At 39.3% G+C, this 72089-nt stretch overlaps 1 protein-coding gene across 1 annotated transcript; it reads left to right on the top strand.

Annotated features, from left to right (window-relative positions):
- Window positions 1-35930: 35930 nt before the first annotated feature.
- LOC149775195 (uncharacterized) lies at window positions 35931-52007 on the top strand. The gene is made up of 7 exons (XM_089943545.1): window positions 35931-35987; window positions 36505-36535; window positions 38185-38364; window positions 41178-41348; window positions 43188-43304; window positions 46553-46688; window positions 50398-52007. Exons 3-7 carry the CDS (start codon window positions 38212-38214, stop codon window positions 50550-50552), a joined length of 732 nt encoding a protein of 243 aa, XP_089799671.1. The 5' UTR covers window positions 35931-35987; window positions 36505-36535; window positions 38185-38211; the 3' UTR covers window positions 50553-52007.
- The last annotated feature ends 20082 nt before the right edge of the window (window positions 52008-72089 follow it).

The raw sequence follows: 72089 nt of genomic DNA, 5'->3' as shown, positions 1-72089 counted from the left end.
ACAAACAAGACAAGAGTTTATATACTTTTTTTCAGAACACGTTTATTGAATGTTTCAAACATGAATACGAAAGACAAAAATACATAAAAGTCAAAGGCTTAATTATAAGGATAAAAGGCACATGATAACCATCAACGTGGAATAAACACAAGTGTCTGTACAACATGTTTTGGGTAATGTTATAACCAGTTCTATAGTAGGGGGTAAGGTCACACAAGTGTCCTCCCGAAAGGGTCTTTCAGGCCTGTCCACGACAGTCCCGTCCTGGGTGACGGGTTCTTCTGGCACCGTCACTAACACAGGTTGAAAAGTGGCAAGGCTCACAATCGCATTCCACTTCAGAAGCCCCACACTTGAATTGTGCCTGTCTAAACTTGTTTTGTGTCTCTCTGAAAGTATTCATCTTGTTCGCTCGGTCTTGGTAGTCACAATGAACTATCGATCTTGCCTAGGGTTCCTTTGTATATACAGACCAATACCGACGTGTCCATACGGTAAGGTGAAATGATTGGGAAGTCGCACTCGCTTCTGGTACACGATTTGATAGACTTTTTCCAAGGGTCGACTGACGATGTGGTGTGTGGGTAAACGTAGAATTTTGTTCGGTTGATAGGTGGTCACTTTAAAGTTTGCATCCTCTCCCGATTGCAAGGCTACTTTCAATACCCCAAATTTCACCTCACGACTGGTACGATAATTCAGAGTCAATCCTTTCACTTTACACTTCGTGTGCAATTCTCCTTGTGGGTCCCGGTATTCGTAGCCGTAATTTTTGGGACCACCACTGACGAAACTTAGAATCTTGTCGTCGGGATGTTCGTCTGTCCAGGCTCCTAAACGGTCTCCTTCGGTGTCAGGTTGCTGTTGACTCGGGTGATGGATGTAAATGCAACTGTCCGTGTCAAAGTACAGGACACGTTCCCCTAACAGTTCTAAAGCTTCGTACAATTTTAAGCGAGCATGAGCTGTCACGTAAGCCGCAATGATGACATTTCCAAAGGGGTCGTCTTGTACAAAGTCCAGATCTTCTTCGTAATTGACCAAGATCAAATCCTCGCGAACGACGTCCACGTGTTTCATGTATTTGGTTTTGTCGTGAATCATCTGAAAGTAGCGGGAAGGTTCTGTCAAATATTCCGTCTTGGGTAAACACGGTCGTTGTGCCATTTTACCCCACAAGCAATTTAACATCACTTTGGCAAACGATCGCCTGCCTTCGTTTTTCTCGATGTGGTCTAAAGTGACGCCTTCTTGTTCATTGTATTTCTCTTTGAATGTCTTTTCGTCTTCGGAAGTGTGACACCAGGAAGGATAGCCGCTGGCTTCTTGCTTCAGTTTCAAAAAGGCATCCACGTAGTCGGCGAAAATGCCTTTCTGAGTGGGGTCACCCTTGTGGTATTGTTGTGTCTTGGGAAAGTGGCAAATTTCGTACACTTCTAACAGTTGGTATCCCATGTCCAGAGCTTTGAACAGTTCTACGCTGACCCAGGTTCCCGTCAAGGCCCGTTCTTCCTGGGTGTGCTGACAAGGTTGGTCTAGGTTGCACGTTTCGGCACAAGTACGACACAATGGAAACATCAGTTTGCCTTGACAATGGTGAGGTAAGACGGGATGGTATAGGTTCGTGGGAGGCAAAACTTTACACTTGATCAAGCCTTCGTATTGTCGAATGTTTTTCAGGTCGATGTGTTCCGTGAACAATTGTGGGTGCCCTGCAGGAAAGGGACAATATTTGCACACGTAAGGATACAACGAACACACGTCCAAGTATTTGATTTCTTCTCCTTTCTCTTCGTCGGCTTGGTACAGCAAACAGGTGGCATTGGTCCTTCCTCCGTACAAACTATCCCTCGGGTTTAGGGGGTCCATCAGCTTGTAACTTTCCACGGCACGTTTAAACTTGGGATCGGTTTTCATACGATGATCGTACTCGTGTTCCCACATTTCCACCACTTGGTATCCTTCCTGTTCTAACTTTAGGCGTCGCTGACAAGTGTCCTGGTACAAGTCTTCCATGGTTCTTTGTAAAAACTGATTTTTAGTGTTACGATCAGGGTAACAGACGGGACATCCGTGAAATAAGCAACCGTTAAACTCGTACACGATCTTGGGGTTTTCTAAGTCCCAGCCATCGACCGAATACGTTCCGATGGTATTTTCGCCTCCTCCGTTGCGGGCATGCTGAATCCATTTGTCTTCCTTGTCGCACAAGTAATGTAACCAACGTAGGGCTTTGACCGAGTATTGACGTTTGACATAGTGGGTCGTTTGAGGATTGATGACAGCCACGGTGTTTTCAGGCATGAATCGTTGCCGATACACTAAGGAACACGCTTTGGCAATGGTGCAAGCTTCTTTCAAAGGATCGACCCCTCCGTGTTCCATGAACAGTTCTCGAAATTTTCCACAGCAACGCCGTAAAATGTCCACGTCGGAACGACAATACTTTAACATTTCTTCCTGAAAGTCGAAAGGGTCGGAGGCGTGAGTCTTGTACCAAGCGTAGAAAGCTTCTCGTTGTTCGGTACGCATGTTGTCAGGGTCGTAATAGTGAGCCTCAGGCAAATGGGATAGAACGGCGTGTTGATTGGCTTCCGTATTGAAAAAGTGTGGAAAGTACCCTTTAGCCATTTCTGTCATTCCAAACGTTTTAGGCATTCGACTCAAAGGCATGTCCAAATAGCTCATCGAATCTTTAAACTGTACTTGTCCCACTTGCATGAAAATGATTTTGGCTCCGTTCAAAGTCACTTTAGGACGTTCGGTGCCTTGTTGCGTATAGTATCTGAGAAGAAACTGTCCATCGTATCCGGAGAAATTGTGAGCCATCACTGTGGCATGACGATGACAATCTCCGTAACGTTCGATGTCCTCTTGGCTCCACGTCTTGTCGATGGGATCTAAGACCCATTGGGCAAAATCGGCTAACGTGTTCGGTCCTCGAAAGATTTTTTCACGCCCTCCGGGAATCTTGCTGCAGTGAGGGCAATGACTGAAGATAGGTTCTTGAATGCACTTCTCGCACGCTCGATGAGGCACGCAGAAATTAGGAATGTGAATGCCAGTCTCTTGCATGCATTCGAAATCGAAAAAGATGAAATTGCCTTTCTTCTTGTGACCGTCCTCTTTCTCTGGTGGGGGTTGGTATTTTTGCACGTAGCATTCGTGTTTCAAGTCTACGATGTGGTGACAAATGTGACATTTTTTCTGTCCTGAACATACGTGTGCCTTGGCATTATTGGTACGTAGGCCTTGTCGACGCGTAGGGCACAGTCTCAGCAGTTGACAAGCACATTTCTGCTGTGAACCTTGCGTCTTCAGATGTTGTTGGTAACAGGCAGGGCTGACAAACGTGCGCAGACAAGCAGGACAATGTACTCTTTCTTGTCCTTCGCTCAGACAGGGTGGAGAGGCCAAACATCCTGGGCATTTCCATCCGCAATGTTTGTGTTGCTCTCGATTGTTATAGCCATAGTCACATTTCTCACAGTAATAACTGTATCCCAGGAATCCAGTGATAGTGGTAATGGTATCGAAATGGTCATCGTGATAATAGACATGAATGTATTTTCCGTCCTTAAAGTCTTTCCCTCGAAACAACAGAGGCCCACGCACTTCTTGAGGGTGCACTTTCAAGGTGTAGCGTGGAGCTAGGACATCTTGCAATTTTTGCATTTCAGGAATGCCACAGGGTGTGTCTTTGGACAGGCCAGCTTGTTTCAACAGGAGTTCTGCTTCGTTTCGTTGTTTGGCTCGGTCCGATTGTTGAATAGTTTTCCAGGTTCTTTTCCATTCTGCCGTGTCGTTCTTGTTGGCATAGGTTCGTCCCACCACGATGGCTCGGGCTAAGCACATCTGGTCTTGAGTGTTGTTAATTTGGACGAGACTCTTTTTGGTGCTGCGAAGGTCGTTCACCAATAACACCTTATTGCGTTGTCCGGTCCCTTGAGGAGGAGAGACGTGGGCCATTTTCAGTGTGGCTTTACCATCGGTGATGTCAAACTGGTCATTAGATTGTTGTACGTGTTGAATCTTGTCCATGACTTTGGAAGGGGTTAGTTCTGCGGGTCTGCTAAACTCGATCCAAACAGGGGATTTCAAGCTGTCGTGATCTATGGATAGTGTCAAGCGATCGTCTTCTTTGGCTTGACATTGTCGCTTGAGTGCGGTGAGCAAAGAATCCCACATCTAGGTGATAAACCCTTCTGCTTTCTCCAATGGTACGTCGGACTTGAAATCTTTAAACTTCACTGTGTAGGTGTAAGCCGTGGTTCTAAATTTTCTAGAGGAGCGCTTTTCCGTCTCTCGAATGGAATAGTACTTTTCAGGGTTAACTAAGGGTGGTGAACTTTGTTCAGAGGGTTCGGATTCTGATTCACTCATGTCCTCTTCAAAATCACTGGCATGAATTTGTGCCAAGACTTCAGCTCTGGTACGAGGCGATAGATCACGTTTCTGCCTCTTACTTTCTTCTTCTTCTTTCTTCTCGAATGAATAGGATCGTTTCATCTTGAGCGCAAAACGTCAAATGACTCAAGTTTAAACACCATAGACTAATTTATAGTCATGACAAACCAGCGTATATAAAAAGGGTGTGTGTCTTGTCCTTTCACTATTCATTTCACTCTCAAGCCGACCACAACGATGGAAGAGACTACCCAGATGGAACGTTTCATCAGAGCTTTGCGAGGGGTCATTAGAAAATTCTCTTCAGACCAGCCGACGGACTACTCTCCTTCCTTTCGAGATAAAAGTCAAGATACTTTCTATATCTGTCAGAAGAAAGGGCACTGGTCTTCAGAGTGTCCAGACCTTAAAAATAGAAAAAAAAGGGGCTAGAAAAGACAAAAGTCAAGATACCTGTTATTATTGTCAAGAAAAAGGACATTGGTCTCAAGATTGCCCAAAAAAGAAACAAGAGGTGTCGGAAGAAAAGAGGGATTCTTCAGAAGAAGAGAGAGATTCTTCAGAGGAAGAAAGCAGCCAGGTGAAGAAAAAGAAACAGGAGAAGAAAAGAAGAAGGGAAGAAAGTGAGGAGGAAGAGGAGGAAAAGACTGTGACGGTGAAGAAATTAAAAAAAAAGAGAGAGTAAAAAAGATAGAAACAGAAGAAGTGAATGCAATTTATAAAGTGTTCTGTTGTGAATTGTGAATTGGATTGTAACTATGGAGAAAAGAATACATTAATTATATAAGGTAAGTGTCTTTGAGTTTTGATTTTAAAATAAGAAGCTACACTCACGCACTCATTCACAGACATGTACTATAAGGGTAAAATGGTTTTTTTTGTTGTTGTTGATTTTTGAGTTATTGGCATATTGAAAGGCTATCTCTTTTCGAGAGAAGTGGGTGGCCCTGAAAAGGGCCTTTTTATTTTGGTGTAGGGGGTGAGTTTAAGCAATCAACTTTAACTGCCTTAAGCCTTTGCCACGGCCGAGGCCTACTTCTGATGATTGGGTTGAAATCACTAAGGGTGGTACGATAGGCTTAGTCACAGGCTTGGTATGTTTAGCTCGGGAAGGTCGTATTCTCTTCGGTCGTGATAAAGAAGTCTGATACATTTGTTTCAGACTTCTTAACTCCGCTAAAATGTCCAACAGTACCGTAGCCGTTTGATTTTCACCCTCTTGTTTCTTTGCTGCTACTTCTTCTTCTTCTTGTTTTTTTCTTACCTCTTCTTGTTGCTGTTGCTGTTGCTGTAGGAGAAAAGCTTGTTCCGCTTCCTTTTGTCGTTGCATAAATTTCTCCAATTCTTCTTTCTGTCTCTGTCTAAAATTCTCCACTTGCGGTAATGAAGAAGGTAACGAAGGTTCCGGAACAAATTCTTGCGAGTTAAGAAAATCCACAAAATCCCAATGTACCTCTTCTGAAAGTAAGTCCGGGTTCCCTTGGGTGGTCTCCCCTGCTGGTGCACCCCAATGGATCGTTTTCTGAGTTTCCGTCATGTTGAATCACTGTCGCATAGATTGACAGCACACAGGCGCTAGCGAATCTATATAGACCACATGACGTCACAGACTGCTCTCTTCGGATTGGATGCGGACTGACTGAATTTTGTAACGCGTGTTCGGATTGGTGAATGGACTCAATCCGTTTCAGTCCTTCCTCTACCTATAAATAAGCGCAGTTCACTGCATTGATTCACCTGTTCTCGTCGCCTCACGATGTGGACCACAGTTGAATCATCCACCCTTGTGTCTTCCATGATGTTTAGGACGGACATGCTCATGTATGTCCGGTCCAAGTGGACTGTTGTTGATAGGACAGATACTAGTCTATGAATGAGAAGAGTTTACATAGAAAGACAAGGATGCCTCAAGAGGGTACTTGTGTATGGACCTGCAGTTAGAAAGAGTTTAAGAAGAAGAAGATGTGACAGATGCCGTCTATGTTAATATTAATATTAACATAAACCCAAAGGCCCTTTTCAGGGCCACCCACATTTCTCGAAAAGAGATAGCCTTTCGATTGCCTACCCCTTTATAAAAAATTAAAAAAAAAAATCCCATGTTCAATTCCCCTTGTCCCTAAAGTAGTTTTTTTTTTTCTAACATGTTCAATTCCCCTTTGTCCCTAGACAAATCCACACTTTATTCCCATGTTCAATTCCCCTTGTCCCCAGACAGACCCAAACTCTATTCCCCATGTTCAATTGCCTTTGTCCCTAGAATCGATATTTTTTTTTCCATTGTTCGAATGCCTTTGACGCTAATCTCAATATTTCCTTTTTTTTCCTTTCTCCAATGTTAAATTCCATTGACGCTAATCTTACCCAGGGTTTTTTGCCCATGTTAAATTTCCATTGACGCTAATCTCGCCCAGGGTGGTTAATGTTAAATTTCCATTGACGCTAATCTCGCCCAGGGGGTGTTTGTAATGCTAATTCCCATTGACGCTAATCTCACCCCTTTCACTACTAATGCAGTTCTCTTAATGGTCAACCAAAACTGATACACTATCGCGATTTTTTCATCTCAACTTTGCAGCCCCAAAAAATATAATTTTTGTTTGTTTCAGAGTTACCTCATTTCCTCGACTGATCCGCTACTGACAGATAAATTGGATTGAAATGGTAGTACTTGCTGACACTTAACATGAATAAACTGGAATGGGCCTAGACCATGTAGTAAATAGTACGGATATGAGAATTCAAGCGTGCATTCATTTTTAAGAAAGTCTAACAGTGCAGTCATGATACTAGACAAAAATATTCTACTCGAAATTCTTAGTGAGAATTTCTTTCTAGACCAACTACTTCTGTAAGGATCAGAAAAAGTAAAATAAAAAATTTGAACCACATTTGATACGGGTTAAAAGTAGAAATATTTCAAATGTATTGGATATGATTTTAACAGAATTAACAAATATAAGACGTAAAGGTTAATTTAACGCAAATGTCAACAGTGGGAATAAAAGATTTACATGACATTTTTAATGGCTTTCGGCCATATTGCAACCTGAGGTCGACTTAACAAGAGTTTTTGAAGGTTGTCGTAAGTCATTAAAAAAGAATTCAATTGACTGAGTAAAAATTTACACAAATATATTTTTTAAAGATCTTGTTTATCAGGATATTTTATCTGATGTATCGAAGCTAAATGTAAAATAAATATACTAGCTCGGACTATATCATCTTTAACAGGTTTCATACATATTGTGTGACACCAATCTCTGATTTAGAGTTAAAATGATGCCAATACTGTACTCACATCGGTTAAAATTAAAGCTTTCTTGTTCCCCGCTGTACGTCAATATCATAAATTATTACTTACGGAAATACTGCTGGGTTTAAATTATCTTAGTCGATGAAGGCCGCGACATTACAATTGAAAAACCTGTAAAATTATAATCAAATCTTAGTTGTACTTGGTATATTATAAAGGCCCGAGATGATACACAAGATCGAAAGGGAAATATAAGTTTTGTCAACATTGCAAACTATCTAAATATTCCTTTAGCGAAGTCTTTTCAAATACTTATTAGACATATAAGATAAACAATGCCAACGTTTAACTATCTAAAAATGTAGCAACCAACAAATATATTTACGCCGGATAAAGCCCTCAGTATTATTAGAGTAAAAACAAACGATGGAAAATTGTGCTCGCGGTCTCTGAGGAAAGACGCTGCTGTTACCACTGCAGTGGTAGTTCCTTCCCAATCCTCCTTCTTCGCTTACAGCTGATTGAATAAAGATGTGGATCAGGAAAAGGTTGACTCGCCTGGCTGACATTCTTTAAAATCTAGCATCAAGGGCGGCTCTACCCCTTCCTGGTATTGTAGGGTCCCTTCTTTATTTCTTGTTTAAAGCTGCATGAGCTTTATTATTGAGGCAAAATATGGGCCAACAGTCAGCCATCCTAAGGCCAACAGTCAGCGATCCTAAGGCCAACGGTCAGCCATCCTAAGGCCAACAGTCAGCCATTCTAAGGCCAACATTCAGCCATCCTAAGGCCAACGGTCACCCATCCTAAGGCCAACAGTCAGCCATCCTAAGTCCAACGGTCAGCCATCCTAAGGCCAACATTCAGCCATCCTAAGATCGCTCCAGCAGCTTTAAATAAGAAAGAAATAATTCCCTATTGCAGAGATCATAGAGGCAATGGTGCCATTCTGCCAGGGTTAGATTGCAGTTGTAATCGGAGCCAATGTCTCCCTAATCGGAGTCATCTGACTCCTTAGTGGAAACGTTTAGAACCTTCCGCTGTAACTCTCGTTCATTGAACGTAGCCGCAAGCTAAGTTTCTAATTACTCTGTTCATCTTTATTTTGTGCTTGATCGATGTTTTGCTTAAGCGCTGTCTCCTCAGACCCATCCTTCGAAATCTTCGCCCGAATGTTTGCCTTTTTTCCTCAAAGGTTTTGAAGCCTATCATTCGAAAGACTGCATAACATGGTTAGTGGTTGATGTAGCTTATATTTCTTTTCTTCAGGCAATAACACGACTCCTTTTAGAATTCATTTTAGCATAAGAAAGTGAATATTTATATTAAAATAGAGATTATACATTGTTCATCCCATATGAATCAGCATATAAGAATAAGCGGGCAACATCATATTTCCACCAATATTGAAACGTTTATTATTCCCAATAATATTTTGCTCTTTTAACATTGACTTTGCACCTTTCTTAGTGATATAGCTGACTTCTGATTCAACAATGAGTGAAATTAGATACGAACAATGAAGTATTGTGTGCAATACATATATGTGGTAAGGACGTCATCATTGTTTATATTCATATTTAAGGAAACTATTTTTGTCTGAATTTTGTTTGTAGTAAGGTAAAAAATGTAAACACTGAGAACATCCTGTAAAAAAATATGTAGAGATAATTATACCTCGTTTTCATGCGCATATCGCCACTAAGGCGAAGAAAGTTGCAGTGCACACAATGACAATCGATGGAATATTTCTTAATGATACTTGCAATTTAGTAGTTTTAATAGTTATGTATTATTTCGTGTTGATCGGTATCTATTTTTTTCAATCTTACACATCACTTACATGTCCTAAAGCTAGAGGAAACCAGTAGTTCAATTTACAAACGGATGTGAGCTATTTCGTTTCAAGTTTCCATTGTTTGCTTTTACTCTAATAATACTGGGGGCTTTATCCGGCGTAAATATATTTTTTGGATTTCAATTATTTTAAAATAAGTTGATATAGACATTTATATCACGTTTTATATTGATATTACATATACAGTATGCCATTATGATACTGACGCGTGAGGTAGTGTTACAGGATTATATGAAATAACTTATTCGAACATACATACCTTCTGCCAGGAAACACCATGAACATATTTCTAGTTTCTTTAAAATTTAGAGACACTGAAGATTAGAATATATCACATGAACTGTACTAATCGGATACTCTCTATTAGAACAAATCACATGAACTGTACTGATCGGATACTGCATATTAGAATATATCACCTTAACTGTACCAATCAGATACTGCACATTAGAGCGTATCACATGAACTGTACTAATCGGATACTGTGTATTAGAATATATCACTTTAACTGTACTTTAACTGTACCAATCAGATACTGCAGATTAAAATATATCACATGTACTGTACTAATCGGATACTGCACATTAGAATATATCACATTAACTGTCCTAATCAGATACTGCACATTATAGCGTATCACATGAACTGTACTAATCGGATACTGTGTATTAGAACATATCACATGAACAGTGCTGATCGAATATTGCATTTTAAATATATCACATGAACTGTACTGCTCGAATATTGAATTTTAGAATATACCGCATGAACTGTACTGATCGAATATTGCATTTTAAATATATCACATGAACTATACTGATTGAATATTGAATAGTGTGTGTGTGTGTGTGTGTGTGTGTGTGTGTGTGATTTGGATTTTTAACGTAGCTTTAACTTATTTTCAGGTATATCGCAAAGATGTCTGCAGTGTAACAATTTATAGTGACATATAGCACTGTGGCATCATGTCGCTGAGATGTAGCTTCATGTCCCATCCAGTCTCGTTATCCTAACACCAGGCCAACCAGTCCTAATACTAACCTCTTAATGCTGAGCGCCAAGCGAGAAAGCTGCTAGTATTATTTTTAAAAGTATTTGGTATGACTCTGCCGGAGTTTGAACTCGCGACCTACCGCATCCAAGGCAGAAAGTTAATGAAATGGAAACACGATTGCGGGCAAATGAATAAAACTTGAACAACAAGAGTCGTATTCCCGTCGAGAGAATCTATTGTTCTTTGGTGTGCCTGAAACAAGACAAGTGGGAGGATACAAGTAGTAAGGTGGGATACCGTAGCCTCAATGGGAATTAACATTACAGACACCCCTGGGAACGTATAGCCTCAATGGAAATTTAACATGGAGAAAAATCGTGGGAACGTATAGCCTCAAGGGAAATTAACATGGAGAAAAATCGTGGGACGATATAGCCCCAAGGGAAATTTAACATGGAGAAAAATCGTGGGACGATATAGCCTCAAGGGAAATTAACATGGAGAAAAATCGTGGGACGATATAGCCTCAAGAGGAATTGAACATGGGAATAGGGGACTGTATAGCGTCAAAAGGAATTTAAACAGGGTGGGACTGTATAGCGTCAAGGGAAATTGAACATGGGATTTTATTTTTTTTAAAATTTTTTTAAAAAAAAGGGGTAGGCAATCGAAAGTCATTCTCTTTTCGAGAAATGTGGGTTTATGTTAATATGCCCTTAACATAAAGGGCATCTGCGGCACCTTCTTGTCCTCAAGCTGCGTCTTACTCGAGGGACATAAATCAGTGTCCTCTTGAGGCAACCTTGTCTTTCTACGTACACTCTTCGTATCCACAGACTGGTGTCTGACTTGTCGACAACGGTCCACTTGGACTGGACATACATGACCATGTCCGTCCTAAACATCATTGAAGACACAAGGGTGGATGATTCGACTGTGGTCCACATCTTGAAGCGACGAGAACAGGTGAATCAATGCAGTGAACTGCGCTTATTTATAGGTAGAGGAAGGATTGAAACGGATTGAGTTCATTCACCAATCCGAACACGCGTTACAAAATTCAGTCAGCCCGCATCCAATCCGAAGAGAGCAGTTTGTGACGTCACGTGGTCTATATAGATTCGCTAGCGCCTGTGTGCTGTCAATCTATGCGACAGTGATTCAACATGACGGAAACTCAGAAAACGATCCATTGGGGTGCACCAGCAGTGGAGACCGCCCAAGGGAACCCGGACTTACTTTCAGAAGAGGTACATTGGGATTTTGTGGATTTTCTTAACTCGCAAGAATTTGTTCCGGAACCTTCGTTACCTTCTTCATTACCGCAAGTGGAGAATTTTAGACAGAGACAGAAAGAAGAATTGGAGAAATTTATACAACGACAAAAGGAAGCGGAACAAGCTTTTCTCCTACAGCAACAGCAGCAAGAAGAAGAAGAGGTAAGAAAAAAACAAGAAGAAGAAGTAGCGGCAAAGAAACAAGAGGGTGAAAATCAAACGGTCACGGTACTGTTGGACATTTTAGCGGAGTTAAGAAGTCTGAAACAAATGTATCAGACTTCTTTATTACGACCGAAGAGAATACGACCTTCCCGAGCTAAACACGTTAACCCTGTGACTAAGCCTACTGTACCACCCTTAGTGATTTCAACCAAATCATCATCATCAACAGTACGCAGTCCAGAAGTAGGCCTTGGCCGTGGCAAAGGCTTAAGGCAGTTAAAGTTGATTGCTTAAACTCACCCCTACACCAAAAAAGGCCCTTTTCAGGGCCACCCACGTCTCTCGAAAAGAAATACAATTTCAATTGCTAATAACTCAAAAAAAAAAACATTTTACCCCTATAGTACGTGTATATGAGTGCGTGAGTGTACGTTCTTATCTTAAAATCGAAACTCAAAGACACTTACCTTATATAATTAATTTATTCTTTTATCCATTGTTACAATCCAATTCACAATTCACAACAGAACACTTTAAAAAGTCCATAGACTTCTTCTGTCTCCTTGTTTACTCTCTCTGTTTTTTCAATTTCTTCACCGTCTTTTGCTCTTCTTCCTCCTCACTTTCTTCCCTTCTTCTTTTCTTCTCCTTTTTCTTTGCCTCTTGTAAATAAAATTGTCTTCTTTCTTCCTCTTTTTCCTCTGAAGAATCCGTCTCTTCCTCTGAAGAATCCCTCTCTTCTTCTGACTCCTTTTGTTTCTTTTTTGGGTAATCTGGAGACCAATGTCCTTTTTCTTGACAATAATAACAGGTATCTTGACTTTTGTCTTTTGTAGCCCCTGTTTTTTTTCTTTTTTGACGGTCTGGACACTCTGAAGACCAATGCCCTTTCTTCTGACAGATAAAGCAAGTATCTTCACTTTTATCTCGAAAGGAAGGAGAGTAGTCCGTGGGGTGGTCTGAAGAGAATTTTCTAATGACCCCTCGCAAAGCTCTGATGAAACGTTCGATTTGGTTAGTCTCTTCCATCGTTGTGCTCAGTTAGAGAGTGAAATGAATAGTGAAAGGACAAGACACATACCCTTTTATATACGCTGGTCTGCCATGACTATAAATTAGTCTATGGTGTTTAAACTTGAGTCATTTGACGTTTTTTACTCAAGATGAAACGATCCTATTAATTCGAGAAGAAAGAAGAAGAAAGTAAGAGGCAGAAACGTGATCTATCGCCTCGTACCAGAGCTGAAGTCTTGGCACAAATTCATGCCAGTGATTTTGAAGAGGACATGAGTGAATCAGAATCCCAACCCTCTAAACCAAGTTTGCCACCCTTAGTCAACCCTGAAAAATACTATTCCATTCTAGAGACCGAAAAGCGCTCCTCTAGAAAATTTAGAACCACGGCTTACAAATACACGGTGAAGTTTAAAGATTTCAAGGCTAAAGTACCGTTAGAGAAAGCAGAAGTGTTCATCACTGGGGTGTGGGATTCTTTGCTCACCACACTCAAGCAACAATGTCAACCCAAAGAAGACGATCGCTTGAGACTTTCCATACAACACGACGGTTTGAAATCCCCTGTTTGGATCGAGTTTAGCACCCCGGCAGAATTGACCGCTTCCAAAGTCATGGACAAGATTCAACACGTGCAACAATCAAATGACCAGTTTGACATCACCGATGGAAAAGCCACACTGGACATGACCCACGTCTCTCCTCCTCAAGGGACTGGACGCAAAAAGATGTTATTGGTGAACGAACTTCGCAGCAATAAGCGTAGCCTCGTCCAAATTCACAATTCTCAAGACCAGATGTGTTTAGCCCGAGCCATCGTGGTGGGACGAGCATATGCCAACAAGAACGACACGACAGAATGGAAAAGAGCCTGGAAAACTATTCGACAATCGGACCGAGCCAAACAACGAAACGAAGCAGAACTCCTGTTGCAACAAGCCGACTTGCCCAAAGACAAACCCTGTGGCATTCCTGAGATGCAAAAATTGCAAGATGTCCTAGCTCCACGATACACCTTGAAAGTGTACCCTCAAGAAATGCGTGGGCCTCTGTTGTTTCGAGGCCAAGATTTTAAGGACGGAAAATACATTCATGTCTATTATCACGATGAACATTTCGATACCATTACCACTATCACTGCATTCCTGGGATACAGTTATTACTATGAGAAATGTGACCGTGGTTATAATAATCGAGAGCAACACAAGCATTGTGGATTGAAATGCCCAGGATGTTTGGCCTCTCCACCCTGTCTGAGCGAAGGACCAGTGCCTTGTTCAACTTGTCTGCGCACGTTTGTCAGCCCTACCTGTTACCAACAACATCTGAAGACGCAAGGTTCACAGCAGAAATGTGCTTGTCAACTCCTGAGATTGTGCCCTACGTGTGGACAAAGCATACTTACCAATAATGCCAAGGCACACGTATGTCGAGGAAAGAAAAAATGTCACATTTGTCACCACATCGTGGACTTGGAACACCAATGCTACGTGCAAAAATACCAACCCCCACCAGAGAAAGAGGACGGTCACAAGAAGAAAGGCAATTTCATCTTTTTCGATTTCGAATGCATGCAAGAGACCGGCATTCACATTCTTAATTTCTGCGTGGCTCATCGAGCGTGCGAGAAGTGCATTCAGGAACCTATTTTCAGTCATTGCCCTCACTGCAGCAAGATTCCCGGAGGGCGTGAAAAAATCTTTCGGGGACCGAACACGCTAGCCGATTTTGCCCAATGGGTTTTAGACCCCATCGACAAGACGTGGAGCCAAGAGGACATCGAACGTTACGGAGACTGTCATCGTCATGCCACGGTGATGGCTCACAATTTCTCCGGATACGATGGACAGGTTCTTTTGAGATACTATACGGAACATGGCACCGAACGTCCTAAAGTGACTTTGAACGGAGCCAAAATCATTTTCATGCAAGTGGGACAAGTACAGTTTAAAGATTCGATGAGCTATTTGGCCATGCCTTTGAGTCGAATGCCTAAAACGTTTGTAATGACAGAAATGGCTAAATGGTACTTTCCACACTTTTTCAATACGGAAGCCAATCAACACGCCGTTCTACCCCATTTACCTGAGGCTCACTATTACGAACCCGACAACATGCGTACCGAACAACGAGAAGATTTCTACGCTTGGTACCAGGCTCATGCCTCGGACCCTTTCGACTTTCAGGAAGAAATGTTAAAGTATTGTCGTTCCGACGTGGACATTTCACGACGTTGCTGTGGAAAATTTCGAGAACTGTTCATGGAACACGGAGGGGTCGATCCTTTGAAAGAAGCTTGCACCATTGCCAAAGCGTGTTCCTTAGTGTATCGACAACGATTCATGCCTGAAAACACCGTGGCTGTCATCAGTCCTCAAACGACCAACTTTGTCAAACGTCAATACTCGGTCAAAGCCCTACGTTGGTTACATTACTTGTGCGACAAGGAAGACAAGTGGATTCAGCATGCCCGCAACGGAGGGGGTGAAAAGACCATCGGAACGTATTCGGTGGATGGCTGGGACTTAGAAAACCCCAAGATCGTGTACGAGTTTAACGGTTGCTTATTTCACGGATGTCCCGTCTGTTACCCTGATCGTAACACTAAAAATCAGTTTTTACAACGAACCATGGAAGACTTGTACCAGGACACTTGTCAGCGGCGCCTAAAGTTGGAACAGGAAGGATACCAAGTGGTGGAAATGTGGGAACACGAGTACGATCACCGTATGAAAACCGATCCCGAGTTTAAACGCCTCGTGGAAAGTTACCAGTTCATGGACCCGCTGAACCCGAGGGATAGTTTGTACGGAGGAAGGACCAATGCCACCTGTTTGCTGTACCAAGCCGACGAAGAGAAAGGAGAAGAAATCAAATACTTGGACGTGTGTTCGCTGTATCCTTACATGTGCAAATATTGTCGCTTTCCTACAGGGCACCCACAATTGTTCACGGAACACATCGACCTGAAAAACATTCGACAATACGAAGGTCTGATCAAGTGCAAAGTTTTGCCTCCCACGAACCTATACCATCCCGTCTTACCTCACCATTGTCAAGGCAAACTAATGTTTCCATTGTGCCGTACTTGTGCCGAAACGTGCAACCAAGATCAGCCTTGTCAGCACACCCAGGAAGAACGGGCCTTGAGAGGGACGCGGGTCATCGTGGAATTGTTCAAAGCTATGGACATGGGATACCAACTGTTAGAAGTGTACGAAATTTGCCACTTTCCCAAGACACAACAATACCACAAGGGTGACCCCACGCAGAAAGGCATTTTCGCTGACTACGTGGATGCCTTTTTGAAACTGAAGCAAGAAGCCAGCGGCTATCCTTCCTGGTGTCACACTCCCGAAGACCAAATACAATTCAAAGAGAAATACAATGAACAAGAAGGCATCACTTTAGACCACATCGAGAAAAACGAAGGCAGGCGATCGTTTGCCAAAGTGATGTTAAATTGCTTGTGGGGTAAAATGGCACAACGACCGTGTTTACCCAAGACGGAATATTTGACAGAACCTTCCCGCTACCTCCAGATGATTCACGACAAAACCAAATACATGAAACACGTGGACGTCGTTCGCGAGGATTTGATCTTGGTCAATTACGAAGAAGATCTGGACTTTGTACAAGACGACCCTTTTGGAAATGTCATCATTGCGGCTTACGTGACAGCCCATGCCCGTTTAAAATTGTACGAAGCTTTAGAACTGTTAGGGGAACGCGTCCTGTACTTTGACACGGACAGTTGCATCTACATTCATCACTCGAGTCAACAGCACCCTGACATCGAAGGAGACCGTTTAGGAGCCTGGACAGACGAGCATCCCGACGACAAGATTCTAAGTTTCGTCAGCGGCGGTCCCAAAAATTACGGCTACGAATACCGGGACAAACAAGGAGAAGTGCACACGACGTGCAAAGTGAAAGGACTGACTCTGAATTGTCGTACCAGTCGAGTGGTGAACTTTGGGGTACTGAAAGAAGCCTTGCAATCGGGAGAGGATGCAAACTTTAAAGTGACCACTCACCAACCCAACAAGATTGTACGTTTACCCACTCACCACATCGTCAGTCGGCCCTTAGAAAAAGTCTATCAAATCGTGTACCAGAAGCGAGTTCGACTTCCCAATCATTTCACCTTACCGTATGGACACGTCGGTATTGGTCTGTATAGAAAAAGGAACTCTAGGCAAGATCGATAGTTCATTGTGACTACCAAGACCGAGCGAACAAGATGAATACTTTCAGAGAAATGCAAAACAAGTTTAGAAAGGCACAATTCAAGTGTGGGGCTTCTGAAGTGGAATGCGATTGTGAGCCTTGCGATGGGTACGATGCTGTCCGTTGTGACCTTAGCGATGCCGTAAAGCGTCATGGGAACTTTGTTATCACTACCCCTATCATGGAAAGTGATGCTGTGCGTGTCAAACCTGAGGGATGCGAAAGCGATGCCACTCGTCCTCTTGGACACTTTACTGGGTTTCGTTTTAAAGGGGAATGTTCACCTTCACGTCTACCCCCCTACGGATGTCATCCAGCCCTGAGCAAACTCGTACCCATGTCACTCAACCCTCATCGAAACGAACCTGTGAAAGACGAATATTCGTTCCCTGTGCGTTTGTCGCAATACTGCGACTTTGAAAATCGTCTTCAATCGTTCAAAGGAAAATGGCCTAAGTATCTGGGAGGACCGACCCCCGAAGAATTAGCCAGAGCCGGATTTTTCTACTTGGGCGAAGGAGATAAAGTCAAGTGCTTCAGTTGCGGTGTGTCACTTCACCACTGGGAACCGCAAGATTCGGCCTACGTAGAACATGTTCGATGGTCACCGAATTGTCATTACTTACCCTTAGTGGGACCGAGACACTGAAGTAACTTACCATAATCTGTTCATGGATACTTTACACGAGAACATTCGTGCTTTGCCTGTGGAGTTGAGAGAACGCATTTACCGAGAGCTGGTCAAAATACAAGTCAAACGTAAAGAACAATTGCATCCGTTACGTCACCGGTGTTTGAACCACTGGTACCTGAATGCTATACAGGGACTGATTCAGTTGAAAGTGTTCCATTGGACAGACATTGATCAACAACCCCCTGGTTTAAAAAGGATTGGTTTGCTATTGATGATTCTATCTTCTACAATGTAAACGTACTGCATCGAATTCCAGAGGAAGAGTTAACGAATTACCGACATCTTTTACACAATGTCAACTTAATGAAAGAGGAAACTTCTGAACGAATTGTAATGTGTAAATTAGTGACTAAACGATTTCGATTCGACAATGAATTAAAACTATGTCTGTGCAAACAGTACATTTCTTGTGTCAGACCAAAGAGGATTTAGTATGACCTATTCATGGATACTTTGCTAGAGAACATTCGTGCTTTACCTGTGGAGTTGAGAGAACGCATTTACCGAGAGCTGGTCAAAATACAAGTCAAACGTAAAGAACAGTTGCATCCGTTACGTCACCAGATCTTTAACCACTGGTACCTGAATGGTATAAAAGAACTGATTCGTCAGAAATTGTTTCAGTGGCCAGACCTTGTTCAATACTTCCATGACCCCGATGATCCACGTGTTGATTATTTTGGTTACTTCGAGATTCACCTACAGCAATACATTGAGGAAGACAAGGTAAAGGATTACCGACATATTTTACGTGGAATCTACTTAGCGGAAGAGGAAATTTCTAAACGAAGTCTGACGTTTCGGTTACAGTATGCAACATTTAAATTTCCCACTGGAAGACGAAGATCTCTTACTAGAAAGTACGTGTATTGTTTCCGAAACAAAGAGACCATAAAAACAGGCTGCCATGCCACGACTTTTATCACATGTAATCCAACAGATTCCGTGGAAGGAACTCAATGACCATATTCAAACCGTGGATCATTACCATCGATTATTACAAGAACTGTATCCATTCAATTTGGGTCGACAAGTGGTGTGTGTCTTAGTGACTTGTTTTCTGGGATTTCGTTTACCAGCCGATTCTTTGTGGACTCTTTACGATCAGTACTTACCACATCCCCCATGGCCTTAAATGATCACGAAAAACTCCTTCTGCTCAAAGCCTTGCGTTTTCATCTGGATACTTCTCGACCTCAACAGGAAAAAAAGATTCGTCAACTTTTAGCTACCCAAGACGTGTATGACGATGTGTGTGTAGCTGGTGACTTACATCCCCATTGGACAGATGTCCGTGCCTGGAAAGAATGGGATTTTGAGGCTTGGACCCAAGAAGTGGCCCAGTATGCACGAGAGTTGTTCAAGGAAAAAAGTTACTTTTCAACCTGTGTTAGTGACGGTGCCAGAAGAACCCGTCACCCAGGACGGGACTGTCGTGGACAGACCTGAAAGACCCTTTCGGGAGGACACTTGTGTGACCTTACCCCCTACTATAGAACTGGTTAGAACTTTACCCAAAACATGTTGTACAGACACTTGTGTTTATTCCACGTTAATGGTTATCATGTGCCTTTTATAGTTGTACTTAAGCCTTTGGCTTTTATGTATTTTTGTCTTTCGTATTCATGTTTAAAACATTCAATAAACGTGTTCTGAAAAAAGTATATAAACTCTTGTCTTGTTTGTTTTCGTGTCACAAGTGACATTTCTGACACTATGGCTACCTCTGCTGCCTCTGCTCCCTCTTCCTCCACTGTCAAAGTCATCGACGAACACTTAGATCGTGCCAGTTGGGAGGCTTTGTATCTTCGCCATCCCTTTAACATGCTCATTGCTGGACCTAGCGGTTCAGGCAAAACCGAATTCGTCAAACGTTTGATCGAACATAAACATCATTTGATCGATCGACCACCTCAGCGGATCGTGTGGTGTTACAAAGAGTGGCAATCGGCGTACAGCCTCTTGCGAGAAAGTCAAGGCGACTCCATCGTGTTTGTGCAAGGCATTCCTAAAGAAGACGACGGCATCGTCTCTGACTCCCGTCAAACCCATTTGGTCATTTTCGACGACATGTTAGGAGAAGACGAAGAAGAAATTAAACTGTGGTTACCGCGCAAAGGGCATCACCGTAATGCCAGTGTCGTTTACATCACCCAAATTTTGTTTCAACAAAGTAAACCCCATCGCACCATTAGTCTCAATGCGCATTACGTGGTCTTGTTTAAAAGCCCTCGAGATAAATCGCAAGTGCAAGTCTTAGCCAAACAGTTAGGAACGCCTTGGCTGACTCAGGCATACGACGATGCCACTCAAACTCCACACGCCTATTTACTCGTCGATTTCAAACCTACGACCCCCGAGGATTTGCGATTTCGTACCCACTTGTTTCACTACTGGTGCCAAGACGGAGGACCTGTCCTGTACACGTCTCCGTCCTCGACTTAATTTCACTCCACATAAAAAATATATAAAAACCTCAGACCCTTTTCGTCTGTCTCACACAACGTCAACATGACGTCCCTTCAGTCGCATCAAATTGATTCGTGCCTTGTATGGCATCAGTCGAGAAAAAAATCCACAAACACGAGCTCGTGTCTTAGAAGCTAGTCTCAAAGAAGTCTTACGATGGTTCACGGTGACGGCACGTCAATTACTCCAAGGGATCATTCAGATTCCTCATCAAACCAAACGCTTTTTTGATCGAAACAAAGTCTCTTTGACCCAACTGGACTGCCTCCTCGTTTAGTCAAACATGGGGACATGTTATCTGTCCTGTCCAAAGCTTCTTCACCCCTACGAAAAAAAACTCATTCAATCAGCCTCCAAAGAGGTCATCGATACCGTGTGCGAATGTTGTTTGAACGTCTTGAAAGGCACGATCCCTTTGTCCAAACACCAGAAACAATGCTTAGGCAAACATCGTCACGTTCTGCGTCAAATGGTTCAAAAGAAAATTCCCCTCCGACAAAAGAAGAAGATGTTGGTCCAACGTGGAGGAATTTTACCCCTCTTGCTAGGCCCCTTACTGAAAGGAGTCTTGGGAACCATGTTGGGAGGACTGATGGGAGCAAGATAAAAAGGCCCTCTGGAGTCCCAAGATCTCAGAATCGACCCTTGACATCCCATGGAAGGACGAAAACTAGCTTTAGTGCCTTACAAACGATGGATGGAATACCATCGTTGGCAAGAACAACGCACCCCGCATTTACCTCCCAATCCCCATTTGAGCGAAATGTCCCAGTTACAACACGAATTGCAAACCTTGATGGATCGTCAAGATTTGTCCGAAACAGAAAAATCGCAAAAGTAAGGTCAACTCTTGCAACGACTGCAACTCTTTCACCAAAGAGCTTTAGACGAAACAGCTCTTCCCACTCTGAAAGATTTTAAGACGTTGATGAAAAGTCCAGCACCATCACTACCACCACCACCACCACCACTACTACTATCAGTGACCAAGACAGATAAAAGAGAAGAAGAAGAGGAAGGGTTTCAAACTCCACCAGAAAAAGTACGCAAGTTAACAACACCACCTACCTCCAGAATTGGATGGATTAAAAAGATGATGACCACCCCTTCTTCATCAGAAGAGAAAAAGAAGGTGAAGACAGAAGTGAAACAAGAAAAAATATCCCCTGTTCAGGCATTCTCCTCCTCCTCCTCCTCCTCGACACCTATTGCCGGTCGCACACGCAAAGCATTACAATCCAAAAAAATACCCCAAGAGAAAAAGAGTAGCATCCTTCAAGAGTGGGTGCCTTTATTAACACACAAACACAAAAAATGGAAAAAGTCTTAGCCAGCATTTACTGCGATCCCTCCCATCCTCCAGGTTACGCAGGAGTTCAAAAATTGTATCGTGCTGCCAAAACTCGACTGAAAAGTCTCCGTTTACCTCAACTGCAACGATGGTTACAAGAACAAGCTACAGGCATCGATCATCAATGGCAAGCCGATTTAGCCGATGTCTCTCATTTGGCCAGCTACAATCGTGGCTACAAATATTTGTTTTGTGTCATCGACGTCTTTTCCAAATTTGCCTGGGTCGTACCCTTGACTTCCAAATCGAGCAGCGAGTTAGTGCGAGCCCTGCAACGAATGTTGAAACAAAGCGGTCGTCACCCTCTTCGATGGCAAACGGACAAAGGCACCGAATTTCTGAACCAAGCTTTCCAAAAAGAATTAAAGAAACGTGACATTCATTTTTTTACCACCGAGAATCCAGAAACCAAAGCCAGCATCGTGGAACGTTTTCAACGCACTTTGAAAGAACGCATGTGGAAATATTTTACGCATCACCACACTCTGAAGTACATCGACATCTTACCGCACCTGGTGCAAGCGTACAACCAATCTTACCATCGAAGCATCGGACGTGCCCCGTAAGAAGTGACTCCCGACAACGAAGTACTGGTGTTTGAGCGCCTGTTTGGTACGTCCCCGACGAGGGCTGTCCCCAAGAAAAGTGGAGAGTTGACCGTAGGAGATTGGGTGCGCATTGGCAAAACCAAACGCACTTTCGACAAAGGTTACTTACCTAACTGGACGACCGAATTGTTTCGTGTCACTGGATGAGTGCATGGCCGTCATCCTGCCGTCTATAAATTGGAAGACATGAACGGAGAAGTACTCAAAGGAACGTTTTATTTGCCCGAGTTACAACGTTTCACCAAAAAAGAAGACGACGTGTACGACATCGAAAGCATTCTCGAACGCAGAACCCGTAAAGTGGGCAAACGACGTGTCAAAGAAGTCAAAGTACGTTGGAAAGGATATCCACCCAGTTTTGATTATTGGATCGACGCTTCGCAAGTCATCGACTATAAAAAGAAGTGACCATCATGCCCTTTCACACAGACGCAGCTACGTCGACCACTCCTTCACCTAGTTCTTCTGTGCAAGATTTACAAAAACAACCCTTGTGGGTGTGGTGTGGAGAACGTGTGCCTAAAACGCAAATCGTCTTTTTCTGCCAAATCTTCGTGGTGTATTGTGTCATCGGGGCAGCCATTGCCAATCTGAGTTTGCAACAAGGAGACAAACAATTGTGGACCATTTTATTGAGCAGTTGCATCGGTTACCTACTTCCTAATCCCTCCCTGAAATTCTCCTCGAACGGGAACCACGGGAACCTTGTGTCCAGTGCCAGTGCCAGTCACCACTCCAACAACAACAACAACAACCCCATTTTGGGCGGAGACACGCCTCTGACGTCCAGTAACCCCTCGGACAGCCACAGAACTCTGGAATTATGAGTCACACTAACCAATTTTACTTAACCTTACCCAGTGACAGTTCCATGGAGGTGTTTCCCAATAACACGTTGTGCTGTTACACGGCCAAATTACCTCAGGCCATCCCATTAGATCACGAAGCCCATTGGGAAGTGGCTTTGGTAGAAATCATTCACCCGACTCAAGTCCTCAATGTCCTTCCCAATCAAAAGTTTTTTTCAGTGGAAGTTCATGACGAGCAAATGCAACAGTACTTGAATACCCACGTCAAATATGATCACAAAACATATAACCCAGAAACTCAAAAGACGACCTATCGCTTCATCATTCCCCCAGGCTATTATTTTAGTGGTCAACATTTGGTCAGCACCATAAGCTCTAGGTTTAATGTCGTGTTTCTGAAAGCTTTGGAGAGTGTCAGAAAAAGTGTCACCCTGGAGTACCACAAAGTAGCTCGTCGCTTCCTGATGAAATTTCCTGAGGGGCACAAAATGTTTTCTTTCTTATTTTGTCCTGAATTGTTTGACATGTTGGGCGGGGACATGGACATGAGGATGGCCATGATGAAGAAAAACGAATTGCCAGTCATTTCCGACAACGATTCTTTTAGCAAGTTCTTTAGTACCCCAGTAGAACTGAACCAAGGACTGAATTTGATGTTTGTGTACTCCGATGTGGTGGAGTACAACGTGGTGGGACACACCTCCGTGCCGTTACTGCGTGTCATTCCTTTCAAAGTGGATTCTGCCACGCTCGCTGACGAGGAAGGTGGAAACACTTACCACGTCCACCGCGAATTTGTACATCCTCACTATTTGCCCGTCAGCAAATCTTATTTGGACACGGTCAACATTGCTATAAAAGGAGATCTGGGACAAAATATTCCATTCACCAAAGGGAAAGTCACAGTGAAACTAAATTTTCGAAAACGATTCTCTCACGACTCGTAAGTCATGTATCCAGTGTACCGAGGGGTTGCTCGACAGCGAGGACACGGTTTAGGAGATATGTTAAAATCAGCCTTTCGTTCGGTGGCCCCAGTCTTGAAACCGATGGTGACACGTGGATTGCACGCCTTGAAAGATGCGGCATTGACACACGGCAAAGAATTTCTCCAAAATGTCATCATCGACAAACAAAACCCCAAAGAAGCCTTCTTGAGGGCAGGCAAAAATGTCTTGTTGCAAACCGGCAAAGACCTTTTGAGCCGACGAGAAACACCTATAAATACCCTGCACGCTACCGAGTCAGGCATTCAGCAAGGACAAGGCAGAAAGAGACGACGAAGAAAACACCCTTTCACCAGACTTCACACGTCTAAAGCTAGAAAGGCAAAGAAAAGAAAAACCGTTCGAGACTTAGACGTTTTCGATTATTGAGACACACAAAAAATGATGCACCGAGAGTCTTGCGCCTGTTCCAAGTCGGAACTGGATCTGTTTGCCATGCCACCCACTATGATGACCATGCAAGAATCCCAATGGGTGGAATTTCACCCTGTCTCCTCTTTGACGGATTCCGCTCCCATCGAGTTTGAAATCAAAGGTCAGCCCGAAGATTACATCGATTTGAACAGCAGTTACTTGTACCTGAAAGTCAAAGTTCTTGATAGAACAGGCGGTGTAATAGATGACGAGCCAGTAGCTCCCGTCAACAATTTCATGCATTCCTTGTTTAACGGAGTGGACTTGTACTTGAATAACAAACTGGTCAGTAGCAGCATGGATACTTACCCTTATCGAGCGTACCTCGAAAATCTCTTGACTTACGGAATAGACGCCAAGAACACTCATCTCAATGCTTGTGTGGTATGGGACGCTGATGATGCAGACAAGTTTGACCAAACCGAAATTGATGCAATAAAAAAGACCACAATGAGGGCTTTGTAGAACGAAGAGACAAAATCATAAATGGACAGAGCTTAGAACTGATGGATCGTTTGCATTTGGCCATGTGGTTACAAGAAAAGTATTTGCTGAATGGGGTGAATGTTCGCCTGAGACTGAATCGTAACAGCGTCGCTTTTCATTTAGTGGCTGCTAGTGACAATTACAAAACCATCATCCAAGAAGCCAGACTCTACATACGTCGTGTGGAAGTGTTACCTAAAGTGGGAAACGACATTAGTCAGACGTTGAGCAGACCGACTGCCAAGTATCCCATACGACGCGTGGAAGTGAAAACCTTCACCTTTCCTGCTGGACAGCGATCCATGATCGAAGATCATCTGTTCCAAGGGCAGTTACCCAAACGTTTAATCCTTGGTATGGTCGAGAATAGAGCCTTCAACGGAGTCCACGATCAAAATCCTTTTGAGTTTAAACATTACAAAGTGTCCAAGATTGAAGTCAGTCGCGATGGCAAAACCTTGTGTACCCGACCTTTCGAACCTGACTTTGAGAAGAAGAATTACTTGAGGTCGTATTTGTCCCTGTACGAAGCCACGGGGCAGTTAGGAACCAACACCACTCACGGTATTACGTACGAGGATTATGCAGGAGGCTATGCTTTGTGGGCTTTTGATTTCACTCCAGACCAAGGCAGCGACGAGGGACATTTCCACCCTATAAAATCTGGTCAGATTCGTGTGGAACTTCAGTTTGCAGAAGCTCTAACTGAGACGGTGAACGTCATCCTGTATGCAGAATTTGACAATACGATAGAAATCAACAGTTTGAGAGAAGTCATTCTAGACTATTAGAAGCCATGGAAGACTGTTATCCCTCTTTACCTAGTGGAGAAACTTTAGAGATGAAATGTGAGGAGACTGTGGAAGAAGTGATCATGATGAAGTCAAGATGGCCAGAACAAGAAGCCCATTTAGTCTCCTGTTTTGCCAAACACTTGGTCGAAAAAATGACGGAATTGATCAAGAAAAATTGCTATGGATGTCAAAACGATCATCCCAGTCAAATTCAACACGATAAATGCCTGATGTTGAGTCAAGAAGAAAAATTGGACGAGTATCTGGACGAGGCTTGGAGTCTCATCTCGGACGAAGACGTGTTGCACCATTGGTATAAAGACTTGCGTGAACATTCTTGTCCACCATTAACCACTCAAGAGATCCATCGTATCGAAGCTCTCCTGAATCAAAGTGAGGAGAAAAAACGAAGAAAGGGTTATTTGTCAGACATTTTCAAGCAAAAAGTCAGGATCGAATTGATGACATATTATTACCTGTGAAGAAGAAGAAAAAACCACACAAATCAATGGATACCTGGGAACTTTATTACCTTTTGAACCACAGTTCGTATACGTCTTCTTGGAATCCTGTCGTCTGTGCTAAAGATGAACTCCCTCATCGCAAACCTCAAAACCATCTAGCTTATGTGATCAACACGGACGAAAGTCATCTCCCAGGAACCCACTGGGTAGCCGTCTACTTTCCTCAAGAAGGATGTGTGGAATATTTTGATTCGTATGGATTGCCCCCTTTGGAAGACGATATCATCGACTTTATGAGAAGAAATGCTCAGACCACCCGATTCAATAATGTGAAATTACAAGGCACAGATTCCTTGGTGTGTGGACAATATTGTGTGTATTTTCTGCATCATCGCAGCCTGGGCTATTCCTTAGAACATTTAGTGACTCATTTTGATCCTAGTTCTTCTAGAAACGATGTGAAAGTAGATTGATGGTTCTGTGACCATTATGCTTATCTTTTGTCTCAAGCTAGGAAACGTAGTGTCCATCAATGGCCTAATGACTTCCAACAGTGGAAATCACAATTTCATTCACAACGTTGTCAGCCCAGTTTAAAGTAGACTGTAAATTGAAAAAATGTTTGTCATTTAAAAAAATGTTTGATGTTATAATGTTGGATTATTGTTAAAAATGTTAGAGTTGTTGGTTAGTGTTAAGTGATTTTGAATAAAAAAATGTTGTGTTTTGAAAAAAATGTCTTTGTCTTTTGTTTGGCTATAAGAATGTTGATTCATGCTCTTTGACTTCTCTCTATCTCTCTCATGTCACTCATTGAACGTTCCGGTTCGAAAACCGTGGAGTGATGTTTTCCTTCACGTCCGCGCTTTGACTTTAAGAACCGGGGCAGTTTTCCAGTCTAACCATCCATTGTCGACTCATCCTCCTACGAAGATGTGCTCCAAACTAGCTAAGCTAAACGAAGCCTACGTGAGTCTGCATAGGGTCAGACACAGTCTGATACCGAAAGCTGAAGTGATAGAGAATGTGAGAATGCTAAAAGTCACTGAAGACCTGATACAAGAGCTCTTCAGAGAAGAAGTGAACAGGGAAAAAGAAGAATGGACAGAGAAGTACAGACTTCAGAGACAGCAGCAATAGCAACAGCAACAACAACAACAACAACAGCAGCAGCAGCAGCAGGAACCTGAACCTGACAGAGGCTTTGTCGATTGTCGTATCGACACCAAAGAGTTTTTCTTCTCTTTCCGAAGAAGCAGACCTATCATCAGAAAGTCTATCCTCAGAGGACGACGCATTCTTAGAAACTAAAAGATTGCCATAACAAACAAAAAACAGCCCTTTTCACGGCTACCCAATACTCTAGAAAAGAAATAACAATTGATTTGCCAATGTGTGTAGGTAGAGTAGTGTGAATATAAACACTAACTCTTTTTTATAGTGTGAGTGTATGTGTTTGTGTATAAGATTGTGTGTTAGTAAGTGCTAACGTACGTTGGTGTGGATAGTAGATTAAGATCATGTCTTTTTTGTTGTTAGAGGTGTGGGGAGAGTAGATTTGGGGGTTTGATTGGATTGCTTTGCGTATGTGAATAATATATTGAAGTGATTAATGAAAACTTTTTAGAATAGTAATGGGCAGTATAAAAAAGTGAGTGAGTGTTTCTTTTAGGTCCGCGCGTTGTTTTGGTTATGATCTAGGTAAGATCAATTTTATGTTTTTAGGGGGATGTTTTCCATCACGTCCGCGCTTTCAATATAAATTGAAACTCGCTGGGCAGTCTAGCTACCCTTGTTGATTGATCAACACCAGAATGAATACCAGAATAAGCAAACTTCTTGAACTCCAGATACATCTGGAATATGTCAGGCGCCTGTTAAATGAACTGGCCGCGGAGGCTATAGTAGAAGAGGAAAGAATAAAGAAGGAAGAGGAGAGAAGACAGAGGGAAGAGGAGGAAAAGAAAATAGGAGAGAGGATGGCTTACAAGATACCAGAGACAGAGGATTGGGGTGATGAAGCTAATCATCCTCCCTCTGCGCTCCCAGTCAAACGAGTCAACTGGAAAGATTGGAGTAGAAGATGCGTGTGTGGTGCCAGGCCAGGAAGGTGCTAGCATTAGATAGGTGCATCTGGAGTTCAAAAACAAACAGCCCTTTTCAGGGCTACCTAAACCTTTAGAAAAGAAATAACAATCAATTTGCCAATGTGTGTAGGTAGAGTAGTGTGAATATAAACACTGACTCTTTTTTTCTAGTGTGAGGGTATGTGTTTGTGTTTGTGTGTTTGTGTTAGTAAGTGCTAAAGTACGTTGGTGTGAATAGTAGATTATGGGTTTGTTTATTGTTTCTTAGCGTATGTGGAGAGTATAGTTTGGGTTTTGTAACAGATCATGTACGATTGTGTGGATAGTAAATTATGGATTTTGTTTTAATGATTTGAGTGTGTAAATAGTAGATTTGGGGTTTGTTAAATGTTGCTTCACTTATGTGGATAGTAGATTATATGAAATGAGAAAGTAGGGGGATGTTTTCCTTCACGTCCGCTCGTTGTTTGGTTATGATCTAGGTAAGATCAATTTTGTTTTGGGGATGTTTTCCATCACGTCCGCGCTTTAACTATAAAACTAACAGTGTTTGCCATTGGAGCCCATTCCACGGAATAAGCAAACAAGAAGATGCCAGCGGCTTCAGCTTTGTACAACAATCTTATGGGAAGTTGGTATTGGATGGTGGATGGATTGAATGTAGCAGAAAGGCTTGAACAGGAATGGAAGCATGCAGTGACAAAAGACTTCGTCTCAAGACAAGTAACCAGCCTCCACTTAGCAATCGATATTGTGAAAGAAATGATAGAGGATGAGGAGAAGAGAATCAGAGGTTTAATTAACCCACCGTATGTGAAAGTGGGCAAGTTGAAAGAAGCCATAGTTTATGTGACGAGTGTAAGATGTTTTTTAGAAGACATTGTAGAATGGACAGATTGGTCTTTTGTGAAGTGGGGCTTAGACAAGCTTAAGAAAGCGGAAGAAGTAATGAGGAATGTGCTGACCAAAGAGGTCAAGAAGATCAAAGAAAAGTGGTCAAAGGAAAGAAAAGAAGAAGAAAATAGAAAGAAAAAGGAAGAACTAGAGAAACTAAACGCTAACTGGATGAAAATCCAACAGGAGTTCCGAGCCATGGGTCACCCGGACTGGATACCGGAAAGAGAAAAGAAGAACAAAGGAATGATGGAAAAAATAAGAGGATGGTGGAAGAAGTTAAGGAGTTAGATGAAGAAGAAGAAGAAACCCAAAGGCCCTTTTCAGGGCCACTCATAAGTCTCGAAAAGAGAATGACTTTCGATTGCCTACCCCTTTTTTTAAAAATTTAAAAAAAAAAAAAAATCCCATGTTCAATTTCCCTTGACGCTATACAGTCCCACCCTGTTTAAATTCCTTTTGACGCTATACAGTCCCCTATTCACATGTTCAATTCCTCTTGAGGCTATATCGTCCCACGATTTTTCTCCATGTTAATTTCCCTTGAGGCTATATCGTCCCACGATTTTTCTCCATGTTAAATTCCCCTTGAGGCTATATCGTCCCACGATTTTTCTCCATGTTAATTTCCCTTGAGGCTATACGTTCCCACGATTTTTCTCCATGTTAAATTTCCATTGAGGCTATACGTTCCCAGGGGTGTCTGTAATGTTAATTCCCATTGAGGCTACGGTATCCCACCTTACTACTGATACAGAAAAATCTATTACAGTGTAGATGAGGAATGTACTTGGTTTGGATTCAGAGAGGACAGAAGTCGAAAGAACCCATCTGGTGAGATCAAAAGAAAACCCAAAATACGTGATTGTCAAATGTTCAAAATACAAAGACAAAGAAAAAGTGTTGAGACGCTTTAGAGAAACAAGGAAAGCAGTCCGTGAAACAGCCACCAGGACCACAGCTGAGACTGAAGATACAGCGGCAGCTAGCAAACCAGTTAACGTACGTGTAGCTGAAGATTTTCCATTCAGAGTGAGAAAAGCTCGTGCTAACCTCTACTCAACATTGCAAAAAGCAACAGAACAAGTAAAAAAGCTTTTTACAAATATGACAAGTTAATAAAAGACGGTTATACTTATCCCTTTGATGAGGTTCGAAATGATGCTGCTATTGTAGACAAAAGATAGGACTCCGGCTGAGTGTTAGGTTGTTTGGTATGGAATATGTCTGGCTTAAGTTAAATACTTTCTACATATGCCCATTGTATTTTCCTCTTGACTACATTGATAAACTACAGCAAAAGCTTGATGTGTCTCTGTGGGTACCGAACTAGATAAATAAATATAGAAAAAAGAAGGTGTATATTTTAACCATAATTGATATATTATCTCAAAATGTGGATAATATTTTAAATGACATAAAAAATAAAAAGAAACTTCAATAAATGTGTCGAAATAATTACTGATAATAACCATGATGCAACAATCACAAGGAAGACAATCAACAGAAAGCAAAACCTAGCTGCGACATCTACAAGAAGACTTGTTAACTGTCAGCCTTGGTTTTACTCAGATTGCACAACCGCCAAAAGCAAAGCGTTAAGATATCTAAGACACATCAGATTAAAAGGTACCATTGAAACACTTAAAAATTACACATTTGATAGAAATGAGAATTAATCTCTTACAAGAAGCAAGCAAAAGCAATGCGAATTAAAACAACAACAACAAATAGTCTTTTATCTGCATTAGACTCTAAACATACGAAACGTTTCGGGCACCTTGTAAAGAATCCAAGTACTGATATGCAAAGCAGTATCATGTCTGCAACTTGGTATGAATATTTTTCAGAATTATTTATATTTTTCTAGTTCTGTTGACCAGATACTGGAAAATGAAAATATTTAACTAATTCATGAGACTTTAGATAGAACAATCACTGAAAAGAGGAGGTACGTCTGACATTGAGTAAACTGAAACACGACAAAGTTCTAGGAATATGCATTGTCCAGCAATTTCTTTTTATGTACTGGCAACATAATAGCAACAATAGTATTTAATACACTATTCTATGTTGGTTATTATCCAGAATATTGTTTAACGGCTATCATCATACTAATTTTGAAGAATGGGGATGCAAATGAACCCTCCTATTACAAAGGCATTAGTCTACTACCTGTATTAAGCAAAGTGGTCACATCGGTTTCAAACAATAGGATAAATGAATGGGTGGAAGAAAACGAATTACTGGTGGAAGAGCAAGCCGGATTTAGAACGGGGTATTCGATAGCAGATAATATATTTATATTAAATGCATAAATTTGTAAATATTTAAGAAAATATAGGGGTAGATTCTATATTTTATTTATTGACTATGAAAAAAGCCTTTGATAGGATACAGAGACGTTTACTGTACCCAAAGCAAGTTTTTGAAACTATTAGTGGAAAAATGTTAAGAAACATTAGGGCAATTTATAATGAAGTAAAAGCATGTGCTAAGTCCAAAAATCTTACTACCGATGTGTTTAATTGCCCTTTGGGCGTATGCCAAGTTTGTGTTTGATCGCCTTTACTCCTTTCTTTAGTTTTGAATAATTTGAAGCCCTTTTTAGCTGAAGAAAACAGGAGAGGGTAGAAACCTTAGAACTATTTTCACTGTTGTATGCAGACAATTTAATTAATTAATGACACTGCTCACTAGTTGCAAAATAAGCTCAACAGACCGCATACATATTGCGTAAAGTGGACATTAAACGTGAATATGGAACAATAACCAAGAGTGGTTGTATTTCGCAGAGGTAGCTATCTCAGAAGTTACGAAAAATGATGATGTGGCTATACAAGGGTAAAGATGTAATCATATTATAAGTATTTATGCCTTTTTAGAAGTACAATGGCTATATTGAGACATGTACCGTAATTGTGATAGTCACTGCTGAAACTGTATTTATAACGTGAAGCCTCGTTTCCTTTTACTGAAAAATGTATACATATCGTGCTATATCATTCATACAGCATACATACTACATATATATATATATATATATATATATATATATATATATATATATATATATATATATATATATATATATATATATATATATATATATATATATATATATATATATGTGCGTGTGTGTGTGTGTGTGTGTGTGTGTGTGTTGTTTTCATTTCTTCCCCGATTCGTTCATTTATATTGATTGTGCCCTTAATTTAAGCTGTTGTCCATTTCTTACCTCTTTATGTATTGGAAAAGGGTATATATATATATATATATATATATATATATATATATATATATATATATATATATATATATATATATATATATATATATATGTAATATAACACTTAAAGCTTAAAACAATATTCTATATTTTTATTTTTTCTATCACGTTATTCTGTAATGCAAACATTTACATGCTCTTCCTGGACGATAATTAATTGACTTCAATGATTTTTTTAGTTTCGACTGACATGAATTAATTAGTAGGTACAAAATGATGTATACACTAGAAGAATACAACTAAATATTGCAATAAATACATAAAAATACAATGTGCATAATCTATTTGCAACGATAAAATCGAAACGGTACTTCAAATCGATGATAAAAGGGAGAAGCCGTTTGCAATGCAGAGATTGCATTTTAGGGCGGGAAGGAGGGAGCGTAGAGGGTCAGGCCTGTACATGTTAAAATAATTACATCGTAAGAGTACATTTCGATGCGTGAGCCGTTAGATCACAGTTTTCATAGAATGTCTGACTCGTAATCCATGAATAGAGGGTTCAATAACCGCCAGGGCCATCCCCGGTCAGTTGTCTCTGTGTGTTCATGGGAAAGACACTTAAGTACAATTTCCTCGGACAATGCCAATAATATCTTGCAAGTGCCGTTTATAATCAACCGGTCAATATTTATACTTAGCATTATTTTATTTTGCTTTCTTTGGTTACATCAAAAGTAGGAAACAGGATAAAACTGTCTTCTTTTTTTTACATGTGACTCTAAATATCTGACACAACTTTCTGTATCTATGTTATATGTGAAACAAAATGCAAAATATATCCATGAAAAGAAAATTGTTTCGCTGATTAACCTACTTTTGCGCAAATCTCCAGCATGTACATATTGAAAACTTCAAGTCAATTTACATTGCAGATTCATTCTGTATCCAATTATTTCCTACATTCCATCACGAATTTGATATACTTCGATACCCCAGTATACGAGCATATCTCGCAAGCAGATTCACACTGCATCTTAGACCCACGCTATTCACTCAAAAGCAAAAGTACAAAGATCAACGTGGACCCTGATCTGTCTGTTTATTTTGAGATAAATTAGGTAAATCATACGATCTACACTCTTCGATATTAAGTTCCTGCCACATATAGGTAACTACGGTAAATGACATGCATTTCATCTGTCAGTCGAGGAAATCATACCACATGGAAATAAATATTCATGATGCCCCCGTGCTAGACATCACTATAAACTGTTGCACTGCAGACATCGTAGCGATATGACTGAATTTTTTTTAAGCTAAGTTAAAAATCCAAATCACACACACACACACATCAAATCAGTTGATATGCAGTTTGTTTTGTAATGGCTAGAAAACAAGCTAAAGAGAGGTACTTCCTGCACTATGTGTACACTGAGTACACCGACGTCTCTCACGTTTAGAACTTTAGATGAAGAAGAACGTCTTTTATATTTTCTGTCCCTTTAGTTCTGATCCAGAAATCTTGTAAATTCCTAGGTCTTATATAAGCAAGAATAGAACTGCTTTTGTAAAATGTTTTTATGTTGTTTTGTTTTTGTTGATAAGTTAATGAGAATCCAATGTTGATTAATTGTAAAACAGATTAGGTGATGAAGGATTATATTGTATTATGAAAGGAATTACTTTTTTGTCTTTCGTACATTCTACTGTATTTAAAATAACAATTTGAGTAGGAATACGGACTTTATTCAAGGCATAATCAATTACATGTATATGATAATATGTGGCTGACGTCGGAACTGTTTTTTTTTTCTTCGCCAAATTGCTCTTTATCTTTTTACATCTGAGCTGGCTGCCAACAGCTTCAAATTCATTTAAAGTAAAGACGTCTGTTATAATAGTAGGAATTCAAATATCGCCTATGAGGAAAGTTTTTCAAATTACAAATTACAACGACATTTCAATGCTTAATATGCATGCAAGTTGGTTATAGCTGCCGGCCATTTTAGATATAATCGTACCATCAAGTAGTACTGTCTTCGATACAAATGCAAAAATGTTTATCAGCGCCCCTGTAGAAACCATAGGAGCTCGACCCGAGCTTAATGTTAACACAAAGCAATAATAGAAAGAAAAAAGACGGAAATAGCAGGGGATCGAAGGTCAGGCGGGGAATGAAGTGTTTGGAAGTTACGTACCTTGTCTCTTTCATAGTATGATAAGCAGCGTCCTTTGGCAAAAATGGTTATCGGGGTCACCTGATGAAATTTTGTCACTCGATATTATTTTTTCCCCTTATGTTATTGCTTTTTTTAAACATTAAGCTATCTTCGAGCACCTGTGGTAGAAACGTCTCTGTAAAGGTAGCTGATGTCGTATTTCACAGATGAGTTTTCATGCTTAAACTGAAGGACGTGTCGAAGTTTAAAATATTGTTAACATTAACAACGGATCTGAGAGAAAAGTTGTTCTTGTCACATAAAGCGTACTTATATTGGAATCAAAAAATATTCACTAACGAAAATACGCCTCCAATTATAGCCGTAGTTACTGTCGTTTCTGTTGCATTTTCATATATGTTTTAGTTCTCAGTTTTTTGTTTTTTTTTTAGCGTAGTATAGCAGAGATAGTAAGTATGAATTCTGAACCCCCTGCACCCCTTTTTCCTCTCAGTGTATAATTTAGGTAAATTTTTATCACAACGTTAGTTACGAATTTGTAATCTGCGAAACTAAGGGTTTTAAAATTTAGAAATGGAGGGCAATGTGAATGGCTTGAAGTTACACAAAATGGACAAGCAGGTACAATGTACCCAAATGGCCACATCAGTGAAACAACTTTCACACACACACACACACACTGTGTGTGTGTGTGTGTGTGTGTGTGTGTGTGTGTGTGTGTGTGTGTGTAACTATCACATGGATTTTAACGACAGTTTCAAAGTACAGAAGAAATATTTGCCAGGTTCCTTTCGTAGGTCACACAAGGACACAGCTGGTACTGGCTGGACAGTTAAGTCTGACGTTCCAACAACTGAGCTACAGTGGGAGGTGTTCAACAAAGATATCAAGTCTACATCAAGAAAGGTAAAATTGCAAACGATTCATCAATTATGCATAATTAGCATCGGTAGGATGTCTCGTATATTTGATAAATAAACCAGCAGCAGCAGCGTTATCGTCTTGGACATAATTTTTATATAGAGAGTTGAATATGTTAATTTAATAAAACAATTATTTATGTAGGATACATATCATACAAATCATATACCCCAGTTTCATCTACGAGAACCTTGACCTCTAAGAAATTATTTGCTTCAGCAAAAAATAGGGGGGCGTTTCGAAGAGGATAATCTGATTGGTCCGGCTTCCAATTACTTGCGAGCTAGTCTCCTATAAATTAGTACATACTGATGTCAAACTTAATCACACACCCTCCGAGGCGTCAGGCTGTAAGGAAGACAAACGTCGCGACCAGGTAAGTTGAAATATTCGTCTTTCATGCTTTTTCAAAAGTAAATGGCTTTGTCTTAAAATACCATATATAATATAAAATGTACGGATTATTTTTGTCATGGCTCATTTATAATAGCATTCAGGGTGAAAATTATTATGTGTTGTCTTCTCTCTCTCTCTCTCTCTCTCTCTCTCTATATATATATATATATATATATATATATATATATATATATATATATATATATATATATAACCTTAATGCTGGAGCATCTTTGCGAGTGTAATTTTTCAAAATGAATAATTCATAAGTCTTTTACAGTGACGTTATGAAATAAAAGAATTTCCTGGTAATAAATAGTAATGCTGTTAAATGTTAATTTATATATATGTATATTTAAAACATTTTTCTCAGAGACCGTCATTAGTGTCACATGAATGGTTACTCAGAAAGTCTCGAGAATTTATAACTTGATATTATAATATACGTATCCAAACATCCAATTCTATCTGTAAGTATTAATTTTATTTCTTTTCAGTTTTCGCTGTTGAAAAGGGTCTAATATCAAGGTATCGTAAACTCATTATATACTTTCATGTTTTTCTGCAGACAAACTCGGATTATACATTTCATAGATCTTGTTTTCCAGTGTGTATCACTGGTAGTTGATATCGCCTTCTTTCATCACGTGACTACCGTCTTTCGTTGCAAGATATTGTACAACTTTAATAGCGAACAAAATTTCCGAAATCACCTGAGCATTCTTTTTCAACAATTTAAAACAAAAATTAAAATTTTTAACACATATACATCGTGGAATGTGGAGAGGTAGAAGTTAGGACATTTTGCACTGGTTAGTCTAGCCATATACACAGATTATGTTGTTTGGTTTCGGGTCTAAAGAGCCGTTATTGTACTTCTTAGTTTTTAACACATGCATCTTCTCACTCTTTTTTGGGGGGGTGGGGGGGGGGGGGGTGTCAACGGATAATCAATTCTGGATCAACGTAAATCGAGATTATTATTCCTTAATCGTCTCGTTTAATCGGAGCATCTTCAAATATGAGTTTCACCAAGTGTTATTCACGGAATGTGAGTTTTATTGCAAGTAGTGAAATTTGTTTTGTGTGCATATAGTGTCGACATTAGACAATGTAAACAGTGATAATCAAAACTATGTTTTTGTTAAACGCTATACCCAAACAGTATAGGTTTAAGAAGTTCAAAACTTTAGAAAAATGTGAAAACTGCTTTAGAAGCATGGAAATATATGATCATGTCATTGTCATATGCATATACATATGCTTACAAGATTTAATTTCTTTGTCTTAAGTGGTGTTGGCTTGACTATTTTTAACAAGATATTTGTTTTTAAAAAAGTCCAAGTTCAGAAAGGTAACAAATGCATTAAAAAGCTTGGAAAATTGCTGCAATTTGGATGCAAATATGCTAGCAAAATTTAATGTGTTGGTGACCGCTCCGGTGGTCTAGTGTTTAGGGCGTACGCCCCCGAAGCGGAGGTCGTGGGTTTGAACCCTCGCCGAGTCATACCAAAAAGTTCTAAAAATGGGTCTAACAGCTGCCTTGCTTGCAGATCAGCATTAAGAGGTTAGTGTTAGGACTGGTCGGCCTGGTGTCAGGATAATGTGACTGGGTGGGACATCATGTTACGTGTCTGCGGCATGATGTCCCAGTGCTAGACATCACTTTAAACTGCCACACTGCAGACATCGTAGCGATATGACTGGAAAATTGTTAAAGCTATGTTAAAAATCTAGATATCACACACACACACACACACGCGTGTTGGTGTTGAGTAACGTTTTTATCAATCTATCTAACAAGCTTCTCGCGATAAACGAATGGACATGACCAAATGCTGATGCCTCCATCAAGCTCCTGCCCCCCCCCCCCACCCACCCACACCTCTTCCTTGGCAAACAGATAGGGCCGAAAAAATTATCATCAATGAAAGTTCTATTATAATGAAAAATGTTAACACGTGCTTACTTTTAGTACGAATACACATATACAAATACAATATGCGAATTGCAGGTTAATAGATCAGTTATCAATCGGGGCACTGCAACGGGGTGAAATCCATGATGAAGAGCATGCCCTTTAAAATATTTATATGGCCCTTGCAGGTAAGTGATCAATGCGTAGAGAAATTACAAATGCGTGTTTATACTTACTTGATCATGTATTCACTATTCAGGTATCCAAACGAAGTTTGTGGTTGGAAATGGCTCGTCGTCTCCAGCTTCCCTACATGTGGCTTTCTATTTTCCTGATGGTATTACCGCTAGTATGCAGCAAGGACGAGGAAAACAATGGGATGGATGACATGGGAGAATTACTGCGGAAGCTTCTGAAAGCCGAGAAAGAAAGGCGAAAGGTATTTAAAACTAACCTTCTCATACGTTTCGCTTTTGTTAATTTTGTTTTCCCTCCAACCCTTTTGAACTTCGTCTTCCGGTAATATGAAAACAGACATGAATAAAATCTTAATATTCGAAATTTACGCATAAATTATGTTTCTGACCCCAAGGGAAAATACGAATAGAGTACCAGTCCTTTCGTCGACTGATCTGTTTATTTATCTATCTGCATACATCGTGACATTAACAGAGATGATAATGTGTGTTCATGAATACATTATGAATTTAATACCTATGGAAATTGTGTGTATATGTTCCTGTTTCAAGGTAAGGAATATCAGTGTTTTAGAAAACATTCTTGCATTTCGTTCAAAGGTTTAACGAATCTAACATATTTTGAATAGTTATCAATTTTTTATATTTTTATTCGGAGAGCTTTGCTGCAAAAATGTCAACATGATATCAAAGTAAAGTATTCTAAACATAACATTAACAGTATCTAAATTAAACACATCGAATTAATAATTTTATTAAGCACACATAAAATAGTCGTGTAATTACGATTATAAGTAGCGAATCTTATTTCGTGACGACTACTTAACTACTAACAGAGTTGCCGTTTTAAGCGTGACCTCGTTTCGAGCTAGGACTTGTTGTTGTTGTTTTTGTTGTTGTTGTTGTAGGGTTTAACGCCATTTTTCAGCACACAATAGCCTATACATGGTAGCCAGTATAAATGGTGAAGGAAGAACCCGGGAAAACCCCCGGAAAGAACCACCGACCTACGAGAAGCAACTGGCAAGCTTTCTCACATACCCACATTAGCCGAATCCGAGACTGTGGTTCAAAAGAGTGCAACGAAAGGGTTGTTTCTATCTTCCATATGAAGGTTCCATGCCGAAGTAATTCTTGGTAAAATTGAACGTTCGTGTAGCGTTGTCGTGATGAAGAGTGTTTGTGGATTTATTCTATCAAGAAGTTGTATATTACCTAGCCGTTGGACACTTGACAGAACCAAAGCATGCAGGTATCCAGGAGTCATGTCAAAATATCATTCTGTGTATGTAGCGCTTTGCAGAAAGTCTTTCCAATTTTGTCCACAACAAATGTGTAGCAGTGGTCAAAGTATAGATCCACGGAGCACACCAGCGCTGATATGTTGTTGGTATGAAGAACGACCTTCTATGGCAACATTTTGCAGGATGTTTTAGAGATTAGTTTTAAACCATGAACGAAGTCCACCACCAACTCCAGTAAGTTATAGCTTATGAATCAAACCTTTGTACCAGACTTTGTCGAAGACCTTGCTAATATCACAAAATGTCACTCAAATTACTGTCTTTGCCCACCGTCTTTCAGAAAGTAGCGTCCGTATCATACAGTTGAAAAGGAACATAGTCTTCTGGAGTGAAACCAGATTGAAGATGGCTAACTATGCTATTAGCTGCACGATTGTTATATACACGTTTGAAGACACTTTTTTAAAAAGAAATAAGAAAATGTACGTAACCCACACAGCTTAATAAGGAAATACGTCTGTAATTTGAACACCATTTTGGTCCCTTTTTATCACTAAGAGTAAAATTGGCCTCCTTCCACACTGTTCGAAAATATCAAGCTTGTTGGGATGTTTTGAATAGTTTTGATAAATGTCACGATAATATGTGAGTACCTATGTTTAAAGTAGTCTCATCAGGACCACTTGCCTTGCTAATTTTGATATTTTGAAAGTAGCTTAGGATGGGTTTCATCAGGACCACTTGCCTTGCTAATGTTGAGATTTTGAAAGTAGCCTAGGATGGGAATCATCAGGACCACTTGCCTTGCTAATGTTGATATTTTGAAAGTAACCTAAGATGGGTCTCATCAGGGCCACTTACCTTGCTAATGTTGAGATTTTGAAAGAAAATCTTCTGTTATCATTAATGCTGCTGTCAGGAAGAGGTATAAAGGGCAGTGTTATTAACGTCAATGTCAGGGAGATGTATAGAGGGCAGGGTTATTAACGTCAATGTCAGGAAGATGTATAGAGGGCAGGGTTATCAACGTCAATGTCAGGAAGATGTACAGAGGGAAGGTTATTAACGTCAATGTCTGGAAGATGTATAGAGGATAGGGTTATTAACGTCAATGTCAAGAAGCAGTGTAGAGGGAAGGGTTATTAACGTAAATGTCAGGAAGCAGTGTAGAGGGAATTGTTATTAAGATCAATGTCAGGAAGAGGTATAGAAGACAGGGTTATTAACGCCAATGTCAGGAAGAGGTATAGAGGGCAGGGTTATTAACGTCAATGTCAGGAAGCAGTGTAGAGGGCTGGGTTATTAAGATCAATGTCAGGAAGATGTAGAGGGCAGGGTTATTAAGGCAGGCCAACGTCAGGAAGAGGTATAGAGGGCAGTATTGTTAAGGCCCGTGTCTGGAAGAGGTATAGAGGGCAGTATTGTTAAGCCCAGTGTCTGGAAGAGGTATAGAGGGCACGGTTATTAAGGGCAATGTCAGTAAAAGGTATAGATGTCTGGGGTATTAAGGTCAATGTCAGGAAGAGGTATAGAGCGCAGGGTTATTAAGGCCAATGTCAGGATGATGTATAGAGGGGAGGGTTATTAAGACCAATGTCAGGAAGAGGTCTAGAGGGCAGAGCAGTGGAAATATCGTCTGCCAATGATTGTTTAGAAAAACATTAATTAAATAGGTTGGTTTAGGTGGCGCTCTGCAGTTTCATAGTTTGTATAGGGTTAGATTTTTTTTTAAAAAGAATTTCTCAGCTTCATACAACCTTAGGTAATCGTAATCTAAAATAATAATTTTAATACATAATCAATTTCCTTAGATGTCAGATGACACAAATACCGATGGTTCTGGAGGAACCAAACAAGAAAATACAAATGATGAAGAAAACGGAAGTGAGGTTTCCTTTGAAAAGAAACCTGGGGGAGTGAACGAAAATGACGTTAAGGTGAACGGCGAGCTGACGCAGAAGATCATCCAAGATTGTGAAAACGTAATATATTATTTATCATTTTCCTTATATTGCTGTACAATTACTAAATGAATCTGGATATATTTTAGTGTTCATTGATTTTTAAACGAATTAAAAAAGTAACACATTTTACAAACTGATATTTGTGTAAATTTCACATCCAGTTACTGCACAGTGAATCTTCCACTTAATATAGTGTTTTTCTGTGTTTAGTTTCAATTTGTGTTTATTTGCACGGAAGCTTAGCGGTCAAAAAGCCAAAAATCCCACCCACTCTCTCATGTGTCACCATATACAATATGTAAATCTCATATAAACCGTAATCATTTATTTTATGTATCGTGTTAAAATACTCATTTGAAATTTCTGTTATCTTAAAATGTTTGATCTATTAGCAAAACGTGTAACAGTCTTACTAATCATTTAATGCATTGCTTAAAGTTCATATTTTTAACCTTTTCGTTTTCGATTCACTTATTCACAACTTTAATTTTATTTTTCGTTTCCTATTAATTTGCCTTTTTGAGATTATTAATGTTTACGAATCACTTGATTTTCTGATGAAAATAAACTTGATAATTCAGTGTGGCGAAATATATTGATATTTCCTTACCGCTCGTCAATAGACGCTGATAACTTTATGAACAACAAATCTGAAGTTTTTCTTTGACGCCCGTGTAGTCTTGTGGTAAGTATGGTCGCTCCAGGTTGAAGACAAAACGAGTTCAAATCCGTCAAGGTGAAACTTCTTTTCTCTTCTTAATGTGCTATTTTACTTTGAATTTGGAAGGAGAATTATGTAAGTGTTTTTATTTTGTGTGCGAAAATTCACAAAACACAACAGAATATAAACAGTATTTATCGGGTGGATGAAAACTTCAGTTATTTCACTCATGGCTTCGCTGACCTCGCGCGGGATTCAGTAAGAGTGGTTTTGCCACTCGTGAAAACACTCGATGAAACATATCGGTTATTGAGTCGTGAAAGCACTCGATGAAACATCCGCTATTCACTCGTAAAAACATTCGATGAAACATGTCCGTTATTCTCTTGTGAAAACACTCGATGAAACATATCCATTACTCACTCGTGAAAATACTCGATGAAACATATCCGTTATTCACTCGTTTCAAGGAAATATGTTCTCAGTACTTGTTATTGATTATCCGTATTTTCGATTTTGTAAACCTAAAGCTTGACGTAATTATTAATTTATCACGTTATTGGTATGTCATCGATTGTTACATACATGCGTCGTTGCGCCATGAAATGAAGGGGAAATTGGATTGGTTTTAAGCTCTGTTGCCTAGAAACTAATAGGAAGGAAATATCATTATTCAATTTTAATAATAGCAAAAACAGTCTTGTAACTGAAAAAGTTTAAGAAAATCAAAGGAGACCTTGGATAATCCTTAATCGTTTGTGACCTGCCGTATTCGGCTGCGCGAGCATTATTTTGCCGAAAAACCGTTGTCATCTCAGTAAGTAGGTCATACTGAACGCAATTTATGCACCTACGTACCTTTTTCTTCTCTTATTTGATTGCAAGGGTCTGTGATCTCGAACCTGTGCAAATTTAGGGAATTATTAAACACTTATTCTACTTTAATGAACAATTACTGACAGGGTACATTTATCCCATAGTGTTCCGTGTAATGATCGGGGATCGAGATTCAACGAAAAATCGATAATGAAGGTGCACACCACCCTATACATTTGCAAGGGATTTTCCATTTCTTGTAACATTATGCAAACATATGAATTCGTCAAAAAGTCAAATACTCTAATACTTCAAAAGCAATACTCCTTATAAATGACAGCAGTTTCAGCTCAATATTCTCTTCATTTTATACAATACAGAAATATGAGCTGATCATGGATAAAGGCGATGACAAAGCTGGAGGCAACTGCTACTGGCGCAAGATGAATGACATAATATATCAAAAAAACTGTAAAGGGAATGGCACCGAAGGAGAGGTATTCGTTACACTATACTTAGTTTTTACATATTACATATGGGATATTAGATGAGCGTGATTGCATGATGGATTTCACCCAAAAAATTGAATTATTATGATTTTAATGACTCAGTATTCTTATAATCAGCTTTTAATTTTCTTTAATGACATTGGATTTATATACAATGCAGTATAATTTTTGGAAGAGTCTCGACATAGAAATACTTGGATACATGTTCAACTCACGAGTGTTTACCATATGAAATTGTTATGGAGAATATTGTAAAAAGCAACATTTGGATAATCTGTCTTAGAATAATCTATAATGCAAAAATGCATTACTCTCAGACAAATTATCAAGATACGAATCCTTTGAAAGATTCTGAAATATTAATAACAAATTTAGTTCATGCATCCTTTTTGACGGAAACCAGAACGTACCCTTATTCTCTTTATCATTTCAACACTGTAGCACAGTTCTTGACGAACTTTACAATAGATGAAGGTATGCATGCCAAAAATGTGGAATTGTTTCTTTAACTTTGATTGTCATATCTAATTGTTCAGTATTTGTAAACGTCAAAGAAAAAAACTTCTGGTCACATGTAATTTATATATTTAGTGTTCTCAGTCATCATATAACGGTCAGTTGCCGTCGGAAGAACAAATCCAGGTTATGATGGGAGATACTGCTCATTTCAAGATGCATTCACAAAAACGTAGATGCATTTGACCAGTAATTTATATTATTATTGTTATAACTAGTATTATATACCTGCTGTAATATAAACTAACTCTATCCTAATAATGATATAGGTAGAATTCTTGACCATACGCTATGTCTATCCCAATAATGATATAAATAGAATTCTGTGACCAAACACTATGTCTATCCGAATAACGATATAAACAGAATTATGTGACCATACACTATGTCTATCCAATAAGGATATAGGTAGAATTATATGACCATACACTTTGTCTATTCCAATAAGGATATAATTAGAATTCTGTGTTTGTAAAACACATATCTCGGGTCTTGATCGTTTTGAAACCCATCACGAAGTCTAACACACTTGAACAGGTATAATAGTGTGAAAGACTTGCCCAGGAGTTAATATTAGTTGTGGATACGTATTTGTTTTGTCATGCTTTGAATTTATTACATGGTTATAGAGTTCAGGTGCCAATATTTTCCAAGCAGATTCATTTGGGCGGTAAGAATTGATACATGGGCCAAACCACGTTGTATTTTACATTTATATTGCCATACTCATTAAGTGACTATTTATGTACATGCCAGAGATCTTAGCAGTTTCCAAGTTTTGAGCAAGAGGCCAAGTCCTTATGGATACAGATGGACCCCAGGATCAGTATCAGATGCATGTATAAATTTGTTTCATCATGGGTAAAGGGTGGGGATCTCAGTATATTTGTCTTATGTCACTAGGGTCTAATTTTATTTACCGGGGGAGTGTGTAGTGGTAGGTACCAACACTATTAGATATGTAAGACACCTGATAGAAGAGATCAAAGTTGTAAAGGCGTTTGCACAGACTTCAGCCACACAACTATTATAGGCTCAAGCTTCATGTATCTAGCTGTAGTGATATAGGAGGAGTTTGCACGTAGATATGGCATACGGACGGATAAACATACTGGATTACAACAACCTCATTAGTTCGTTGAAATCAAAGAGATAATAATGTCCCTCAGTCTTAATTTTCATATGTAAAGGAAGGAAATCGATCAGTCAGGTCAAGAATACATTTCCTTTTAATTATTTGCATTTCCGCGCCGAATTTGCCTTCTGTGGATCAAACATTTAAACATTTACTTTGATGTAAGTATATCTTGTACAGTGAGCGGCTGAAATTTCCTCGGATGATGAGACCACTTTAATTCGCCTAATTCAGAAAAAAAAAACTTACAAGGAGGAGCCTAAAAGGTGTACTCTAACTTCTAGATTTGGGAAGTTGCTGTTGTTGTTGTTATAAAGTTTAACGCCATTTTTCAGCACACGATAGGCTTATCATGGCGGCCAGTATTAATGGCGGAGGAAGAACCCGGGAAAACCCGGGAAAGAACCACCGACCCACGAGAAGCTACTGGCAAGCATTCTCACATACCCACATTAGCCGAATCCGAGACTCGAACCAACGCAGACAGAGGTGAAATGGCAGTGATCCGTAACGGAGAGCGCTTTATACCAGTCGGCCACTCGGGGGCCCGATTTGTAAGAGTGGAGATAAGCTCAACCTCTTCGTAAGTTCTATGATCCAGTGCAGGCGTACTTTCACCTCTGCAGGGTCAGCGACTAGACTAGAAGGATGAAAGTGTCAAGACTGACACTAAATATAGACTAGAAGGTTGAAAGTGTGAGATCGACACTAAATATAGACTAGAGGGATGAAAGTGTGAGATCTACACTAAATCTAGACTAGAAGGATGAAAGTGTCAAGACTGACACTAAAAATAGAATGGAAGATCGAAAGTGTCGAGATTAACATTAAATACAGACTGGAAGGATGAAAAACATCGAGATTGATACTAACGCAGGAATTCAACCAGAAGATTCTAGTATAGTCTAAGATCATAAAGAGGTTTACTTTCTTGCATTCCACGTCATCATTCAGAGGAGTTGTGGTTCTTAAAAAATCATTTTCTCTTAACTTTGTTTAACTAAGACAAATTCATTTCTTTAAGGCTTTGCCGATTGAATTGTAGTGAGCAACACTGGAGAGATTCACTCATGGCTTATAGCTCCATTTTCATACTCGTATTGTCTTGTATCTTCCAGTGTTAGATGCATCAAATTAAACTCTCGTAACTTTGCTTTGAATTCCATTTCTGTTATAAATGTTAGAACGCGTGGAAGGTGTATACAAAATGGTGGCTGTATATATATATATATATATATATATATATATATATATATATATATATATATATATATATATATATATATATATATATATATAAGTAGTCTTAAGCAGCCACCTTGGTCTATCTAAATCTAAACATCTTGAAATCATAATGTCACAGCTTCAGTCAGTCTAACCGTGAGTACTTTGTATTGTTTCCTCATTTTATTGTGACTTTCCGGAAACTCTCGATATTCGAGCTCTTGATATCACCCAAGTGTTTTAACGAATGAGGATGTAAAATAAATTTATATCTATCTTCTAAGCTATATTAACTTTGGTATTTAAAGGAAATGTATTTCTATCTTCTGATCTATATTGACTTTGATGCTGTGTTATGCAGGTCGACGTGAATTATCAACTTGGTCCAGAAATCACAGACAGTGAGCGTCTGTCAAAGATAAAGGGCATAGATGGATGCACGGGAAAATCCGTTTTTGAGATGATCACGGTCTCTGTGAAACAAAGAGATTTAAACGGTAAATAGCAAATGCACTAATGTCAGTTTCATTAATTTCGGGAATCAAGCTGCTAACAGTTGTGTAGTTCTTGGAGTTATACTCGGAGAACATTATAGAGCACGGCGAATAGGTTTTAGTTTTGTTAACACAGATGGAGTGAACATTGGTATCATTGAGTAATATAGAAACATCACAGAGCGGTTGTATCCGACAGACTTCAAAGCGTAGAATCTTAAGAAGTTTTTTATGATTGTGAGTTTACCTATACGGTTTTTGATTCTTTATTCACTGTCGATTTGTAAAGTGGAAAACTAATCTGTCTAAAGTTAATACTTGAAGTCTACAGTTTGTTGTTTCGAGTTCCTTTCCAAGTATATATATATATATATATATATATATATATATATATATATATATATATATATATATATATATATATATATATATATATATATATATATATATATACGTGTGTGTGTGTGTGCGATGTGTTCTTACACAAGTAGAAGAGGCGTACAAGTTATTGTCAGAAGGAAAGTGAATGAAAACACACAGGGTTCTGTATTGTTAACATCTTGGATGAGATTGTAAAATTAAATGTGCAGACACTAACCTACTCTTTCCGACATCGACAGAGTCGAAAGGAAGATAGAGAGTGAAAAGACAGGACTCCCTATGTCAGTCGTGCAGATATTACAAAGTCAGAGTAGTTAGGTATATAATTAAAACAAAGACAAGCATTGTGTTTGATACTGGCCACTTTCGTGACTTTGTATTGAACATAAATGATATTAGTGAACCAAACATATGCTATGTATTTACAGCATAACATAACTATTTGGACAAAGTCTATAGAGTAAACGTGCTACGAAATTGAACAATGAGACATAGCGTATAATACAGAAATTTTTGGAGGCTGCAACTGACATAAACAGAAATGCAGTAAACATATATATATATATATATATATATATATATATATATATATATATATATATATATATATATATATATATATATATAAAATCTTTAAATCTTTTTATGAGAGAGAGAGAGACAAGGATAGAGACAGAGACAGAAAGCCAAAGATGAAGAAAACTGAAATAGGATTAAATCTGGAAATAAAAGTTTGAATAACAAACATAAGGGCACACAAATTTCCTAAATGGGACAAATTAAATAGTTCCAAAAGAGATATCACCATTGTCGCGATAAAAGTGGTATCACCACTGTGGATATAAAAAATGTGCTCCCATCGATTCGTTTCAATATCGTATTATGAAATATATGACAAAATCCATTGTAAAGAAAATGTGGTTTTTATTTACGGAAGAGCAAAAACATGTTTACACAGACATCACCATATTTTACAGTTAATTATGTGGTAGGAACTGTTGACATCAAGCTACGTCATTATGTTTTTAATTGCCCTTTGATTCATTTATGGATATATCAATTAAATTGACAGACATCTACGTCATTATGTTTTTAATTGCCCTTTGATTCATTTATGGATATATCAATTAAATTGACAGAGATCTACGTCATTATGTTTTTAATTGCCCTTTGATTCATTTAAGGATATATCAATTAAATTGACAGACATCTACGTCATTATATTTTTAATTGCCCTTTGATTAATTTATGGATATATTAATTAAATTGACAGACATCTACGTCATTATGTTTTCAATTGCCCTTTGATTCATTTATGGATATATCAATTAAATTGACAGACATCTACGTCATTATGTTTTTAATTGCCCTTTGATTCATTTATGGATATATTAATTAAATTGAAAGACATCTACGTCATTATGTTTTTAAATGTCCTTAGATTCATTTATGGATATATCAATTAAATTGACAGACATCTACGTCATTATGTTTTTAATTGCCCTTTGATTCATTTATGGATATATTAATTAAATTGAAAGACATCTACGTCATTATGTTTTTAAATGTCCTTAGATTCATTTATGGATATATCAATTAAATTGACAGACATCTACGTCATTATGTTTTTAATTGCCCTTTGATTCATTTATGGATATATTAATTAAATTGAAAGACATCTACGTCATTACGTTTTTAAATGTCCTTTGATTCATTTATGGATATATCAATTAAATTGACAGACATCTACCCATAGAACTGGACTGAGCCAGTAGAGTATTTATTATTGGTACCAGACTTTCCCTCCATTTAGGCAAAACTGAATTTATCCTTTTATTGAACAAAATAAAATAATACATTAACAGTTAAATTACTATATGCGAAGATGCGGTCAGCTCTGCGAAAGAAAGAACTCACATTAATATCTATGTGCGGATATTAGAACATTTTAAGAATATAACTGATGGAAGTGTCCATTATCCAAAAGTTTAAAGCTAGAGTTAAATTTCTTCTCTGAATTGTCAATTATTAATATCCGTCAATTACTGTCGAGTGCCTTCAGTGTCGTTTTGAGTATGCATCTTTGTTCGGGTACTCAGGTCTATCACAGATAATCTTAAATTTAGACTGCAAGCGATTCGAAACAAAATTGTTAGATATGTTTTTGGTTTAGAATCAACTTCACATATTGGCACCGATAAGTTCACTCCAGTCTACTGGCAGTCAGTTGAATATAGAGTGTAGCTAATAAAACAAGTCGTGCTTAACGCATTGTCTACAGTATATATATATATATATATATATATATATATATATATATATATATATATATATATATATATATATATATATATATATATATATATATATATATATATATATATATTACACATTTTAGCAGTGTGAAACATATTTAGTTCCAATTTTAGCCTCATTTGCCCGTTGATCTTAAAGGTATATGTTAAATGCCATTGTCCAAAATTTGGTTCAAACAAGAGGAATATTATTTTTTGTGTGTAGGGGTATATCCTTTGTGGAGACAATACAATGTCATTTGATGAAATATTATACATTTAAAATAAAATGCATTGAAATGAAACAATATTTATCTCGACATGTCCCTGTGTGAAACATATCAGATGAAATGAATGACATATCTGTGGACTCCCTCTAAAATAAATAGTCATTTATAATGATTAAATGTGAAATTATATATGAGACTCTATACTATTCATTTAGAAAGATGCGTTTCCAACAGAATGACATCGTCTAATATGGGTAAATCCTATAATTGCACCACTAATCTAATTGTATTTACTTCAATATTCCTCAGCAACATCAGCAATGTTCCTTGTCGTTTTCACAGAAAAACAGTTGTGGTCAAGGAAGCTTAATTAACAAGTAGAAACCATCTTGGAGCTCACTAATGCTTTGAAATTCACCAAGAATACTTGGTGATGTCATTACTGCTGACAGATTATATGATGAAAGTATCTTTCACCGTAAATAAATACAGAGAATTCAGCATGTTGCACTTGGTACCAAAATTTAATGGTTCCAGCAAGCCAAAAATTTAAAAAACCCAAACATCAATTATTCTGTGGAAAAATAGGACTACTTTTATTTTCCGGACTACAGGTTTTAATCCAGGTTATAAAGACCCCTACACTTTAGTTATTCTGGAGGGAAATAGGCCAACAATTTCAATCAAGACAACATCGATGAAAATACTATTGTTCACAAACTAGGGCAATGAATAACCGCAAAATTAATTGAATAAACAATAGCTTTTCCTTATTCTAAATGATGTCTTAAATCTGTTTATTTCCAGAATACGCGAAGAGGATGGCTGAAAGAAGGGGTTGCTGGTCTTGCAATTATTTTGTTCAATCTTGTAGTTGGGTTTGTACCGGGAAAGCTGGGTGGTGGTGGGGCGAGCATTGCGTGAGTCATGTCTATCACTGTGTAAATTCTTGTGGCTGCTAAAAATCAGTTACAGTTATGAGAATCAATATCAAATATATTTAACTGAAATTAATCAATATTATACTAAACTAAAATAATCTCGTTAAAGAATGTAATTTCTTTTATGATAATGTAGGATATTCAAATGAAATTAATATGCAATACAATAAAAAAGACAATCATTTAAATTAAACAAGACATTAAATGTATTCAAAAGCCCCTGCTTCAGTTATTTTAGAACAAAGAAAAAATGCACAGAAGTGTATTCTGGGTTCGTTGATTGAAACGTCCTCTAATTATTTTCATTGAAAGAGTAGTTTTTTTACTTCTTAAATTGTCATTTAATGTCACATCACGAGATCAGTGAAAAGTCTGAATGATTTGAACTTGATTAAGTTTCTTACGGAATTCATATTGTCTACATCGCTTAATATCAATAGAGGTGCGATCCACCTTCATTATTACCCTTTCTTTTCTTTTAATATACTCTCTCTATATATATGTTGTTGTCAACCACATATTCATTTGTTTATGTAGATTACTGTTCGCTTTTAACATCGAAAACACATTACGATGCCAGCTTTATATAATTTATGAGCACGTGTGTCCCACCACGTATGCTAAATAATAATGAATACAAATAAAACATTTAAAACAAGAATGAGTCTTAGATTCTTACTCTTTCTTGAGAGAAATTTCCAATTGCTAATACTGAATGTCAAGACTTCATGTAGCATTCAAACTGCAATTATTGCCATATGTGCATGTTGTGAATAGATCGGAATATACCATGGAAAATGACGGGATTCTTCTAATGAAAATTATAAGGAAATATTTTTGAGAACACCAATTATATAGCATTTATTTTTCAATTAACTTTAGGGATATCTTCAACAGTAAACACTACAATAAGAAAGAGAGGTATGATCTTTCAAAGTTGAATCAAACTTGGCATACACAACGGAGGAGGCCAATAAATTAAAAAAAGAAATAATTAATGAAGCGAAACTACTCGGACTTTTAATTTTCTTTGCGTCGGTTTGAAGTTCTGTGTGTAAAATATATAAACATATCCTGTTGTCTAAGCCTATATATATCGCATACAAAGAAGATGCATTTCCTTCTGGATTAAACAACTCTCCATTACAAGAATCAGAATCAACACAACATGACCGAAAGTTTTCAGAGCAATTCTGCTGGTAAACAAAGAAATTTGTATTTCTTTACCAAGATATATAACAAAGTTGCTATCAAGGTTGCCTTCGGTGGTAACATTTTTGCTAATAGCTCTGTAAATTAACCAAGAAACAACATACATATACAGTGTCTTAGATGTTGGGAGGAAATGCAGATTTAACGATGTTAAATGTACTCACGAATGACTCTGAACATGATGCCTAATAAAAGTTGCCTGTATATTCTCTGTACTCTTTGATGTGTGTCTGTATTATGCAGAAATAAAATTGTTGTAATTCATCTGTCATTTGTTTTAAATCTTTGTTTTGAACAAGGTTTTCTTATTTACCCCTTGGGAGTTAATCTTTTTAAGAGATTTCAAAATCAAAACTTCAGGTGCTACACGTTTTAATAGCCTAGTATCATTAATCCTAATCTAGATGTGTTGGTAATTAGCTGTTATATTTGATATGTACCTATATGTGGATGCCAAAATAAAAATAAAAATTATTTTACGGTTATCGCCACTTAACGAATTCCTAAAACTGAAGTGTAAGCAAAGGATGATCAAGAGAAGAAAAAATTCTTCTTCTCAACGGTTTTTAAACATGAATGACATTCACATAAAAACATTTTGTTGCCGTCCGTTTGTACATACCAAGATGAGACCTGCCAATGAGAACATATGTACGTACACATGTATGTATGTCCTGTTTAAAATATATAAAATTAAGTTTATCATCTTTAGGATAATACATGATTTAAAACACAAACCCACAATCGGATTACAGAGCAAAATATAAATGTTACATCAATTAAAACATTTTTTAAAATAAAACACCTAGTTACGTACAACCATATAGTTATGTCTATATGAATAACAGAATCTGACTGTGTTTAGCTTTACATATCACTGGCATTCTTTAAACATTATCCTTATGCTAATAATGGGGCAAATAATAACAGTACGGACTTCACCTATTGTTAATTATTAAATTTGAAACAATAAACCAAATAACTGTATCTTTATGTCTTTGGAATATATTTGGGGATAAATATGCATATATATGAAAATTATTATTGTATAAAGCAAACACATTCCTTAAATAATACATAGGTAGCCACATCTATATGATTCTTTAAATTAATGTACGTCTAATTTTTACGGGAGATATCCCATCCCCGAAAAACTTGCGCCTCATAATGTATGTATGCATTTACTTGTCTGTCTACTTGTCAGTCTGTCAGATTGAAGAACTTTAAGGAAGGGTCTACGTAACTGATCGTTTTTATAAATCGGTACTGCCAATATCCCGCTTTATATAGCTGATACCGATAAGAATACCCTTATTTATCCGATTGGACTTCAATAGACCATTATCTATTATTGCTCCGAAGAGTCTTCAGATATGATGTAGCATTTTTTGAATCGGGTAAGTGGCTACTTAGTCCTTGTTGAAATGGGAATATGAAACAAGAAAAGAACTCGATGTCGAAACTTTTGAATCGAGAATATGTAAATGGTTTCTTACTACTTGAAAAATCAGCAAGTGATCACGCATTCCTTATTGAATCACGAATAAGAAATAAGTGACCAGCTTGATGCGAATTATGTAAGCCTTGATGTCAAGGCGGGTGAGCATAAATCATGGAAACAGCATATGTTATAGTGAACGCATAGGAAATAGCGAACCCTGTCAAATAGTCGAGGTATGGCTGGCATACCAGTACCTTTTCAACCAATAAGGATTACATTACGATAACTAAACATAACGTAGGCATCCATTATCTGATCTCATTTCAATATGATTCGATACATGAATCAAAATAATGCAGTGCTAGTTTTTTAAATTGATTTGCAATAAAAATTATAATTTTGTAAATAACGCTAAAGAATCACTTTACTATTTCTTCTTTTCATAATTATTGTTTGTATTTATCACAGTGCTGAGGCAATTTCAATTACAGTAGTGAAAATGTAAATTAATTTAAGCAGCTATTTATTAATGAAGTACAAAGATTTACTTCAGTTCTGACAGTGACGCTCATCAAAACACATTCCGTCGCCAAGCTTCATTATTATAGGTAAGATAGTATGTAAATGAGCTAAACACAGAACTGTAACTTAAGTCAGTAAAATATGAAATGAAGGTCACAGTAACCTTTCAATACTGGTGTGGTACTAATAACTCTAGAAAGAGCAGCTAAAGCTCAAAATTTAATCGAAGTCAGAGATGTGGGTCAATTTGACTTACTTTTATAAATTAGGTTATAGCACTAATCGAGATGAACACCCGAACTAAGTTTCATGACTTCAAGTATAACAGTATTCGAACATGGTGCAAATGACGTATGAGATCATGACCTTAACGCAAAAACTTAACGTAAGTCAAAAAAAAATTAAAATATAGGTCACTGTGACCTTCATTTTGTTGAAACGTTGAAGTAATATACCTTGTTCTGCACAACATCGAACATGATAACTGCATCTTTAGCTCAGTGAATTTAATTATGTCTGTCTTTAAATGTAGCTAAAAGTACATAATTTGTGTTGCACACGAACTATGTCAACAACATTCGAATCGTCATGCAGGGTAAAACATCTCATTAAAAACATATTGAAGTGACTATTAGGCTATTTGAGAGTTTTAGGTTACTGCATTTGTATGGGAAAATATGAACTAGTTTTTTGGATGGAATACTGCACGACCTTGGGAGTGCAGTATATCCATCCGACAAAACGAGTTCATATTTTCCCATACAAATGCAGTAACCTTTTTATTATATGTTCATTTTCTTATTCTACCTAAGGCGTAATCATATAAACAAAATACACTACAAGAAACAACGTAAATGAATGTATGCCGCATTCCAAACTAAATACAGAAGCCCAGATTCATCATTACACAACAACAACGTTATTAATGCGCACATAACTCCGCCCAGATAAATTTGAACTTGTTGCGCGCCAGACATAAGTTTCGAAAGAAAAATGGCGTTTTTGTCTACTTAAATTTGAAATTAGGAGTCATATTGTGTATGAATGCGCATTGAACAAGTTTTCCATATGATCAGGAATGAATAAATTTTGGTATTTTTGTCGATTCTACTAAATTTCGTGATTATGGACTGGATTCATCTTTGCAAATTGTACATGAAATACATCGGATTGAAGCAGCGCTGGAGAAGAGTGTTTACATCTGCAAGTGTGCTTGTTCTGTCATTGACTATTTGAAATCATAATGTGGGAAAAATATGAAGTGTTTCAATTGCAGTTATAAAAAAGACGCTGTTGAATGTAATATTTATTTCATTTTGAGTGCAGTAAGGAGGATGTAATTGCACTTGGAATATTGTCGAAATTACAGTACAATTTCGAAATGTGTAATCAAGCTTGAGAACTCATGACATGGCTTATGTAATTCGGATTTGCAGAACTAAGAAAGTACATTTTGATGAAATTCAGAATGTAAAGCTGTAAGTATATTTTATTTTTTTTTTGCCATTCTTATTACCAGCTACAGAAGACAGTTTATGTCTTTACAACTTGCATGTTATTTGTAGGTACCAAGCAATTTTATGAAATCGGGCGTCTATCGCCAAATTCCGAAACATTGTATCAAAAAAGTTAACGCGTAATATAGCAAAGCAGCTGGTATGTGGCAGTCCACGAAACATCTGCTTCAGTTCATTCAGAAACAAATGTAATCAACCAAAGCGTAAAGCTACACGAGAGTACATGATTTGTTTACAAAGTAGTTCCTAATACACTACTGGGCACACGTGTCCTGCGCGTGAGTGCAATATGAAGGTGTGCAATATAGTAAAATACTGAACTAGTCTGACAATTTAAAGTTAACGGAGAAAAAAAATGAGTATATAAAAAAGTTTTAAAACGAATCATTAACGTAAAAAGCGTCATCTTTGCAGCTCTCTTCTAAAAGTCTACAAATTGTTATTAAATGGGTCTTCATCAATTTGCATACAATGCATGTTTTTAGTATCTCACTATCGTGTCCTTGTAAGTTTTAGTATCTGATACCAAGAGTTTTTGCTGCAACTATCTAAGCAGAGAAAGCAACCTTTGGAATTGCATTTAAGTCATGTAGATAGGAATTTAGATACTTGAATCTAAATGATGTTACATTATCTTTGATTTACAAAGAACATCGTTTCCAGGTGAAGAACTTAAGAATGTTATATTTTGGGAAATGGTCACGTGATGTTATTTCGTTGCAAAATAAAATCGCTATCAAGTGACAGAGGTGAGATCCTTGTTGAATTAGATATCATGGAGAGTCAACAGACAATAAAATAACAACTACAACAACAACAAAGATACTACTACTACTAATAATAATAATATTAGGACTACTACTACTACTAGAGCAGAAGAAGCAATAACAACAGTAGTAGAAGCTACAAGAATGACAAAAACTGGTCCTACCACCAATAGTACTAGTACTACCAATACTGTTGTTGCTACTACAGCCTATATTTGTTCCGTTTAGGACAGTTTAGCCCGCTTATTTCTAGTAGATATGTTTAGTGATCGAAATTTTTGAAACATCTGTCGCATAAGGCTACTGCTTCCGCTCCTCCCCCCTAAGTATGGGCGCCCGCAGGATTTTTTGCGGTGGGGGAAGGGTCAGTCAGTTACGGCCGGGAGAGTTAGTTGTGTAGTTCCGTGCGTAAACAGTCTGAAACTAAAGCTAATATTTATTAAGCGTTTTTAACAGAATCTTGTTACATATTTTCAGCCTCATTTGCATGATTAAACTTCTCGGAATATATATATATATATATATATATATATATATATATATATATATATATATATATATATATATATATATATATATATATATATATATATATATATATATATATATATATATATATATATATATATATATATATGTGTGTGTGTGTGTGTGTGTGTGTGTGTGTGCTTTCCAGGGGGGTCACGAGATCTGCTACTGACAAAGCCTCTGCAATTCTGTTTTTGGTATGAGTTCCCCGACGGGTAACATTTAATGAAAGGGACGCAGTAGGAGCAATGTGGGGAGATTTGGGGACATATGAGTTTATATTGGGGACCGCTCCGGTGGCCCAGTGGTTAGATCGTCCTCACCGGATGCGGGTGGTCGTGGGTTCGAACCACGGACGAGTCATACCAAAGACTTCTAAAACTGGTACTAACAGGTGCCTCGTTAGGAACTCAGCATTAAGAGGTTAGTTTTAGGACTGGTTGGTCTGGTGTCAGAATAATGTGACTGGGTGGGACATCATGCTACATGTCTGCGGCATGATGCCCCAGTGCTAGACATTACTATAAACTGTCACACTGCAGACATCGTAGCGATATTACTGGAAAAAGTTTAAAGCTACGTTAAAAATCTAAATCACACAAATCACAGTTTATATTGGGAAAATGTCAGAAAAAAATGTACAGTGACAAGGATGAATTTTACATGGGCGGGGGGAACTTGGAGGGTATAAGAGAAATTTAACATGGGTGACGTCACGGTACCAGACACAACGGAAAAAAAGCTGCAACTGTGTTAAAAGTGGTTGGCCTCAATCGGGCGGGAACTACGTACTTTACTTTGGTATATTCTTTTTTGAAAATCTCAATGAATTGTCACAAAACATCATCAAAGTCCATTTTCGTCTTCTTTCACTCCCTTTCTCTCTTTTTTAATTTCTTCAGCGACACAGGTTATTACTCGTTGTCACTTTCTTCTTCTGGAGTCCTTGACGGAGAGGGGTTCTTGATCTTCCGAAGACATCTCCTCTTCCTCCTCTTGCTTCTTTTGTTTGCTCTTTTTTCATTGAGCACTCTGAAGACCAGTGTCCTTTAGCAGCAGAGGGGGCGAATCGGACATTTTGTCCAATCGTTATTTTGCTTAATTATTACTTTCTGCACTCAACGATCTAGTGTCGTCAGCGCCTGGTAAAAAAAAAAACGACGACGTCGTTGGGGGATCGTCCAATCGTCATTTGGTTTAATTAACACCTTCTGCGCGTCGATCCCCAGCGTCGTCAGCGTCCGGTAAGCACGTCGACGACCGCGTCGATGTCATTGCCCCCTCTGCTGCTAAGTGGTTATTTACAATGAAAATTATTTACAACTAACCGAATATTTGGTCAAGTCCGATACGATATCGTGTCCGAGGATCATGTAAATTTATCGTTACAAATCCATGTGGGGTCGACTGAGCATGACTAAAAAAGTTTCGAAAAACATTAAAGTCCATGTCACCGCCGCACCATGTCTGCCAAATATTTCGTAGCGTGTGTGTATCAACGCCGTTGAACACAGCAAGAATATTACAGTTGTCTCTAATTACTTTTGGAATCTGAGTGTATCGTTGAGTGACATATATCACGTCAGTGTTTTTATGCCTGCCTCTGGAAAATATCCTAGCTGGGTTTTTTTGATTGTCTAACATAACATCATCGTACACGACTAGATTGTTAACGTCGCCATCAATATCATCAATACCCGGTGCATCATTGATATCCGTAATAAACTCAATAACATTTTTTTTAGCGATCGCTGATGCATTCTCGTTGAAATCTTTCAACACCTCGTAGCATCGTTGATCATCTACGCTAGGAGCAACCAAATACAACTTATCCCACTTCATCCATCTCATTATTAAATTGAGTAACAATTGCGTCTTGCCGGATCCAGATGGTCCGATGATAATCATCCGGATCGAGTTTGGTAACGCTGCAACATGCTTAACTGGTTCTCTTGTTTTAGTCGCCGAAAAATCAATTATATTCATATCTCTATACATAAATTATGGATCTATATTGTGTGAAGTGTAGAGTACGTACTGGCACAAATGATATGACAACCGCTACAACAAGAAATAACAGATCGGCCCTTACTGGCAAGTGTGTACAATGCGGTACAAAGAAATTTAGATTTATTTCTATTAGACCCGGAGATGTTTTAAAAAAAAGCGAGGAGGTGACATCGCAGCCAAATTGGCAAAACTCCCCGGAACACCGTGGGCAAAGTATCCAGGAGAAAAACACCTCCCAGGATATAACTACTGTGGCCCCGGAACACGATTAGATATTAGACTCGATGATCAAAATCAGCCCAAACCCGGTGAGTATCCAATAAACGCTATCGATAAGGCGTGTCATGCTCATGATGTTGCTTACAAAAGTAGCGATCTGCAACAGCGTCATATCGCGGATGTAAAATTAATTCACGCATTAAATGCTATTCCTGATAAATCCGTCAAAGAAAAATTGGCCTCATGGTTGGTAAAATCGGCTATGAAAGGTAAATTAATGATTGGAAGCGGAGCTTCTGGCGCTGGTAATTGAAAACGATAGCGTTTATAATAACAACATGGAATCCATCTATTATTCTCCGAGAGGATACTGGAAGGGGAAGGCCGCAATTGGTAAGCTTGCAAGCGCTGCAAAGGTAACAAAGACCACTGCGGCTAATTGGTTATCCAAACAGGCTATATGGCAAATCTATCTACCACCGCCTAAACAAATCAACTTCTCGCGCTTTGATGTCAGCGTACCTAATGAAGTTCATCAGGCTGATATACTATTTTTGCCGCATGACAACGGTTACAAATACGCGCTAACCGTAGTTGATGTTGCGAGTCGATACAAACAAGCGGAGCCGTTAAAAACAAAGTCGGCAACTGAAGTAGCCGCTGCGTTTGAAAGAATTTATCGAAGAGGCCCTCTGCGCTGGCCAAATCTATTACAAGTTGATCCCGGTAGTGAATTTCGCGGCGCTGTTTTATCAACGCTGAAACATCATAGCGTCGCGATACGACGAGGTCATACTGCGCTACATCGTGATCAGGCAATTGTTGAACGATTCAATCGGACTCTCGCTGAACGGTTATTTGGATATCAATACGCGAAGGAATTCATCCAAGAAAAACGATCTCGTGAATGGGTTAAAAGGTTGCCAGGTGTAATTGCAGCGTTAAATAACGAGATTACCCGAGCAATCAACATGAAGCCCAGCGACGCGATTAAATACGAGTATATACCCGGAAAATCAAAAATAAATAGCGTTTCCAAGCCGATTCTTGGCGATGTCACCGTTAGATATCTATATGAACCAGGAGAGCTTGAAGGCGGTAAAAAAAGAGCTACTGATCCTATTTGGAGTGTTACCACACATAACATATCAACGATAACACGATCAACTGGTAGACCACCGATCTATAGACTGGATTCAACTGCTCCTCAGCGCGGGTTTACACGCGAGCAACTACAAGTGATACCTAACGATACTCAATTGCCCCCACGTGGTCTTAACTAGCGCCGTTGCGTCTATTGCACTCAAGACAGGTCAACCTCACATTGTTTTTGACATGACCGAGACTGTTATCGATCCTATCCACGGTAAATTGGCGAGTGTCTTTATCCGAATAACGCCAACTCATTATACAATTGCAACTCGCGCAGTGATTATTCTGTTGTTGTCGTAGCGAGATTATTAATTCGGCATCAATATCAAAACGCCGCTGTTTTTTTTTATCCTGTTGGCGGTAACCCGAGAGTTTTCTATCAATGACGCTTGCATCGATGGTGACTTTGTCGCCGGCTTCGTCGTTGGTGACTCCGTCACTGACTCCGTCAATAACAATTCTTCGAAGTTGATTTATCCTTCGTACTCTGGACAGTGCAAGATAGACTAGATTCGACCATTCGATGCGATTATCAACTATCCAAACAATTGTGTCCGTGATGGTTAGTCCCTGCGAGGAATGTATTGTTGTTGCGTATCCTAGCGTCCACGGGGATTTATTAGCACGTAGCGCGTCCTCGACGACACCGATATCAACGAGCACAATATCATTCAGCACGAGAATTTGTTTTTTTGTCCCCGACGCTGTCGGGGCTGGAATTTCAACTTCAATGTTCTGCCGCCGTGTGTCCGCGGGTCTATAACATAACGGCACTGGGCGCGTTGGAAACTTTTCCTTATGCAACGTAAACAACTTCCGCTGAAGTGTGTCTCTGACTATCTTTCTACTCGCTACAATCAAATCGTTTGGTCTCCATGTTTCCCAGAATTCATTCAACGGCGTTTCCGGAATCACCTCGCGAATTATTTCACACTGAACTCTATCCGGCTGTAATCTGATTAGTTTTTTAACCTCGCGCAGTTGTTCATCAAGTGCTCGGTAATCAGTATCGGTTTCTTCATAATAGTCCACAAAACCCCTTAACCAATCATGTGGACCCTCGCCGACAAATGGTGGTGGTTGGCCATGATCCCCACACATGATTACCGCTCAAGAAACATTTGTAAAGTATCTAACGAAACAGTACATATCTCATCCCAGATGATAATGTCGGGAATAAATTTTTCACCCATTCGATCAGGAGTCCACTCACCGCCGCTGTATCGAAAAAAGCTGTGATAAGTAACGGCGTCAACATTTCGTTGTTTTATCTCTCGCGCTAGTCTATGGGTCGGTGTAAGCACGATTATACTTGCCCGCGTTCGAAATAATTCAATTGCCCGAGTCGTCTTTCCTGACCCGCCACAGCCGCTTAAATAAACCGTCTTGTGTCTACAAATTGGATCAGAACACGATGGTGCATTAGACCATTCTGACAATTTATCACCGCGTAAGTAGTTGTTCTCAACGGTGACATCTGCTGACGGGGAATAATCGCGTCGTATTTCATTTTTAATTCTCCATGTACCCCAACTCTCGTCCGGACTAGTAAACTCGGCTACGTTTCCCTTATACGTTACGTCAATATAAAATGAATCAACGGCTACTCTAACCGCGGTATCGGGAAATCTATTTATCATCGAGAATAAATTGATAGCGGCATAACCCAGCATAGACGCCCTCAAATGTGGATACGCCGGGCTGTCTCCATCGCTGTAGGTAACAACTGTACCCAACCTCGTTCCATTGGACAAGAAAGCTGTTTTGCAGTTCACGTATCTATTTTTTGCCACTGCGTCCTTGATTACGAAATCATATTCTGCGTCATCTATAATCAGCCGTGAGTAATATCGTTTGTAGTCGTGGTTTTTTCCACCTTGTGTGAACTTACCAATTATTCTTCTACCGAGATCTTTTGCCTCGCGGTTTCGTTGGTTAAATATCCTCCTGGACCATTCGATGATATATTCCTCGTCGGCATCAATGTTTTTTCTGGACTCGTCAATTATGCTATCTAGACGCTCCGGTTCTGGTAACCAGACTTCAGTCTGTGCCCGGTATGATATAATCGCGTCACTGACAATCAACGAAACTAGCATGCTACAATCAATCATATACCGTAGCAGCGCTATTGGCAGCCACTTCTTTTCAGCCATGTGTCTACCGATCCAAATATAGCAACAGCGATGGAGTCCTGCCGCGAATTCAAATGATACTATGCGAGCGAATCCGGTTAAATCAAAATCAGGCAGTGGTCCATTAATAGCAACACGAGTCATTTCATGACTGGGGTGTCCAAATCGTCTAAAGTACTCGGCGGCGGATCCATACCCGAGAAAACTCGCTGGATAACAGGCAACCATATCAACCGAGATCATAGCGTCGCGGTTGTATTCAGTGTTCCATAGTCCACCGTGATAGTATTCCAAACAACTGGATTGTACATCCGGTAGAAATTCCCTGCGCGTTGGTCTCCACGCATTTTTCCTTGCTGCAACATGAGCTACAACCGATGGAATCGTAAAACAATTTGTTAGCAGTTGTTCATCATGCTCTTCAAATTCCATGGCGGTTTTTTTCATCCTGTTGTGAAATGCTTCAGTGCGATATAATTCGCCGTTTGGTCTTACAAACTGATCAAAGGTATCCGCATCGTTTTCAGCGCTGCGAAGTAACCACATTGATACAGGGTCGTTTTTACACAAGTAGGCAATAGCATCAAATAGTTTCCTCTCCGCGAGAAAACCATCCCTGGAGAATTGTTCTCCTAAAAATTCTTCGGGTATATACTTTACTGTTCTATCCCGTGGAAATATTGTGATCGCGGGCGTCCATGCGTGTTCGTTATGATCAATAATTTTGATTGGGGCTCCCTTCGATTTATACTTCGATTCGTATAATACTTCACCGGTTATTGTTGTAACGGTTATTGGAAATCTCAGCGATGTTTCTAATCTCGCTATGTCGCTGATGGTCGCTCCACGCTCTTTTACGGTTAGTTCCCACTGGTTGATTTTGCTACGTCGTAAATCAGTCAATTTGTTTCCTCGACATGCATTTGTAAAATGCTCTATTATTCGTTCTGCTACACAATTTATCCCCGTTGACTGTTTCATCGGTTTCAGTTTTCCGATATCAGGTTTCTTATTTAACGGGTATATTCCATAAACAACTGCTGTTTCAGGATACGCTCGTTCATAGTATGGTCTATCAATTCCGGTTAACAACCCCGGCTTGGAGTCGCGGCTGACAGTGACTGTTTTCTTGTCGCTGAGAACTGGTTCAAATTTATCACGCATGATCCAATCGCCTGATTCCACCCGGACAATGAATTTTACTCTGAAGAAATACCTTTTACCGTCAAGTTGTGATATTATCATTGCTGCGCGGTTGTCGTTCATGGTAGCATCAACAACACCATCAATTCGAAATGTTGACCAACTATGAGATGCACCATCACGTTTGAATTCATTGATACAATCGCGTATTTTATTCAACAGGGTTTTATCGTTTATTAACGCTTTTGGTACGTCCTTGAGGACTCTATCGAGATTAAACCTAATATTTTTCCAGGGCTTAATTACTGCTAATCTCTCAAACTCATCCATATAATTAAAACAAGTATTTAAATAAAAGAATATAGTATAATGAATAAATGCAAATGGTTGATGATTGGGTCGATAACCCCGTGTAATAAATCATGTAGAGGTGAATTCTGCGGGTATCATTTACAAAGCGTTCGTAATGGTTCTCTTGGCCCCCTCCCGTGCTTGGTTTGTCACGTTGGTGTAAGAGGAAAATCGCAGTTGTGTATTAATTGTGGCGGAAAGCGATACAGGGAACTAAAACGCTATTACGATAAACGAATAAAAAATGCCGTCATTGACCCCACCGCCGACTTCGTCATCAAAACCCCCCAAGACTACATTGAAAGGTTTATAATTAAACCAAATAATAAATTAGACAAGTAGTTTTATTATATAAATGGACCAAGAATTTCAGCCGCATCCCCTGCTCGTCAATTACGAGGCATCTCGCGACGGTATTGTTAGAAACCGCAGACTGAAGAAGCCGGTTGGATGGAAAAACAATCACGGGTATTTAATGTTTACTGCTGGAGGGAAAAAATATCTCTGTCACAGAATCATCTATGAATGTTTCCACGGATTGATCAAAGATAGTCTCGTTATTGATCACATTGATTCTAATTATCAAAATAACAGACTGTGTAATCTGCAAGCTATCTCTCAGAGTGAAAATATTAAAAAAGGCCAGACTGGTAAGTACTCAAAAGCAGCAAGGGGCGTCAAATCATTTGATACGTCAACGCACGAGGAAAAAATATTTCAGTCAATGAATGAGGCAGGAAAATATTTTGACATTTGTAGCGCCTCAGTACGATTTGTTGCAGAACGAGTATATCAAACAGCTTTCTCAAGTAAAAACGAACATAGAATTCAATTTTCATATTTGAAGGGGGATAACTCGTGAGGGTATGACGAAGTCACCATGATAGAGTTATGCTGTCACGTGATTTGCAAATAGTCGTCTGTTTCAATGTAAATAAGTTACCTATGCGCGTTCACCTGGAACGCATTACGTGCTTATATTTTTTAAAAACTCGTTATTTGTTAGGTGCGGTCCGTAGTCCAATGCAAACATGTTTGACTATGAAACTCGAGTCAACAATTTACGGGTTCGCGCCTCGCAGCGGGCAATTGCCTGGCGGGAAACGGTCAGATGTTTTTTTTTTCTATATAATTGGGGGGGGAGGGGATAAAACCCCCTTCGTTGAAGTTCAAAACGAACCAAAACGCAGCCCACACTATCATTCATAGTGTGCGCGGTTGGTTTTTTCCAACTACGCAACCATGATTGATTTTCATGGGTTGCGTTTTGGTTCGGTTGAGTGCAAACCACGCCCCCGTCATTGTTTGTACTGTCCATAATTAAGTATATGTATATGCCTGCAATCTGCCACAACACTCGAGTGGAGATTTACGGCATTGTACTGTCCATAATTAAGTATATGTATATGCCTGCAATCTGCCACAACACTCGAGTGGAGATTTACGGCATTGTACTGTCCATGTATGCCTGCAATCTGCCACAACACTCGAGTGGAGATTTACGGCATTGTACTGTCCATACAAAAAACGGGGTCAAAAATGACCCCCAATAATTTTATTAAACTTTAAACCTAGATTTTAATAAAATTTTTGATATTAGAAATAAGATGTTTATAAGAATATGGATTTCCAAGACATCAATAATATATTAACTGAGATTTCAAAATTAAAAAATCAAGGAATTGTATTATCTGATAGGCTCAACAGCGAGGAAATATTATCCGATTATGAGGCTATAAACGAACAATCGAAGCGAGGGCGTTTTACGCTAGCCCGCGAGTATTCTTTTATAAAACGATTACAACATACAATTAATGAGAACCTGTATGGCAATGACGTAAGCGTATTCATTGGGTTATTCACTGCCGTTGAAACAATACGAAAAAAACTCGGGCAGCTTTATGAAAAACGCCGCGAGATCTCTAGTAAGATTAAAAACATTAGGAGGATCATAGACGAAACCCCTGTGGGGAGCCTCAGCTTGAAGTTACCTGTGCCCACGTCGCGTGACGAAGTCGGCATACAAATGTAACATTATATATATGTGATGTACACAATGACACGATATATTTCTGCCACCATGGAAAGACCCGGCGGAAAATTTTATTTGAAATTGCAGATCAATTTACAATAATGGTAGGTGAATCACTTACTACTCGGCTAGCCAGAGAGCGGCTAGCAGCGCTTATAAAGTTTATACCGTTACGAGACAGAGTGAGAGAGAAACTTATAACGCGACAACAAATGCAAAGTGATTTTACTGTTAGAAGTGAACAGTTATTTGCCCCGGTAACTAAAGCGACTAAGGATGTTACGGCGGTAACTGTACCCGTTCTTGGTGCGCTTGAAAAGATAGCGGCAGAGACAAAACAAACAAAAAGGTCTTTAGAAACACTCCCTGCAAAAATAGCGGCTGCTACAACACGGAGGTCACCACCACTCGCTATAACCGAACCACAAGAACCTTATGTTACAATGGCCGACGAGGAAGAACTAGGCGCTACTGCGAAAGAACCAGAAGAAGAAATACCAGAAGAAGAAATACCGGAAGAAGAAATACCGGAAGAAAAAGAGGGGAATATACCCCGTATTGTACTCAAGAAGAGCACAATAGATCAAATTAGAGGCTTCAGCAACAGGGAAGAATTAATTAATTTTACTGCCAACAATTTTGCTAAGAGCATACGAGATAAGAAGCATATCAATAGCGGTTACGAGAAAAATATAAAGTCGTTAAAGGACTGGGCAAGAATAGTGTATTTAGCAAGTAAACATAAAGATGCATTACCACATCGTAGTAAATCCGATTACGACGCATTCCACAAGGAAGTTAAGAGTATAACACCACAAAAAGGAAAAGGATACTCTGTTGGTAAAGAATCCTACGGCGTTACCTGTCCTAATAGTGTTTTCAGTGATATATCACGGCTGGAAGTACTAATCGGAGGAAAACGAGCCGGAAATAACTCTACGGAAATAATCAATGAGGCCGCTGATATTTGCAAGCGTTTATTTGCAGGCGGTATTATGGACATTAATGCATATCGAACGCTCATAGAAGAGCTCGTGGATGATTAAAAAAATTATAAAATTATAAAATTATCGTTTTTGTTAATTTTTTGACCGTTTTTTGACTGTTTTTGGCCATTTTTTGACTGTTTTTGGCCATTTTTTGAGGGCAAAAACCCAAGGAAATCATTTAGAGAAAATCGATGTTTTTCTGAAAAATCGAGAAAAAAACGACTATAGGCAACAAAAAACGACCAAAAATGACTAGAAATCAAGAAAAAACCAGAAAAAAACCGGATTTTTATCGAGGGCAAAAACCCAAGGAAATTTTGATAAAATTTATTCCGGTTTTTGATTCGGTGGGGGGGGGGGTAATCAATCACTGGTGATCACAATCACTAATTGGAAAACTGGTGTTTTTAATAAGGATGATCATACACTACAACCATGATAAACCAGTACTCGTCTACGTGGTAAACTCGCGATTGCCTGTTTACCGCGCGTACTATGGAGATGGTCTCGGTAGCACCATTGCGGGGTTATTTACAAGAATGGCTCCAAAAGTAGCGCCGTTAGCCAAACAATTAGGAATGAAGGCTATTGATGTTATTCGTGATAAGGGTATTAGTGCCATTGGAGATGTTGCCGGAAAGGCGCTTTCAGCCGCGCGGAACAAACTAATGTCGTTGGTGAAATCTAAGAGATTTTCAAGAAAAAAACAGATGCCATCAACGACAGTGATGCCTGCAAATGTCAGTAAAGTAATAAATAACGCCGTGGAAGAAAAATTAGAGTCGTTGGCGACGACTCAGTCGTTGGCGACGACTCCGTCGTTGGCGACTTCGCCATCCGCCGATGCGGCAACCAACGCGCTCATGAACGCGATAGCGGGGAGTGGTTTAAATTCAAAGAATTTACGACGAAAAAATCGCAATTGAAAACATCAACATGATAAATAATAGAATGTTTGCGCGTACCACTGATCCCGCGTTTGATATGGACGCCCCAGTACGCAGGGATGATTCTGTCCGTGATTATCAATATTATTCTTATTATGCAGCGCAACCTGACCTACGATCGCGAATTGAACTTCAAGTCCAAGATACCAGTAAATACTTTCTGCCGTGTGAAGCGTTTATCGAAATTGAGGGAGAACTCGTGACAAATACTGCCGATAATGCACCATACGCAGATGACCCTCGTGTTCGAGTTGGTTTCGTCAACAACGGTATCATGGCGTTATTTGAGAGCGCTAGATATCTTATTGACGGGCGAGAAATTGAATCAATAGAACGCGAGGTTGATGTTGCAACGACGATAATTGGGTTGGCGAGGTATTCAGATGATTATACAAGATCGGCGGGCCCATCTATGATGTTTGCGAAGGACGCCGCCGATAATGCTGATCACATTCAGTACATCAACGTGCTGACACCACGAAATACCGCAGCTGACCAGGATGAAGCAGCTAACCCAGACCGCAGAGCAAAACCAGGTGACAATTTCACTGTTATAAAAAGCACCAACAATGATTTCAATCTAGGATTCGCAGCACGAGTAGGAATGTTGCAAGGACCACGCCGAAAGTTTTCATGCGCGATTCCACTCCATCACATATTTGGATTCTGCAGAAATGTCAGGAAGGTTATCTATGGGGCTAAGCATACAATCGCGCTGACGCGAAGGGGTGATGATAACAATGCAATATGGCGTGCTGCTGGCGTCGCTGCCGGTAAAGTCATTTTAACTAAAATGGCATTGTGGATGCCGGTGCTGACTCCATCAGTTACCACGGAAGCACGATTGTTAGCATTTATGGAACAGGGAGGGAAATCGTTGTTGAGTTGGCTAGCGGTAACAACTGATGCTAAAGAGGATAACGTCGCCGATACGTTTACATGACACTTGGCGTCAAAACAGGGTGTTTCAGCCCCGCGTCATATATTCATAGCGCTACAGAATAGGAATCGATTGGGTAATCAAGAACACAGCCATATGATATTTGATCAATTAGGAGTCAGGGATGTTTCGCTGAGAATAAACGGACAACAGGAACCATCCGAGGATATACAGCTTAATTACGGTGACAACCATATCGCACGTGTGTATCATCGATTGCTGTCATATATGGGTCGTGATCAAAACGTCGACACTGGTTTGCAAATATCACAACTTGATTTTAAAAACCTGTATCCGATTTATTATTTTTCGCTGGAACATCTTGATTTAACGAGACAATCCGTCGTTGATATACACTTCCGAGCTCGTATAGCCCCGGCTGGTGCCAATTATAGAGCGGTTGCTGTCATTCTCAGCGATAAATCAATGCTGCTAGAAGGCGTTGGTGGACGAATGAGAATCGTTGATGCGCCAGTGGAAAACATGTAATTGAAAGCACAAAACGCGTTTACAATAAAATGTCGTATAGTGTCGTCAGTGTAGAGTTGACTGATGGTCAAGTCAAGAAATTACGATCAAAGTCGGCTAAACAATGCGGAACCACAATAACGCTGAAGCCGTCGCAGATGGCGGGTGGTAATCATAAGATATCGTTGACGGCGCGTCAAATAAAACATTTCAATGATGCGATGAAGAATAAAAAGGGTGTTCAAATAGATTTTTCAGCCGCAGCAATTAAAAACATGGAAAAGACCGGTGGGATATTTCCGCTGTTAGCTGCGATTCCAGCGTTGATTGCCGCGGCCGCACCAGCAGTGGCTAAGGCGGCGGCGTTAGGAGCCGTTGGTACCGGGGCGGGAATGGCATTAAAGAAGGCAACCGGGAAAGGCTACAAAAAAAACGACCCGTGGCCGGAAAGGGTCTAAGACTACCGGGAACCCCGTATTCATGGTACTCGGGAAAGGGTCTAAGACTACCGGGAACCGTTTATTGACTCGGGAGTCTATGACTCCTGAGTCAATGACTCCAATGTCTAATTTTGATTTAATAGACGCCGCAAACGCGCTAGCGATAAAAAACTTCAGAGGTGTTTTTATGAGGGATCAATTACCGGCGGCCCCAAGGAATACTGAAACAGGCATAATTAACCTCGATGGGTCCTCCGGAGCGGGAACTCATTGGGTTGCGTACGCGATTGATCCGCGTGCAATCGTCTATTTTGATTCATACGGGTTAGCCCCGCCGAAAGAGTTCATGCGGTATGTCCGGGCGTGTTCAGCCCGGGCGTGTTCAGCCCCGGTTTTTTATTCCACGCTGCCAACACAGCAGTTAAGTGACCCACCGATATGTGGCCGTGAGGTATTGAACGTACTTGCGACGATTTCATCATCGCGAAAACCACCTCATATGGTTGTAAACGAATACACTAGTGGGGTCGTAGAAGCTCAACGGATTTTAGAGAATAACATTTACAATAATAATGATTGATATCTGGGGGCGACCGGTTTCGGCGCTGAAAGAATCCACGGGAACGGCCGCCGCCGACATAAAAAAACTAATTGAGGATGAAATCGCTGATATGTTGAATCTAACAAGTGTTGACCCGGGCGAAATAGTTGTATTTCAAGACCACCAGGGTAAATTGAAATCCGGTAATGTGTCACTGAATGACGTTTTAATACGACAGCGTGATGCCGCCGAGGACACTATCGCGCTGTATAACAGCGACGGACGACTCAAACCGGGTGAATCCATCTTGACGATAAATGGAAAAATAAGTACACTTGGCGACAATTATATAACCATGTCAAATTCGTTAAAAGGTTTACGTAGTGAAATTAAATCGTATGAAGAACGGATCGTGTTGACGCTAACGCATTTCGACGATGTGCGACACATTGTCGATAGTTTTTTTCGGGGACCCCCGACGGCAACCGAACCGAATTTTATAATAATAACAAATGCTATTTCGGATCTTATGACGCTGCCGGGCCAATTTACCTCGTTACGAAAAAATGTTAACAGGATCGATGACAACTTTCATAAATTCTTTGGTAAAAAAAATACCAAGCCGGATGAGATCTCAATAACTATAAATGATATCACTGCGTATAGACAGGAAATAGAAACAATCAAAACTGATGTTGCAACGAACAAAAAGAGTGTAGACTCGCATGAACGGGAAATAGAAACAATCGGCGCTAATGTTGCAACGATCATAAATAATGTAGACTCGCATGGACGGAAAATAGAAACAATCAAAACTGATGTTACAACGATCATAAATAATATGGACGCACATACACAGGAAATAGGAACAATCAAAACTGATATTGAAGCGAACAAAAAGAGTGTGGACGCGCATACACAGGAAATAGGAACAATCAAAACTGATATTGAAGCGAACAAAAAAAATGTAGACGCGTATTGGCGGGGAATAGGATTAATCAAAACTGATGTTGCAGCGAACAAAAAAGGTATAGACGTGCATACATATGAAATAGAAACAATCAAACTTGATGTTGCGGCGAACAAAAAAAGTATGACCGAGAATACACGGGAAATAGAAACAATCAAAACTAATGTTGTAACGATCATAAATAATGTAGACGCGCATAGACAGAGAATAGAAACAATTAACACTAATGCTATAGCGAGCAAAAAAAGTATAGACGTGCATGAAGGGGAAATAGAAGTACTCAAAATTAATGTTATAGCGAACAAAAAAAGTATAGACACGCATATACAGGAAATAAATACACTCATTACTAGGGTTGCAGCGAACAAAAAAGATGTGGACACGCATATACAGGAAATAGGAACGATTAAAACTGATGTTGAAGCGATTAAAGACGGACTACCGAGAGTAGCAGAGCAATTCGAAAAAATAAAAATCCCTCATGAGAACATCATCAACACAGTATACACAATTCGGCATGGATCATTCGATTGGACTCCTACACAGAATACAGTAAATATTACCGCAACTGTTAAGGGTATTTATCGATTGACACTGGTTTCAATGATGCAGTTTAATATATTATCGTCGAGTTCATCCGGGTTTAACAATACAATATCAACAATTATAGACAGGAACGCAACTGAACAGTTTACAATTTATGCCGTTGATAGAAATCTAACCCGGGCAAACATTACATGGTATGTGGAATTTGCAGCGAATCTAAGTAATTAAAAACACTAGCGCTTTTAAAATAAAAATGACCACCAAGGAAATTGAATCAGAGGTATCACCGACGTCACATCAATATCGATTCGATACCGCAAAAGAATTTTCCGCGAACTTGAAAACGCTTTCCGAACAATACCGTGCAAAAATAAAAAAATACCGCAGAAAAATAACCGCCATCGACGCGGTCGTGTACTCGGTATCGGGTATAGTAGCTGGCGCCGGTGTTATTTTATCCACGGTGACCACGATAACCCCGATCGCTGTTCCAATCGCTGTCTCCGCAATGACAACAGTTGCTGGAGTTGCCAACGCAATCACTAGGAAGATATCATCGTGTTTTCAGAAAAAACTCAACGAGTATACAGTAAAACATCAAATAGTATCCGACGCATACTCGAAATTATCCGGGTTGATCTCGTTATCGATTGATAATTTGTTCGTATCCGATGTTGAATTCTCCACG

Source organism: Sinohyriopsis cumingii, chromosome 19 (assembly GCF_028554795.1).
Source record: "Sinohyriopsis cumingii isolate HCF-2022 chromosome 19, ASM2855479v2, whole genome shotgun sequence".
Taxonomy (NCBI): domain Eukaryota; kingdom Metazoa; phylum Mollusca; class Bivalvia; order Unionida; family Unionidae; genus Sinohyriopsis; species Sinohyriopsis cumingii.
This window is presented reverse-complemented; position numbering and strand designations above follow the sequence as displayed.

Excerpts from the sequence above, each read along its gene's own strand:
- LOC149775195 (XM_089943545.1), top strand. The coding sequence starts at position 38,212 with ATGGCTCGTCGTCTCCAGCTTCCCTACATGTGGCTTTCTATTTTCCTG. Across the intron at positions 38,365-41,177 it reads CCGAGAAAGAAAGGCGAAAG|ATGTCAGATGACACAAATAC; the intron begins GTATTTAAAACT and ends CAATTTCCTTAG. Across the intron at positions 43,305-46,552 it reads GGAATGGCACCGAAGGAGAG|GTCGACGTGAATTATCAACT; the intron begins GTATTCGTTACA and ends TGTGTTATGCAG.